The sequence below is a fragment of the Hyperoodon ampullatus genome, assembly GCF_949752795.1.
Source record: "Hyperoodon ampullatus genome assembly, chromosome: 6".
NCBI lineage: Eukaryota > Metazoa > Chordata > Mammalia > Artiodactyla > Ziphiidae > Hyperoodon > Hyperoodon ampullatus.
Genome location: NC_136919.1, coordinates 56643830 through 56715918, shown reverse-complemented (window position 1 = coordinate 56715918; position 72089 = coordinate 56643830). Strand labels below are relative to the sequence as shown.

General features: G+C 38.6%; 2 protein-coding genes across 2 annotated transcripts; one reads left to right on the top strand and one right to left on the bottom strand.

Moving 5' to 3' along the window:
* Positions 1-18122: 18122 nt before the first annotated feature.
* HACD4 (3-hydroxyacyl-CoA dehydratase 4) lies at positions 18123-38407 on the bottom strand (the record flags this gene model as incomplete). Its single annotated transcript, XM_079705777.1, has 7 exons — positions 18123-18225; positions 19121-19246; positions 21960-22066; positions 26272-26384; positions 34471-34598; positions 36862-36965; positions 38370-38407. The coding sequence occupies 7 exons, from the start codon at positions 38405-38407 to the stop codon at positions 18143-18145; spliced, it is 699 nt and encodes a 232-aa protein (XP_079561903.1). The 3' UTR covers positions 18123-18142.
* Positions 38406-53224, top strand: LOC307054825 (heterogeneous nuclear ribonucleoprotein U-like protein 2; the record flags this gene model as incomplete). The annotated part of the gene is given in 5 exon segments (XM_079706705.1): positions 38406-38661; positions 51628-51858; positions 51861-51889; positions 51891-52823; positions 53033-53224. Coding segments are annotated over 5 exon segments (1641 nt in total).
* Positions 53225-72089: the final 18865 nt, after the last annotated feature.

Genomic DNA, 72089 nt, shown 5'->3' with positions numbered 1-72089 from the left:
ATAACTGATTCACTTTGTTATAGAGCAGAAACTAACACACCATTGTAAATCAATTATATTCCAATAAAGATGTTAAAAAAGATAGAAAGCCCAGAAATAAACCCACGCACCTCTGGTTAATTAATGTACGACAAAGAGGCAAGAATACTCAATGTAGATAAGACGATCTCTTCAATAAGTGGTGCTGGGAAAACTGGACAGCTACATATAAAATAATGAAATAAGAACATTCTCTCACACCATACATAAAAATAAACTCAAAATGGATCAAAGACCTAAATCTAATGCCATACACTATAAAACTCTTAGAGGAACACCTAAGGCAGAATACTCTTTGTCATAAATTTCAGCAGTATCTTTTTTGATCCACCTCCAAGAGTAATGAAAATAAAAACAAATACAAATGGGACCTAAGTAAACTTAAAAGCGTCTGCACAGAAATGGAAATCAAAACTAAAACAAAAAGACAACCCACAAAGTGGCAGAAAATATTTGCAAAAGAATCGACCAACATGCGATTAATCTCCAAAATATACAAACAGCTCGTGCAGCTCAATATCAAAAAAACAAACAACCCAATCAAGTTATGGGCAGAAGATCTAAATAGACATTTCTCCAAAGAGGACATACAGATGGCCAAAAAGAACATGAAAAGATACTTAACATCACTAATTATCAGTGAAATGCAAATCAAAACTACAATAAGGTATCACCTCACACTGGTCAGAATGGCCATCATCAAAAAGTCTACAAACAATGCATGATGGAGAGGGTGTGGACAAAAGGGAACCCTGCTACACTGTTGGGGTGGGAGGGATGTAAATTCGTGCAATCACTAAGGAGAATAGCATGGAGGTTCCTTAAAAAACTAAAAATAGTGTTATCAGATAATCCAGCAATCCCACTCGTGGGCATATATCTAGAGAAAACCATAATTAGAAAAGATATATGCACCCCAATGTTCATTACAGGACTATATACAATAGCCAAGACATGGAAGCAACCTAGATGTCCATCGACAAATGAATGGATAATGAAGATATGGTACAAATATACAATGGAATATTACTCAAACCATAAAAAAGAATGAAATAATGCCATTTGCAGCAACATGGATGGACCTAGAGATTATCATACTAAGTGAAATAAGTCAAACAGAGAAAGACAAATATATGATATCACTTATATGTGGAATCTAATTTTTAAAAATGATACAAATGAACTTATTTACAAAACAGAAACAGACTTACAGATATAAAAAACAAACTTATGGTTACCAAAGCAGAAACGTGAAGGGGGAGGGATAAATCAGGAGCTTGGGATTAACATACACATACTACTGTATATAAGATAGATAACTAACAAGGACCCACTGTCTAGCACAGGAAACTCTACTCAATATTCTGTGATAACCTATATGAGAAAAGAATCTGAAAAGTAATGAATATATGTATACATATAACTTAATCACTCTGCTGTTCACCTGAAACTAACCCAACATTGTAAACAAACTATAATGCAATAAACTTTTTAAAAAAGACACACTGTAACTAAAATGGCAAAAATTAAAGGTAGAAAGAGAATATTAAAAGAAGCAAGGGAGGGCTTCCCTGGTGGCTCAGTGGTTGAGAGACCGCCTGCCAATGCAGGGGACACGGGTTCGTGCCCTGGTCCGGGAAGATCCCACATGCCGCAGAGCGGCTGGGCCTGTGAGCCATGGCCGCTGAGCCTGCGTGTCCGGAGCCTGTGCTCCGCAACGGGAGAGGCCACAACAGTGAGAGGCCCGCATACCGCAAAAAAAAAAAAAAAAAAAAAAGAAGCAAGGGAAAAGCAACACATTACATACAAGGGAACCCCCATAACACTATCAGCTGATTTTTCCACATAAACTCTGTAGGCCAGAAGGGATTGGCACAATATATTTTAAAGTGATGAAAGGAAAAACCAAGAATACTCTACCAAGCAAAGCTCTCATTCATATTTGATGGAGAGATCCACAGCTTCAAAAACAGGCAAAAGCTAAAAGAGTTCAGCACCACCAAACCACCTTTACAAGAAATGTTAAAGGAACTTCTCTAAGTAAAAAAGAAAAGGACACAACAAGAAACATGAAAACCACGAAAGGAAAAAGCTCACTGGTAAAGGCAAACATATAGTAAAGGTAGGAAATCATCCATGCAAAAAGCTAGTAGGAAAGTTAAAAGACAAAAGTAGAAAAATCATCTATATCACAATAAGCAGTTAAGAGATATACAAAACAATTATATGTAAAATATGATATCAAAAAGAGTAATTTTGTGGGGAGGAGAGTACAAATGCAGGATTGTTAAAATGCATTTGAAATTAAGAGATCAGCAACTTACAACAATCACATGTATATATAGATTGCTATATATAAACCTCATGTTAGCCATAAACCAAAAATTGATAATATATATACACACAAAAAAGGAATCTATGCATAACACTGAAGGTAGCCATCCAATCACAAGAGAACAAAAGAAGAAGAAAGGAATAAAAAGAAGACCTACAAAAACAACCCCAAAACAATTAACAAATTGGCAATGAGAACATACATATCAATAATTATTTTAAATGTAAATGGACTAAATGTTCCAATCAAAAGACATGAAGTAGATGAATGGATACAAAAACAAGACCTGTATATATGCTATCTACAAGAGACTCACTTCAGATCTGAAAGTGAGGGGATGGAAAAAAAGCATTCCATGCAAATCGAAATCAAAAGAAAGCTGGGGTAGGAATACTTATATCAGAAAAAAAATAGACTTTAAAATAAGGACTGTTAAAAGACAGAAACACATTACACAATGATGAAGGGCTCAATCCAAGAAGAAAATATAACAACTGTAAATACATATGCACCCAACATAGGAGCACCTAAACATAAAACAAGTATTAACAGATATAATGGGAGAAATCACCAGTAACACAGGAATAGTTGGGGACTTTAAAATGCTACTTAGGGCTTCCCTGGTGGTGCAGTGGTTGAGAATCTGCCTGCCAATGCAGGGGACACGGGTTCAAGCCATGGTCTGGGAAGATCCCACATGCCACGGAGCAACTAGGCCCATGAGCCACAACTACTGAGCCTGCGCGTCTGGAGCCTGTGCTCCGCAACAAGAGAGGCCGCGATAGTGAGAGGCCCATGCACCACGATGAAGAGTGGCCCCCACTTGCCGCAACTAGAGAAAGCCCTCGCACAGGAATGAAGACCCAACACAGCCAAAAATTAATTAATTAATTAATTAATTTAAAAAAATACGCTACTTACATCAATGGACAGATTATCCAGAGGAAATCAATAAGGAAACACTGGCCTCAAATAACACATTAGATCAGACAGACTTAATCAATATATAGAGAGAGCATTCCATCCAAAAGCAGTAGAATACATATTCTTTTCAAGTGCACATGGAACATTTTCCAGGATAGATCACATGCTAGGCCACAAGTCTCAGTAAACTTAAGAAAACTGAAATCATATCAAGCTGCTTTTCTGACCACAACACCCACACACAATGTGACTAGAAATTGACTACAAGAAAAAAAACTGCAAAAGACACAAACATGTGGAAGCTAAACAATATGCCACTAAACAACTAATGGATCACTGAAGAAATCAAAGAGGAAATAAAAAAATATCAGGAGACAAATGAAAACAAAAACACAACAATCCAAAATCTATGGGACACGGCAAAAGAAATTCTAAGAGGGAAGTTTATAGCAATAAAAGCTTACCTCAGGAAACAAGAAAAATCTCAAATTAACAACATAAACTTACATCTAAAAGAGCTAGACAAAGAAGGACAAACAAAACTCAAAGGTAGTAGAAGGAAAGAAATCATAAAGATCAGAGCAGAAATAGAGACTAAAAAAAACAATTGAAAAGATCAATGAAACTAAGAGCTGGTTCTTTTAAAAGATAAATGAAATTGATAAACCTTTAGCCAGACTCATCAAGAAAAAAGAGGGTGCAAATCAATAAAATCAGGAATGAAAAAGGAGAAGTTACAATCAACACCATAGAAATACAAAGAATCATAAGAAAGTACTATGAAAACTATATGCCAGTAAAATGGACAATCTAGAAGAAATGAAAAAATCCTAGAAACATACAATCTCCTGAACTAAAAAGAAAGAGAAAACAGGAACAGACCAATTACCAGTAATGGAACTGAATCAGTAATTTAAAAAGCTCCCAGCAAACGAATGTCCAGGGCCAGAGAGCTTCACAGGTAAATTCTACCAAACATTTAGAGAAGAGTTAACAACCATCCTCCTCAAACTATTCCAAAAAGTAGCAGAGGAAGGAATGCTTTTGAACTCATTCTATGAGGCCAGCAACAGCCTGACACCAAAACCAGATAAACACATCATAAAAAAAGGAAATTGCAAGGCCAATATCACTGATGAACACAGATGCAAAAATCCTCAACAAAATATTAGCAAACCCAATCCAGCAAAACAGCAAAAGGATCATACACCATGACCAAGTGGGATTTAACCCAGGGATGCAAGGATTTTTCAATATCTGCAAATCAATCAATGTGACACACGACATTAACAAATTAAAGAATAAAAACCACATGATCATCTCAGTAGATGAAGAAAATGCTTTTTTTTTTTTTTTTTTTTTTTTTTGTGGTACACAGGCCTCTCACTGTTGTGACCTCTCCCGTTGCGGAGCACAGGCTCTGGACGTGCAGGCTCATCGGCCACAGCTCACGGGCCTAGCCGCTCTGCGGCATGTGGGATCTTCCTGGACCAGGGCACGAACCCATGTCCCCTGCATCGGCAGGCAGACTCTCAACCACTGCGCCACCAGGGAAGCCCAGAAAACGTATTTTAAAAATCCAGCATCTATTTATGATAAAAACTCTCCAGAAAGTTGGCAAAGGGAGAACATACGTCAACATAATAAAGGCCATATACAACAAACCCACAGCTAACATCATACTCAACAGTGAAAAGCAGAAAGCATTTCTTCTAAGATCAGGGACAAGTCAAGGATGCCCACTCTCACCACTTTTATTCAACATAGTATTGGCAATCTTAGCCACAGCAATCATACAAGAAAAAGAAATAAAAGGAATCCAAATTGGAAAAGAAGCAAAACTCACTGTTTGCAGGTGACACGATGCTACACACAGAAAATCCTAAAGACACCATCAAAAAACTACTAGAGCTCATCAATGAATATGGTAAAGTTACAGGATACAAAATTAATATACAGAAATTGGTTGCTTTTCTATACACTAACAATGAACTATCAGAAAGAGAAATTAAGGAAACAATCCCATTTATAATCATATCAAAAGGAATAAAATACCTAGGAATAAATCTCCCTAAGGAAGTATCATAAAAGACCTTGGAAAACTATAACACACTGATGAAGAGATTGAAGATGACACAAACAGATGGAAAGATATATTGTGTTCATGGTTTGGAAGAATTAATATTGTTAAAATGACCATACTACCCACCCAAGGAAATCTACTGTTCAGTGCAATCCCTATCAAAATATCCATGACTTTTTCACAGAAATAGAACAAATAATTTTTAAATTTGTATGGAAACACAAAAGGCCCCAAATAGCCAAAACGGTCTTGATAAAGAAGAATAGAACTGGAGGAATCTCACACCCTAACTTCAGACTATACTACAAAGCTACAGAAATCAAAACAGTATGGCACTGGCACAAAAACAGACACACAGATCAATGGAACAGAATACAGAGCCCAGAAAAAAATCCATGCACTTATGGTCAATTAATCTATGACAAGGAAGGCAAGCATACACAATGAAGAAAAGACAGTCTGCTCAGTAAGTAGTGCTGGGAAAACTGGACAGCAACATGTAAAACAATGAGATTAGAACACTTCCTCACACTATTACAAAAATGAGCTCAAAATTGATTAAAGACCTAAACATAAGATTGGAAACAATAAACACCTAGAAGAAAACATAGGCAGAACCCTCTTTGAGATAAATTGTAGCAATATTTTTTTGGATCTGTCTCCTAAAGCAAAGAAAACAAAAGCAAAAATAAATAAATGGGAACTAATTAAACTTAAAAGCTTTTGCACAGCAAAGGAAACCATTGATAAAATGAAAAGACAACTGACGGAATGGGAGAAAATATTTGAAAATTATATGACCAATAAGGGGTTAATATCCAAAATATATAAACAGCTTATACAACTCAACATCAAAAAAAACAAAATCTGAATAAAAATGGGCAGAAAACCTAAATAGACTTTTTTCCCAAAGAAGACATACACATGGGCAACAGGTACATGAAAAGATGCTCAATTTCATTAATCATCAGGGAAATGCAAATTAAAACCACAATGAGATATCACTTCATACCTGTCAGAATGGCAATCATCAAAAAGAATACAAATAACAAATATTGGCAAGGATGTGGACAAAAGGGACACCCTCATGCACTCTTTGTGAGAATGTAAATTGGTGCAGTCACTGTAGAAAACAGTATATCAAAAAACTAAAAATAGAACTGTCATATGACCCAGCAATTCCACTTTTGGGTATTTATCCCCCCAAAAATGAAAACACTAATTCAAAAAGATTCATGCATCCCAATGTTCAAAGCAGCATTATTTATGATTGCCAAAATATGGAAGCAACCAAAGTATCCAACAACAGATGAATGGATAAAGAAGATGTAGTATATATACATATATATACATATACATATATACACACACACACACACACACACACACACACACACACACAATGGAATTCTATACAGCCATAAGAAACAATGCAGTTTTGCCATTTGCAACAACATGGATGGACTTGGAGGGTTTCAGGCTAAGTGAAATAAGTCAGCAGGACTTCCCTGGTGGTCCAGTGGTAAAGAATCTGCCTTCCAATGCAGGGGACCCAGGTTTGATCCCCGGTTGGGGAACTAAGATCCCACATGCCACGGGGCAACTAAGCCTGTGCGCCACAACTACTGAGCTTGTGTGCTTCAATGAGAGAGCCCATGTACCACAAAAACTACAGAGCCCACGTGCCCTGGAGCATGTGCACCACAACTAGAGAGAAGCCCGCACACCACAGTGAAGACCCAACACAGCCAAAATAAATAAAATAAATACATATTAAAAAAAATAAGTCAGAGAAAAATACTGTATAATATCACTTATATATATAATCTAAAAAATAAAATAAAATAAAATAGTGAATATAACAAAAAAGAAACAGACTCACAGATAAACAAACTAGTGGTTACCAGTGGGGAGAGGGGAAGGGGGAGGGGCAAGATAGGGGTAGGGAATTAAGAGGTACAAATTACTACGTATAAAATAAATAAGCTATAAGGATATATTGTACAACACAGGGAATACAGTCAGTGTTTTATAACTATAAGTGGAATACAACCTTTAAAAACTGTGAATCACTATATTGTTTACCTGATAGTGTACATCAACTGTACTTCAATAACAATAACAACAACAAAAGAGTGCTCTTACCTCCAAAACACATTATGTATCACAGGACCCCATGGTTCAGCTGAATACCACAAAGTAAGTACACAATGGATGCCTACATTTATCTGATGAATTAAAGCATATTTTTACTAGTCAATTTTCACATAGAATTGACTGGAACCTTTTTTAAGATGAGATTTAAAATTCCAGCTACACTTAGCAAAGATAGACTAATTTGTTAATAATTCCTATTTAGAAGGTTTAAAACTATATAAATATAAGAAAAAATAAATGCCATTATCTCAGTTCTACAAACAGAGAACTATATTGTATGGTGGCTTTTATATAAATAGTTCTTATTAGCAGTTTTCTGTTCAAAGCTGAAATACTTTATACTCAAAAGCAGTGGTTGTCAAACCGTAGTGAATATGAGGCTCATTTGAGGAGCCTGTCAAAATGCAGGCTCCTGAGCTAATTACCAAAGCTTCTGATTCAATAGATCTTTAGTGGAGCCCAGGAATCTGGATTCTAAATAGGCACTCTTGTTAATTCTGTGACTGTTGCTCCCTGGAATTACTTAGAAAAACTGCCCTGGAGAAAAGTGCCATATCAAAATTAGCTTATCACTTAGACCCAGAAGAAGAAAGTAAAAATTATCTGAACAAAGGAACACATGATGTTTTCAAAGCAAAAAATAAACCAATGAGAGGAAGTTGTTAGGGAAAGGGGAGATAGCTTTTAATTTTAAGTCACTTTAATACTTCAGCACAATAAAATAAAATGTGACTGTGTTTTCTCTGTACATGAATTTAAATAAATGTAAGATTCTTCCTCTGGAGAAACAGATATTGATGATATTATCTCCTTCAACTTTTGAAAGAAATGCAGATTCTTGTGATAATCTGCTCAAGATAGGCAGATGTAGTTGAAAAACAAACAAAAAAAGTTAACTTCTCTTAGGGAGCTCAGTGAGACATGGTACATTTTTTGACAACAAACTTGTATACAAGAAGCCTGGTAAAGGTTCTATAATGTTGCGCTGTGCCTGACATACTGCAGGCACAAAATAAGTTTCTTCAGTAAACATAGGCATATGTATACAGCCGACTAGGAACCAACTCATTCTACTAAGGTTAACCTTTTTATTGAATGAAAATCTAAGACGAAGATAAGAATGTTTCCCGAAAAGCATACTGGAGTAAAATAAAACACATCTACACCGAGTGGATGTGTTTTGAAGTGCTAGTTATTGGTTTTCATTCAAGTATCTTCTTAAAGGAAAGTCTCAATGACTCTGATGATATTATTTGTGTGTTCTACTTGTATTTTTAGGTAGACTTTTGCTGAGTGATGAAATAAATTCTCCAAAGCAGTTTTGATTCAGTTCAGTTTTACTCTTTTTTCTTTTTTCTCAGCACCAGAAGCCCTGCTGATGTAATCAGTATTCCTTAGCTAGTGTTACTTGGAACTTCAGGCAATGCAACTTGGCATTTGAAACTCCAGAGACAGATAATTTAAAAAGTTATGTCTCATGCTTTCCAAATATATAATGGTTCCTATTTCATCTATATTAATTAGATTTCAGAAAGTAAGCCTTTGATGACACTGAACAAAATGAAATGAAGATTTGGTGGACATGGTTAAAACAGATAGCCAAAGACATCAGCTTTGCAATCTGGGTAACACCCGATTAACTAGATGTTTACTGTCTCAGCTTCTTAATCTGGGGAACACGAATTTGAGTGAGAAAAGGAATTGCATTCTTATTTTCACCAATCTCTATCAGAATGTATTTCTTTCAATAATGAATACAGTCAACCAGCCACAGTAATAATAACAATTGGGACTCTGTCACCAAACGAAATCACAGATTTTTTAACGTTACAATTGTTGCACATATCTCAAATTATTGTGAATCATCATCTCTACTCCAAAATTACCATAATTATAAATTTACTGTTTATTTTGGTTTTCTACCTCAAGAAGTAGGAAGGTTCTTAAGGTAACCTGGTTTAAAAAGTAAAGTTATTACTTAGTAATGAAATTTTAATTTCTTATAATGAACCCATAAAGTTTAGTTTTTCTACTTCTTTCTCTTCATTTTAGTGAGATATATTTCATGTATAATCATATATTTCAGCAATGTAGGTAGCCATCTTTATTGGGAGGAAGCTAGACTAAGTCATCTAAAATTTGCAAAGGGGTTCTGTTCTCTTTACCCACTAAAACTTTCATTTTTTAAAAATTTAGGCATGAAATAAGCAACATTAAAAGCAAAATAGAGAAGGGGGACCAAGATGGTAGAGTAAGAGGATGTGGAGCTCACCTCCCTCCACTAAAACACATCAAAAATACCTCTATATGTAGAACAATTCTCATGCAAAACTAACTGGAAACTGGCAGAAAAACTCCTATACAACCAAGGCTGCAAGAAAGATACTTACATAATTGGGTAGAATGGAAGAAAAACATTGGGTTGAGACCTGTGCCCCTGGGAGGGGACTAAGAGGAAAATGGAGATTACACAGGCAGACGCTCACCTTTGGGAGTAAGATGGAAGAGCCACGACTGGGCGTCCCAATCCTGGGGTCCTACATGGAGGAGACAATCCCGCTTGGCTGCTTGGAGAAATGCTAGGACAGACAGAAAAGCTGGAGAAGCCTAGACTCCACTCGTGAGGAGTGCACAAGGGCTGGCTTGCCAACAGACAGAGCTAAGAGAGGTCTGTCTTAGTAGTTGCTATCTCACCACACTCCCCAGTCCAAGCTGAGTGATTGGGGAGTGTGGTGAGGTAGCACCCACTCCACGACACAACTTGGCACTGGACCTAGGGCAGCCAGTTCCTGGGAAAAGACTCAACCTAGGGATGCAGAGGTGAACTGGGGGGCATGGGATGAGGTCCAGGTGGTGCAGCAGCAGCCGTTGTTGGTGCTGACTCAAACAGCACCTCAGAAGCCCAGACTTCTGACAGCAGTGCAGCTGCTAGAATTCCTGTGACCAACACACCATGATCCCCAGTCCAGCTGAGCAAATGCTGTGATACTGCCCACACCATGCCACAACATAGCACTAGATCTGGGACTACCACAAGAGGGGAAAAGATGCAACCTTGGGCTGTGTCTGAGCAGAGCCAGAGACACCTACACAGGTAGTGCATTGTACCTCTGTATGCACATAAGCCCAACTTATTTCAGCACTCCCCTCCTTTGGGGCAAAGGCCCCAGTGGAGGGAGAAGGAAAAACACAACATTTAAAGAGAACAGTACCAGCTCAGGCCCAACCCTTAGGGCTTCCACTCTAGCAACTTGGGAGCAGACCCTGCCCGTGACAGGACAATGAGCAGAGAGGAAGTCCTGCCTCACACCCTGCACAGACTCTAGTTCCTTCAACACCAGCCACACACCCTACCAAACTGATAGTGACAAGCACACCCTGAGGAAAGATGTGACTGGTGTCCACACCAAAGACACTGGGCACACACAGTCTATTTAGGGACACTCCCACATAAAAATGCCCCTTCAAGACCATAATAGATAAATGTTCCACCAAAATTCATAGAGACAGAGATAGCTAAGTGAAATGGAAGAGGAACTACACTCAATTGAAAAAGCCCTGAAAAAATAATGAAACAGAGATAATCAGTCTACCACAATGAGTTGAAAACATTGGTAATAAAAATGATAACTGAATTAGGAAAGAGAATTGATCTAAGCACAGATCATTTTAACAAGGAACTAGAAACTATAAAGAAGACCCAATCAAAAATCCAATCAAAAATAAATAATTCAATTACCTATTTTTGATAAAGCACTCTAGAAGCACTGAATCTCAGACTAAATGACACAAGAACGCATAAGTGACCTGGAAGATAGAGTAATGGAAATCACCCAGTCAGAACAGCAGACAGAAAGACAAATGAAAAACAAACAAAGCAACACAAAAGATCTATGGGATAACATAAAAAGTGCCAACATTCACATTACAGAGGTTCCAGAAGGAGAAGAGAGAGAGAAGGGGATCAAAAACATATTTAAAGAAATTATTGCTGAAAACTTCCCAAACCTAAAGAAGGAAACAGATATCCTTGTACAGGAATCACAAAGGGTCCCAAACAAGAAGAACCCCAACAGACTCACACCATGACATAATTAAAATGGCAAAAGTTAAAGGGAGAATTCTAAAGGCAGCAAGAGAAAAAGAGTCATATACAAGGGAACCCCGATAAGGCTATCAGCTGATTTCTCTGCAGAAACTTTGTAGGCCAGAAGGGAGTGGCATGATACATTCAAAGTCCTGAAAGGGGAAAAACCTGCAACCTAGGATTCTCTACCCAGCAAGATCATCATTTAGAATAGGAGAAATGAAGAACTTCTCAGACAAGCAGAAACTAAAAGAATTCAGCAATACTAAACCCACCTTAAATGAAATGTGAAGGGTCTACTCTAAATGGAAAAGAAGTAAGTATAGGAAAAGGAAAATCCCAATAATAAAGGCAAATATATAATAAGGACTGAAGATCACTTAAATAAGTCAGTATGTAGATTAAAAACTAAAAATTTGTAAAGGCAATTATAACTACAATAAACAGTAAGGGGATAAGCATGAAGATGTAAAATATGGCTTCAAAAACACAAAATGTGGGAGAGGGAAGTAAAATATGTAGATCTTTTAGAATGTGTTTGAACTTAAATGACTATCAGTTTAAAGTAAGTAGATATAATTATGAGTCAACATAAATGAACCCATACCATAGTACCCACAAATCAAAAACCTACCAAAGATACACAAAAACCAAACAGAAAGGAACTTAAGCACACTACAAAAGAAAATTATCAAACCACAATGGGAGAAACAAAAAGAAATGAACAGAGAAGAACTATGAAAACAACTGGAAAAAAGTAATAAAATGTCCATAAGTACATACCTATCAATAATTACTTTAAATGTCAATGGACTAAATGCTCTGATCAAAATACACAGGGTGGCTGAATGAATAAAAAACAAGACCTTTCTATATGCTGCCTACAAGAGACTCACTTCAGGGTGAAAGACACACACAAACTCAAAGTGAGGGAATGAAAAAAGATATTTCATGCAAACAGAAATGACAAGAAAGCAGGGGGAACAATACTCATACCAGACAAAATAGACTTTAAAACAAAGCTATAACAAAAGATCAAGAAGGGCATTATATAATGATAAAGGGATCAATACAGAAAGAGGATATTACATTCATTGACATATATGTACCCAATACAAGAGCACCTAAATATATAAGTAAATACTAACAGACATAAAGGGAGAAATTAACAGTAACACAATAATAGTAGGAGATTTTAATACCTCACTGACATCAATAAACAGATCATCCAGACAGAAAATCAATAAGGCAACAGAGGTCTTAAATGACACAATAGACTGTTGCACTTAACTGATATCTACAGGACATTACATCTGAAGAAAGTAGAACACATATTCTTTTCAAGTGCACATGGAACAGTCCCCAGGATGGATCACATACTACATCACAAAACATGCTTTAACAAATTTAAGAGGATAAAAATTATATCAAGCATTTTTTCTGACAACAGTATGAAACTAAAAATTAACTACAGAAAGAAAAATGAGAAAAGAACAAAGATGTGGAGACTAAACAACATGCTACTAAAAAACCAATGGGTCAACAATGAAATCAAAGAGGAAATCAGAAAATACTTTGAAACAAACATAAATGAAAACACAACTTTACAAAATCTATGGGATGCAGCAAAAGCAGATCTCAGAGGGAAGTTCATAACAATACAGGCCTTCCTGGAGAACTAAGGAAAATCTCAAATAAACAACCTAACCTGCCACCTAAAAGAATTAGAAAAAGAAGAATAAGCAAAGCCTAAAGTCAACAGAAGGTAGGAAATAATAAAGATCAGAGAGGAAATAAATAAAACAGAGGTTAAAAAAAACAATAGAAAGATCAATTAAACCAAGAGCTGGTTTTTTGAAAAGATAAACAAAATTAATAAACCTTTAAGTCAGACTCACCAAGAAGAAAAGACGGAGGACGCAATAAACAAAATAAAAAATGAAAGAGGAGAAATAACAGCCCATATCACAGAGATACAAAAAAAATCATAAGAGAATACTATGAACGGTTATATGCCAACAAATTGGACAACCTAGGAGAAATGGACAAATTTCTAAAAACATACAGCCTGCCAAGACTGAGGCAAGAATAAACAGACAATTTGACAGACCTATCACTAGAAGTGAAATTGGATCTGTAATAAAAAACCTCCCAGTAGGGCTTCCCTGGTGGCGCAGTGGTTGAGAGTCCACCTGTTGATGCAGGGGACATGGGTTCGTGCCCCGGTCTGGGAATATCCCACATGCCGCAGAGCAGCTGGGCCCGTGAGCCATGGCCGCTGAGCCTTCGCGCCTGGAGGCTGTGCTCCGCAACGGGAGAGGCCACAACAGTGAGAGGCCCGCGTACCGCAAAATAAAATAAATAAATAAATAAAAATAAAAAAAAATAAAAAACCTCCCAGCAAACAAAAGTACAGGACCAGACCGCTTCCCAGGGGAATTTTACCAAACACATAAAGAAGAACTAATACTGCTCTTTCTCAAACTATTCCAAAAAATTGAAGAGGAGGGAACACTCTCAAATTCATTCTATGAGTCCACCATTACCTTGATATCAAAACCAAGGACACTACAAAAAGAAAGAGAGAAAATTATAGGCCAATATATTTGATGAATATAGATGCAAAAATCCTCAACAAAGCATTAGCAAACCAAACCCAACAATACCTAAAAAGAATCATATACCATGATCAAGTTGGATTATTCCAGGGTCACAAGGATGTTTCAACATATGCAAATCAATCAATGTGACACACCGTATTAAAAAAAGGAAAGATAAAAATCACATGATCATCTCAATAGACACAGAAAAAGCATTTGGCAAAATTCAACAACCATTCACAATACACACTCTCACCAAAGTGGATACAGAGGAAACATATCTCAGCGTAGTAAAGGCCATTTACAAGAAACCCACAGCCAGTGTAATACTCAATGGTGAAAAGCTGAAAGTATTCCTTTTAAACTCAGGAACAAGAAAAGGATGCCCACTCTCATTGCTTCTATTTAACATAGTATTGGAATTCCTAGCCACAGCAATCAGACAAGAAAAAGAAATAAAAAGCATCAAAATTGTAAAGAAAGAAGTAAAACCGTCACTATTTATAGATGACATGATACTATATACATAGAAAACCCTGAAGTCTCCACCAAAAAAACTGTTAGAATAAATGAATTCAGTAAAGTTGCAGGATACAAGATTAATATACAAAAATCTGTTGCTTTTCTATACACCAATAATGAACCATGAGAAAGAGAGCAAAAAAATAATCCTACTTAAAACCGCATCAAAAAGAAAAACACCTAGGAATAAATTTAACCAAGGAGGTGAAAGACCTATACTCTGAAAACTATAAAACACTGATGAAGGAAAATGAAGATGATACAAAGAAATACAAAGATATCCTGTGCTCTCACATTAGAAGAATTAATATTGTTAAAATGGCCATACTACCCAAAGCAATCTACAGATTTAATGTAATCCCTATCAAAATACCCATAACATTTTTCACGCAACTAGAACAAATAATCCTAAAATTAATATGGAACCACAAAAGACCCCAAATTGCCAAAGCAATATTGAGGAAAAAGAACAAAGCTGGAGGGCTTCCCTGGTGGCGCAGTGGTTGAGAGTCCGCCTGCCGATGCAGGGGACACGGGTTCGTGCCTCGGTCCGGGAAGATCCCACATGCCGCGGAGTGGCTGGGCCCGTGAGCCACGGCCACTGAGCCTGCGCGTCCGGAGCCTGTGCTCCGAAACGGGAGAGGCCACAACAGTGAGAGGCCCGCGTACCGCAAAAAAAAAAAAAAAAAAAGAACAAAGCTGGAGGTATCACCCTACAGGACTTCAGACTATACTACAAAACTACAATAATCAAAACATCATGGTACTGGCACAAAAAAGACACATAGATCAATGGACAGAACAGAGAGCCCAGATATAAACCCATGCAGTTATGGTCAATTAATCTATGACAAAGGAGGCAAGAATATACAGTGGAGAAAAGATAGTCTCTTTAATAAGCGGTGCTGGAGAAAATGGACAGCTACATGTAAAACAATGAGATTAGAACATTTCCTCACACCATTACAAAAATAAGCTCAAAATGGATTAAAGACCTAAATGTAAGACTGGAAACCATAAAACTCCTAGAAGAAAACATAGGCAGAACACTCTTTGACATAAATCATAGCAATATTTTTTGCTTTCTCCTAAAGTGAAGAAAACAAAAGCAAAAATAACAAATGGGACCTAATTAAACTTAAAAGCTTTTGCACAGGAAAGGAAACCATCAACAAAATGAAAAGACAACCTACTGAATGGGAGGAAATATTTGCAAATGATGTGACTGACAAGGGGTCAATATCCAAAATATACAAACAGCTCATACAACTCAACATTCCAAAAAACAATCCAATCAAAAAATTGGCAGGACTTGAATAGAGGTTTTTCTAAAGAAGACATACAGATGACTAACAGGCACACAAAAAGATGCTCAACATCACTAATTATTAGAGAAATGCAAATCAAAACCACAATGAGACATCACCTCACACCAGTCAGAATGGCCATCATCAAAAAGTCTACAAATAACAAATGTTGGAGAGGATGTGGAGAAAAGGGAACCCCTCGAACACTACTGGTAGGAATGCAAATTGGTGCAGCCACTATAGAAAAGAGTATGGAGGTTCCTTAGAAAAACTAAAAATAGAACTACCACATGACCCAACAATTCCACTCTTGTGTATATATCTAGAGAAAACGAAAACGCTAAATCGAAAAAATACATGCACCCCAATGTTCATAGCAGGCAGCACTATTTACAATAGCCAAGACATGGAAGCAACCCAAATGCCCACCAACAGATGATTAAGAAGATGCACTATACATATAAAATGGACTATTACTTAACCATAAAAGAATGAAATTCTACCACTTGCCGCAACGTGGATGGACCTGGAGAATATTATACTTACTGAAGTAAGTCAGACAGAGAAAGACAAACACTATGATATCACTTATATGTGGAATCTAACAAATAATACAAATGAATGTATATGCAAAACAGAAATAGACTCACAGACATAGGAAACAAACTTGTGGTTACCAAAGAGGAGAGGGATGGAGGAAGGGACAAATTAAGGGTATGGGATTAACAGATACAAACTACTATATATAAAATAGTTAAGCAACAAGGATATACTCTATAGCACAGGGAATTATACCCATTATCTTATAACAACCTATAATGGCGTATAATCTGCAAAAATACTGAATCACTATGCTGTACACTTGAACTAACATAATATTGTAAGTCAACTATACTTCAATAAAAACAAAAGCAAAATAAAATGTACAGCTTCTTAAAAGGATAATTTTAATACTTATTTTAAAATTCCAAATATATTAACTTTATAAAGATATCAACTATCTTTATTAATACTCAATTGTTTATTTTCATATGTTTTATTTAGTGGAAATTAAATTAAGATTACCCATCTTTTATAATTACATTTCCATTACCTGGTCCTTATTGTCACAAAACATTTAGTACCCTTTTTATATACTTACTGGATAATAAGATTCTATAATTCTCTCAAGAAAAGTGAATGATATACTGAAGGTACAGAAATTATTCTATTAGTCAATTATTCACAAATATTTTGGAACTTCAAAGAAAGGAGCATTTTTCAAAAGTGTAAGTGATGACTTATATATGACATAGCAATTAGCAGTAATAATTCAGTAATAAATAATCTGAAGCATCACTGGTTCTCAATTTTCTTGCCTTATTTAAATGATTTACTATATTTTTTTTACCTTTTATCTCCTTTAAGGTATGTATATGGCTTGATTAGGTTTTTTTAAAAAGGAATATGGGGTATTATTTGTGAAAACGAAGGTCTATTCTGTTTTCCTCAGGGTCCTCTTTTAAACCATCAAAGTCCAAATAAGTTGTGTAATATTAACAAATACTCTTTCAGGGTTTGGAAAAATATTTAAATTTCTAAGTGTGTCTAATGTTTAAGGTGGGTGTTAACTCTGGGGACAGTGACATCTGTCTATAAAATAGGTTATTCTAGAAAAATACAGAACATATTACACATCACTCCCCTCCCACAGATCAGCTGCTACTTTGGAACTCAGAAGTGAAAAGAAATATATGTAAATAGATGTAATTTAGGTTAACAACTTTGGTTTCTTAGTTTAACAGAATCTACTCCAGTTAAAATCCTATTTCTCATTAACCTTACAGGAAAATAATCAGGCTTCACACAATATAAACTTAACTTGTGTAAAATTCACAGCTTTGGTGAAACAGGTCGTGAAGAGTATTCATACAAAAACAACGTGTGAGAAACACAGACTGCTGTATATGTCAAGAGTTTTGGGGAGGAGAGCAATTATTGCATGTCATGGATTTTTATGAAATACTAGGTATTTTTCCACCTGTGTTGTGTTTACTGAAGCTGAATCCACAGACTCTCCTTTCTTATGTCACATCAGAGTGCCATGCTTCACATTTTCTTCTTTTTAATGGGAAAGACTCTGAGGATGTCTCTTCTTTCTGAGTAAAGATGACTGTACGTAAAATACATACCTGATGTAGATAAAGAAATGGCAAAAATTAAGACTGATTAACCATCTCTGTGGAAAGAACCATGGTTTTGAAATACAGAGTGCTGCCTGGAGTCCAGGGAGAAGACACTTGCAAAGGAGTCTCAAAGAAGGAATACTTAAAGAGTGTCCAGATTTTCTGCAGAAGGGGAAGTAAAGCAAACTCCTCCATCTTACTGCTCTGTTTATTGCAAGGAAGGAACTTTTCTTTAGCTCTCTCCATTTCCCCTAAAGTTTTACATTTGTCTTTTCTTTTATGTGTTGTTCTTACATACCTGATAGTTGTTATCTTCTAGAGGTAATAATTATCTTAAGGACTTGTGAAGGTTAGAGCTGGAGAAACTAAAATTTAACAACAGAAGTCTGTTTCCCAATTTCCTGGACAAATTAATTAATTGATTAGATTTTCTCAACTGTAAGTTTTTGTCCTATATATTTTTCTTGAGCCTTTAGCACCTACTCCCACTTGCCTGCTAGGAAATGCTAGCACATAAGGGCAAACAAACAGGAAACAAAACAGATATAAATGGGAAATCCAGAAATAGCCAAGTTCACTTAGTTTGACACCTAGATTTTCTTTGTAGATGCTTGTGTTTGTAGTGAAAACTTTTATATTTCATACACAAAGCAGTTACATTTTCTGCTAGTAAAACTGTTCTTGTTCATACAGTGCAAACAGTGATATATTTGATCTCATGAAGACCTGCAAAAAGCATTATAATTTCTAAATACTTCACTAACAAGGTCTAGTTCGTCATGTCAGCCTTCTTTTTCCATCTCTCCCATGTTTACAGACCTTTCTACTAAGGTAGATGGCAGCACAAACCAAAAAGCACAGAAAGAATGCAAAAACAAAACAAAACAGAAAAGCCACTTACCTATAAAGAGCATCATGAGATATATTTTCAGCACATATGGGAAATAGATGGATAAGTCAAAGGGCAGCTTTGTGGAGTAAGTGCCAAATGATTCAAAATAAGGCAGTGACTGATAGATGGCAAACGCTGTTTAAAGAAAAAAGGAATCATGAAGGTTTCCCTCCTTAACTTGCTACAGAGATGTGTATATATGTATGCATAGTTGAAGGATATTCTGAATTTCATAACGACCATCTTGTGATAATTGCTGAATCCTTTTGCCAAAGCTATAGTTTGATATAGAAATCAGATCAGATTGGCAAGGCCATTATAGCAGTGTGATTTGTTGAATTTTGTCCATTTTTTACTTTATTATGCCTACACAAAAATAGTTTACAGTGTTTCTTTTTTTATTGAGGTATAGTTCATGTACAATATAAGCTTCCAGTGTACAACAGAGTGATTCACAATTTTTAAAGGCTATACTCCATTTATAGTTAATATAAAATATCGGCTATATTCCCTGTGCTGTATAATATATCCTTGTAGCTTATTTATTTTATACATAGTAGTTCATACCAAAAATTGTATCTCAAAATACCTGTCCTCTTAGCCACAAGTAGGGGTTACAGACGCATGAACATGGAAAATGCTTCATATATTCTCCTCTTGGAGTTTCATAACACGCATTGGTATAGCAGAGATTCTGTCAAGCTCTGCAATAAAGAAACTGGTTTCACCCATTTCCTCAGCTTAACTGGTCTTGGAATAGCTCTTTCTTCCTCCCCATCCCAGCAGTACTTAATAAAAATTCTGAGGAATCATGTGAGAAATGCTGGCCTAAATTATTTTGAGGGAGGAGGCTCATGTCAAATAAAAAGAGATGGACATTCTATGAAATTGTGTCCCATGTATAGACTTTGTATAACATTTCATGGAATAAAATGATAATGTACTATGGTTATATAAGATGGTCTCATCAGGGTAAGCTGAGCGAAGGTACATGGAAACAATGCACTGTTTTTGCAACTTATTGTGAGTCTAAAATTATTTTTTAATTTCTTTTTTTAAAAAGACAGAGGAAAACTCAGGCGCCCACAGCTGTTAGAACCAGACAGTGGAATTGGCACAGAGTCTGCAACTGACACTAAAGCAAGCCATCTAAGATTTCCATGGGCAGCACCTAAGTCTCTGGCATTTTATTAGTATAGTTGATTTGATTATGAATATGAACTTGGTTTTTGTCTTATATTATCAGATGGGAAACTACAGTTATTAAAAGATATTAGAATTATCAAAAGTCAAGCAGGTTTTCTTAACTACATGTTTTTATACTTTGGGACATTTGAAATATATAGAAATATATAGATAAAATTACTACGCTCTACTACCCAGAATTAATCATTATTGATATTTTGTTATATATGCTTTCAAAATTTTTCTGGATATACTTTGTTTTTTAATTGCAAGAATAAGTTTATGAATCTAATTTTAATAAAAGAATATGCATTTTATGGCAACTATATATAAACATGGCTTTCCTAAGAAAGGAGAATGCTTACAATTATGGAATAAAAAGAAAAGTTTCCTATATATTTAGGAAATATTAGTCATATTTCTACTTTATTCCTTTATATATTCTTTATAGTATTTTTCATATTATCTAACAAATGAATGTACTTAATAAATAAACGTTTCAATGAGTGATGGATTTTGTTCTCAAATAAATGGCCAATCCATTTTTTATGGTTTTCAAGAAGATTACTCCCTAGATTCTTTTGGCATAGTCTATTTGGAAACAAAACAGATTTTTAAATTATATCTAATGTGATTTACCATAAGCTCCTTTTCTCTGCTCACTGGTAGATAGACAACATGTGGTTATATCATATATACTTTATAATTATTGCCAACGTCACCATCATTTTATGTTAAATATTTCTGTAGGTTTTCCCTTAGTTACTTAACATGTGCTCTCTTAATTTCTTTATGCCTTCGATTTTCAAAAACTTTTATCATGTCTGTTTCAGAGTTCCCTACCAGTCTGCTAAATCCATTACAGAGGGAAGCATATATTCCCCAAATATCCTCAAGCTCTTTGCAAATTGATGCTTTTAATTATTTGATTTTAAGTAGGTTCACATTTAAGCTAAGTAATTAGCCTACTTCACATTGTATTGAATAATTCACTGTTTATTGAGCATGTATACTGGGTGCATAAGACAAAGGAAGAAAGAAACAAAGACAACTCCAGATCCCCATGGAGCTTAGAGGCTAGACAGGGGAATAGACATTAATCAAAGAATCACACAAATGTCTAATTACAACTAAGATAGGTCTTACAAAAGAGATTCATTGGGGGAATTAATGTTGATGAGGAAATTGAGGAACGCTTCCCTGAGAAACTAATGACTCATCTAAAGGTAGAGTTAACTGTCACTGGCAGAGGGTAGGCAGCATGGTAGATGGTAAGTGGGAAGGCTAGTCCAGCCAAGGGGGAACTGAATTTCTATGCATTACAAATAATCACTGAGTCACGAAATGTTAAATCCCCTTTGGATGAGTAAACAGACTTAGGTTAAATGATTTACCCAAACTCAGCAAGTTAATGAAGTTAAAGGCCCTCAGATGTCCTCATTCCTCATCCAATATTTTGTCTACTGTGCAGAGCTGCTTCCCCCTTAACTTGACTTTTTAATGTTTTGCTTCTTTGCATCAAGGGAAGTATGCCAGGAAAGATAACACTAAGTCAGCTGAATAGTAGCAAAAATAGTAACTTAATCATCAAAAAGTTTTGTGAATCATCATAACAGGATTGCTTTTGTCAGTAAGCAATACAGAAAAGTCACTCTTTTCTTACCTTCAGCGAGAACACACAAAGGATAAATCGGCATCCATAGTGTTTGACTGAGCCATGTCAAGACAGCATAGGATATTCCAATGACTGATAACATGCTGTAAGTGTACCTGAAAGGAGACAAGTTTGCTCATAAACATCATTTGCTGCTGATGTCTGGGAAATAGGAGAAGAAAATATCTTACTGTGTAATTCTATACACAGATAAAACTGGAGAGTATGCAAATTCCTTACTTTATTTCCTGTAATGTAAGCAGGAGAAGAGGTAAAAAATGGAGAGAGAGGAACCGTGTTAGTCTGGCTTGTCTTATGGGGTAGATCACGGATAATTATAGAGGGAAGAGAGAAAAATGTAATTCTTATCCCCCAGCAAATTACAGTTACAAGTTTCCTCAAATAGTGACTTCAATTTCACTCAGAAGCCAAGCACATTTTATGGAGAGGCTAAGTTTTTAAGACAGACAGACTTGTAAATATCTAGTAATGAATTTTAAAAATAAAAAAAATATGTGCCATCTTGTGTGAATAATTAAAGAACTGGCCTTAGGAGCTTGTTTTGGGTATAGGAGGTGGTTTTAAACCTGCCTTTATGATGTAATAGATGAAGTAGTCAAAATCTTTTCATTTCTCAAGCTTAAGCATACATCAGCATCACTCAGAGGGCTTGCTAAAGCACAAATTGTTAGGCCCTATCTCCAGAGTGTCTGATTCAGTGGACCTGAGAATCTGTATTACAAACAAGTTCCAGGTGATGCTGATGCCACTGGTCCAGGGACCATACTTAGAACTACTGGAATAGGCAGTGCATACATATGGCAAAACAAAATTCAAAACCTTGAAAACATGAATGCAGAAAAGTAAATCTTTCTCTCATTCCAAGACCCTAATTCCACTCCTCAGAGGCAATGACCAATGCCCATTTCTCATATATTCTTCCCAAAATATTTTTGCATATACTTACCTATGTGTATATATACTATATATAATATACATCAGCAGTGCAAGCACTCACCAAACATAGCATGTTATCAAACTTTTTGTTCTTTACCAATATAAGGGAAAAATGGTATCTCACTGCTTTGATTTTTTTCTCTTATTACAAGAGTAGGTAAGAATCTTTTCATATGTTTAAAAATCACTTCTGATGAAGTCCAATGTATCTCTTTTTGTTGTTGCTTGTGTTTTTGGTATTAAATCTAAAAATCCATTGTCAAATCCAAGATCAAAAACATTTACCCCTATGTTTTCTTCTAAGAGTTTTATAGTTTTAGCTCTTCCATTTAGGTTTTTGATCCTTTGAGTTAATTTCTGTATGGTGCAAAGTAAAGGACCAAATTCATTCCTTTGCATGTGGATATCCAGCTGTCCCAGCACCATTTGACCAAAAGACTATTTTTCCCCATTGAACGACCTTGGCATCCTGTCAAAAATCAGTTGACCATAAATTTGAGAGTTCATCTCTGGACTGTCAATTCTATTCCACGATATATCCTTATGTCCGTTATCACACTCTTGATGTGTGCAACTTTGGTTGCTTTGTAGTAAGTTCTGAAATTGGGAAGTGTGAATCTTCCAACTATGTTCTTTTTTGAGATTGTTTTGGCTACTCTGGGTTCCTTGGGTTTCCATATGAGTTTTAGGATCGGCTTCTCAGCTCCTGCAAAGAAGCCAGCTGGGATTCTGATAGGGATTGCATTGAATCTGTAGATCAACTTGAGGAGTGTTCCATCTTAAAAACATTGTCTTCAAGCCATAAACACGGAATATCTTTCCACTTATTTAGATCTTCTTTAATTTCTCTGCACAATATTTTATAGTTTTTAGTGTACAAGTTCTGCCCATCTTTTGTTAAATTTATGTCTAAGTACTTTATTTTTTGATGTTTTGTTGTCTTAATTTTAGTTTAGGATAGGCCATTGCAAATGTGTAGATACAATTAATTTTTGTACCGCTGACCCTTGAACAACACAGGTTTGAACTAAGCGAGTCCACTTATATGCAGATTTTTTTCAAGAGTAAATACTACAGTACTACACTATCTGGGGTTGGTTGAATCCAGATGCAGAACCTAAGATACAGAGTAACTCTGTATACAAGGGGCCAACTATAAGTTATATGTGGATTTTCAACTGTGCGGAGGGTCAGCATCCCAACCCTTATGTTGTTCAAGGGTCAACTGTATATTAATTTTGTATTATACAACTTTGCTGAACTAGCTTATTCTAATATTTTTTAGTGAATTCCTTATGATTTTTTATATACAAGATCATGTCATCTACCAGTAGAGATAATTTTACTCCTTCCTTTCCAATGTGGATGCTTTTACATCATTTTCTTGCCTAACTGCCATGCCTAGAACTTCCAGTACAATGTTGAATAGAAGAGGCAAGAGTAGACATTGTTGTCTTATTCCTATCTTTGGAAGAAAGATCAGTATTTCATCAATAACCATTATGTTAGCTGTGGAGTTTTCACAGATGCTTTTATCAGGTTGAGGAAGTTGCTTTTCAAAAAGTCATTCTAGGGTAAATTGGGAAGATAATTCTGCCCCCATTTTACAGAGGAAAAAAAATGAGTTTTAAAAAGGTTCAGTACTTAGGAATTTCACTCCTAAGTTAAGAGAAATGAAAACATGTGCACACAAAAGCCTGTACGTGGATGTTCACAGCAGCATTCCTCCTAACCAAAAAGTAGAAACAACCCAAATGTCCATCAACTGATAAATGAATAAATAAAAATTGGTATATCAATATAATGGAATATTATTCAGCCATAAAAAGAAATAAAATACTGATACCTGTTAAAACATGGACGAACCTTGAAAACGTTATGCTAAGTGAAAGAACCCAGTCACAAAAGGCGCATATGATTCCATTTATATGAAATGTCCAGAATACGCAAATCCATACAGACAGTATGTTAGTGGTTGCCAGGGCTGGGAGGAAAAGGGAATTGGGTGCAACTGCTAATGGATTTGGGGCTTCTTTGGGGGGTGATGAAAATGTTCTCAAATTAGATAGTGGTGATGTCTTTACACATGTCTTTGAATACACTAAAATCGAAAATTTTTATACTTTAAAAGGGTAAATATTAAGGTCCATGAATTATCGCATTACTGTTATTTTTAAGGTTGTGTGATTTGCCCAAGATCATATAGCAGTGGAGGTGAGGTTCATACTGAGATCTTCCACTTCTATGTCCAAAATTCTTTCCATCACATCACGATACCACTCTCAATGCCAAAACCACTTTGTTCTCTAATGGGTCAACTGAGCTTATCTGAGACTGAATCGACACTGAAAGAGTTGGGCATACCAGAGAATGAAACATCAGAAAGCCACAGTCCCAGATGCGGTTCCATGTCTCATAAACAGAAAGTCATGGGCTACAAAACTCTCTGAAGTTTGCCCCAAGTCCACAAATCTTTCAGTTAAAAGTGAGAAATAACTAAGTTATATATAACAAAGAATTACAGTCACTTTAATTCAACAAAATATTTCATTAAATTCATTCTACTTAGAATATCTTAACTCAGCCAAGTTATTGACAATATAATAAAGAATTTATATAACCTTAGCTAAAATGCTAGGGTTCTTTTGTTACCCATCCACATCCAGATCTTTCAAGTAGGAGGGACAGTTCTCATTTGTGAGAGCTTGGAGTAGCAGTTAGGAGCCTCTCCAAAGTGAGCCACTGAGCAAAGGGCTCAGCAATTTTACACCATTGCTGGTAGAGATAACACACACAGTTTTAGAATTAGAAGGAAACATAACACCATCTGGAGCAAGGGTTCTTAACCTGAGGTCCAAGGATTCCCAGTGAGTCCATGAAAGAACTTCAGTTATTCGAACCCATTGAAATTGTATACAAATATGTTTGTGGAGGTGTGTTTTTTCCCCAGAGAGATAAGGCCCTATATTTAAAATAGTCTTGAATTCCAAGAAACCAACTTTGTAAATTGTGACTATGATAGAATAAAAGTCTTGCTTTGCTTATTAAAGTAACACATACCAGAGCAATGGCAAAGAACGCCTTTCATTAGCAACAGCTGCGAGGTTTATTCCAAATTGGTGTATGCCAAGTCTTCTGCTGGGAACCTGATGCAATGATTTGCTCTTGATACCATGGTAGGTTTCCATTATCTTTGATATGCCCATTATGGAAAGCACTAAAAATACATTTCCATACCAAGATAAAATAATATGAAAAGGGGTTATGTATTTCTCTCTCATTCAGAGTAACCAAATGTAAGCAGCTATTACTGGCTTCACTGTAGAAAGCAATTTGGCTTTAAGAGATTATTTTGCCTCCTTACCTAACCATATCCAATAGATTCCAAAAGGTGAATAAAACACACACCACGTATTTCTCTTGGACTTCCTCTTGACTGGTGATCACCACAAAGAGGATGATTATTCTCTCAGTGAGCTAACAAAGAAATAGCAAAGTCAAGAATTAGGATCATCTGTTAAGCAGGTAGGTAATTTTCTAATTTTAAAAACCAGAGTTCCTCTTAAAAGTATGCTTTAACTATAAATATACATACTACGCAGTTGACATGATCTCTGAGGGAGCAGGGTTACAGATGAATTTCATTTCCTCCTTTTTGTTTGTCTGCATTCTCCAAATTATATGTAATGAATAAAAAGATAACATATTTCATCTGAATCAGGGCATGTCCCTTCTTGTGATACATGCACACATGGTTTTTACTCACTTTGACAAGCTTTTATTGAGTGTCCACTATGTATCAGATGCTAAGACTACATATATAATGAAAGCATGGTCCTTGCTACACAGGGTAGCAATGGTAGGAGAATGTGGGGCAGTAACTATAACACAGTGTGAATAATGCTGTCATTTAAAGGGCTATATATCGGAGAACAGGGGAGGGAGATACCTGTCTGAGAAAAAGATGCAGACAGATTTATGGAGGCAGGCAACATTTCAGTTGGATCTTGAGGAATGGACAGGGGTTTGTCAGGTAGACTGGTTAGGAGAATGGGCATCCTAGGCCAAGGGAGCAGCCTGAGCAAAGAGGCAGAGGTGTGAAAACACACGGTGTGCTGGGGAGTAAGGAGAAGCCCTGGGGGCTAGAGAGGAGGTGCACAGAAGGGAATCCTAGGAGATAAAATTGAAAATGTGTTGGGGGCTGGGATGTGAAGAGTTTTGAATGACAGGCTGAGAAATTTCCATTTCATCCAACAAGGAAGCCCCCATAGTTTGGGGGGGGGTTGGGGGGTTTTGCTTTGTTTTTAGGTTTTTTGGTGGGGGTGGGTGGGAGGTGGAAGAAAGGGAGAAAGGTGAAGCGATATAATCCTAACCCACATAAGCTAGCGGAAAATGAAAAGAATTCAACAAATTCATATTTTTCCAAGTCAGTAAGCATCTACAAATCATTAAGAATGCACACATTTATGGCTCAACTCCAGTTACTGACCTCAAAATATACATTCCTCTTTCCAATCTAAATATAATGTAACTTCTTATGCCATATTAATATACTTTGTACACTCTGCGTTTTTTGTTTGTTTGTTTGTTTGTTTTTGCAGTACGCGGGCCTCTCACTGTTGTGGCCCCTCCCATTGTGGAGCACAGGCTCTGGACGTGCAGGCCCAGCGGCCATGGCTCACAGGCCCAGCCGCTCCACGGCATGTGGGATCCTCCCGGACCAGGGCATGAACCCGTGTCCCCTGCATCAGCAGGCGGACTCTCAACCACTGCGCCACCAGGGAAGCCCTTGTTTGTTTTTAATAGAACATTTTACTTTCCTCACAATGGTCGAAGGAAAACATCCCTGAGATTGAGGGAGCATATTTAGTGATAAAGGAAAGATGCGGGCTGCTTTGTATTTTTCAATAGCTGTCTATTTTTAAAGCTGATCAAGGACTAAAGACTGGGAAAATCTATGACTTAGAATCATAGGTTGTTAGTCCTAGAAAATCACCTAGTGCAGAGAAATCCAGGATTTGCCAACATTGGGCCACATGATCAGAAATCCACATGTAGAAGCTGTATCAGCGTGTTTATAACCACATTGGTGAGTCAAGAGGGCCCTTGCTTGGCTAAGAAAATTAGATATGATTCAAACCTTAGTCCATCAACGGAAGCTACCTACATGGCTGTTTTTCTTTTGTCAGTCTTTCTTTACAATGCCCTAGTTTCTTGATTTAACCATATTTATATAACGAATTAGACTTAACTGCAATGATAATTACCGAATGATCCAAGCTTGCTGCTATGACACCCGGCAGCCTTCGGATACAAGATCTTAGCAGTAAACAAGTATTTAGGCACTGCCTAATCCTACATTTGATCAGTGCCTGCTAATTAGGAAAATTATCTAATTTTTGACAAAAATCTCAGGAGATACACACATGAATGCATACACACATATTTCTAATTACATGGCTGATTATTGAAAGAGAGAACATAAGCTACCTTTTGATAAGATGGCTCTCTAAGGGCCCTGCTAGATACTTGCCCAACCCCACCTTTTTACATATAAGGAAACTGGGAACCAGAGAAGTTAAGTGACTTGCCCATACTAGTGGCAGACCTGGAAACATATATATCCCAAGTCTCCTGGTTTCCAGAGTTGTAGGCAATCCCTGATGTCAGGCTGCCCCTCAACTAATGAGTAGGGAGGGAAAACTCTCCTAAAAGAAAGAGACTGGAGCTGCACAAAGAAACTCACTCTGTTTAAAACCATCACGTGAGGGACTGTGGCATGTTAGTGATGGTAACCTGATTGCAGAGAAATCAGCAATCAGCATGCCCCCCAAAACACAATCACATACATACAGGAAGGTATGTGAAGGCCCTCCCCACATACGATGTCAGTCTAATTAACAAATTATCTGATGGCTATTTAACTCTAACTTGACCGTTCAATGGCAATACAATGGGAGAATTTAGGAGGCGATATTCTTAAATTGGTAAAAAGCCAATATTTATTAGTTACTTTGTGCCAGGTCCCAAACACACTCCATCTCATTTGATCTCCGTAACGACCCTAAGAAGTGCTATTGTTATTATCTGCCTTTTACAAAGGACACTGCATTTTACAAAGTGAAAGTGACTTGCCTATAGATATGGAATCAAAGTCTAGACAATGTCATTCTAAATTGCTTGTTCTGAAACACTAAGACATTTTCGCCTTTGTTATTTTATGGGCTACACCTTCGCATAATGTCTATGTTATAGTCTATTCTCAAAAAAAAAAAAAAAGCCTCTCCTGAAAAGTTAAACCTTAAAACAAGAACTTACTTGATTTTCTAAATCAACACCAAAATAATTTTGAAGAATAGACTTCTAAAATTTATTACTTTTCTTTACATATAATAGTTTGACCAGTTATTTGGAGCTTTACACTTAGGAAAACTTAGCACTTTGTCATTTTAAACAAATCCTATGAGAACATGACAATTACTAATGAATGGTCTTGTAATGTTTTGTGCAACTCAAACAGGCAGAATAAAAGCACAGTAAAAACACTGTAACTTAGGCCAAATTAAACAAAGTGGTAATGTGGTTAATTCAAAAATTTGGTAACTACAAAATAAAAATATTTTGCATTTTTATGTTCTATTTGGGAATCCTGAACTCCAGATTAAGCAATGACTAAAACTGTTAATTTATAAATGGCATTTAGCAAAGTAGTTATAAACTATTGAAGGAGTAAAAAATCACACTTCAACTATAGAGAGAATTTCTACAATCTTAAAAATAAATTAGTTTTAGCCTCAAAGACTACTATATTACTAAAAGGATAAGCCAAACTATTTTAAATCCTGTAAACTTTCATTGAGAACTTCAGAAACATACCCTTAAATGTTCAAATCACCACATTTTTCTGTAAGACAAAAGCATCTAAATACTATTTATATATTTTTTACTTATTCATCAATCAAGAGATATTTATTGAGTGCACTATTCTGAATCCCGGGGGGGGGGTATAACACCGTGAACAAGACCAAGTCCCAACCCTCATGGTATTTATGTCCTAGTTTATGAGATAGACACTGTAAACAAATGTAGCATAATAGTTGAGCATTCAGGAAAACTAGCCCAAATCCAAATTTTTGCTCCACGATTTACAATTTATGTGAATGTGGATAAGTTATTTAACTTTTGTGTTAAGTAATTATGCTGGAGATAAAAATAAGCATAATGTAGTGATTAGTATATTTACAGGAAAATACATTTTTCTATATAATCAAGACTATCAGTGAATAAAAAAGTTAATCTCAGCATCTTTAAAATCATACTGTGAATATAGATTTATAACTATCACACCAAAGAACTCCACTGATCAAATGCAAAAAATACCAGAAAAATCGAAAATCTTACGTACAGAGTGAATTGTACGTAATAATTCATTATGTACAGAGTGAATAATTCATTCTCAGGAAGCATCAAAGTTTTGGGAATCTCATAGCACAACACTATCCGCAGTACAGTTTTATCTCTAACAATTTAAACCTGTTCCCAACTCAAACTGGAGAGAAAATCTATATGACTTTATGGAAAAAAAAAATTAAATCTATCAATGCAAAGAAGCACCTGCGTCATGGATTAAAATAAATTAGGGTGAAACGTTGCTGTTTTCCTAAAAGGGTTTATTTTAAGACACTCTCCTTGGGTATATCCTTCATATTTGTTCTTATGAATCTGTGACTGTGAAATCTTTGGAATGATTTTTGACAAGCAGACCCTTGCTTGTCCTTATCAGAAATAGGGTGTGATATCGGTAAAAATAAAAATTGTTCTGGCAATTTGGGCTCACAAATGGAAGTTCTGTAGGCACGATAATTTGGGGGTAATAACTCCCAGTGTTTTGATTTATAGATTTAAAAAATTGTGTAAAATGAAGACATGTGCAGCGATGTTTATTGGGATGCAAAGATAAGGAGGCAGAATTTAGCCGTTTTTTTTTTTGGTTTTTTTTTTTTTTTTTTTTTTTTTTGCGGTACACGGGCCTCCCACTGTTGTGGCCTCTTCCGTTGCAGAGCACAGGCTCCAGACGCACAGGCTCAGCGGCCATGGCTCACGGGCCTAGCCGCTCCGCGGCATGTGGGATCTTCCCAGACCGGGGCACAAACCCGTGTCCCCTGCATCGGCAGGCGGACTCTCAACCACTGCGCCACCAGGGAAGCCCGAGCCGTTTTAATTCAGTTATGTATGAAGTCTTTGCATTTCTCAAAAGGTAAAGGAGTAAAGTGGATAACTCTGAGGGTTTCCTAAAGGCACATCAGCCTAATGCCATAATACAAAGGTCAGTTTTGTGGATATTTTCCCCTCTCTTTGAGTTGAAACATCCTAAAGCTATATCAATAAAAACCTCTTTCTCGGGCTTCTGCACAAGCGAAGTCAGAAGAAAGCCCTTCAAAATCAATATTTCAGGGTTGGTGGTATTTCCGCTCCATAAAAGCAAGTTGTTTTGATTAAATATACTAAAATAGTTTCCCAATTCAACTTTTTAAAAAAAATCAAGCTAATAAAATACGCAAGCTCATTTGGGAGCAAAGCGTTAGAGAGGAGAGATGCCGAGTTTTCACTTATCACTTTTAATTATAGTTATATTCTACTTTTGGACCTTTTTTTTCTTTCCCATTTTATAAATTAAAAATACAAAAGTTTACTTTATTTCCTGATATAATTTTAACTGGCATGTAATTGTTTCCAAAAATGGATGTATATAAACAACTATTTATGTTATCGTTTTGCCCTTTTCCTCTAAATTGTATCTTTAAAAAAGACATAAACTATACATCTCTGTGTTAACTTATTATAGTCTTATTGTCAATGGGTTCCCCCCCTTTCTTTTACCAATTGTAATATTAGAAAATCAAGTGGCTCTTCCCTAACTGTCAAAATAAATATGTGTATAAAACATTTAAAAATGTACAGAAGAAAACACAGAAAACAAACATACCCTCCTAAACACACACCACCATCATTTGATACATGTGATTCTAATCGCTCAACTAGCTAAGAGTTCCTACCGCTTTTGGGAATTACCTATCTTGATATTTTGGAAGACCAATTCCCAAAAAGAGAATTCTATTGTGACTTAGCAATCTCACAAAGGTAATGTCAAAATAACATCACAAATGAGTGAACATGTTTTTCAACCTACTTGAAAGCAGCTAGACACCATGCATTTTTCCAGATACTATACGCAATCAGCTATGATTACTGTATGAGTAGCTTAGCCACATTCTTAACTAGTTTCTTCACTTAAAAGTGGGGAAACAGGAAAACCAAGAATAATTACACAACTTTAGACTTTTGTTTGGTTATTTTAAAGTTAGGGACCTCAGAGTCATCTCATAATGAGGGAATTCTTCTAATTATCTGCAGAACTCTAATAAAAGAAGAGGGCAGAAAATGAAACTTTGGACCCGATGCTGTGTTCTTGAAGCTTTTTACAATACTATGTCCATTCTGAAAACCATAGAAAAGATAGTAAATGAATAAAAGAAACAGAGGACAGGTAAAACCTCAAAGAGATAAAAAGAGGAAGACAAACATCACAACAAAAATTAACAATAATCAGCCCAGGATGAGAATGGTAACTGTCTTCGCTACTATGATGATCCCTGATTGCTCCTGACAACAGAAACTTAAAAATCATTTGAGCCCCATCAACAGTAGACTTTGCCACCTCACCTTTAAATAAAAAGTGTCAGTATATACTTGCCATTATTTTTTAATTACCAAACCAGCATATATTCTGATTACAGTGATCATACTTCCATAAGCCACTACAGTTTCAATTAATAGTGATTAAAATCACACTTAAATATTCTGGAATTTTTAGAACTGCAAGAAATCAGATTACTAAGTTGTATACTACTTTCTATTTTTGGATAAGCCTACATACTTTTGGAGAGCATAAAATATATGCATATTTTCTAGACATATTCAAGATGCTCTTCTTTCTTACAAATTTAACTGTCCTGTTTCTCACTTGCATTTCCTTCTTTGGAAATAACTAAAATAACACTGCTCTTAACTTTGAAACTGCTGTTTTACCATAAAATTAATATTATCCAATTTAGCCTAAAAAAGTACAAAATCCAAAAAAGTATGCCAAAAGAAAACATGACTTAGATTCAGATAAATGATCATACTCCAAGCAAAATAATTCCACATGACAGAATACAACTTTCATTTAACCTGGGTTGTTAATTCGGTTCTCTAAAAGTAGCATTAGACGATGCTATATGCATCTTAGTTGTTAACAAATAATAAATACCAATAAATCTTTTCCTAAATAATATGCTTCTTCTGGGACAGATGTGTACCCCTTTTTATTTTGTAAGGAAATACATTTAAGGCATTTCCATCTAGGTTTTGGCTAGCTAACTGACTACTACTGTTACTAGTTTGTACTCTAAATATTGCCCCAATTTTTATTTTACATTTGATATGTCAACACTGAAAATGTCTTCATCCTAATGAATACTATTTCTCTACTTTTACTGAATAAGCAAAATTTAAAATCTCCCGTGAACTTGCAATGCTGAGTTCTTGATAGGCTCCTCAAGTTTATACTCCGATTTCCATCTTTTTTTTTTTTTTTTTTTTTTTTTTTTTTGCAGTACGTGGGCCTCTCACTGTTGTGGCCTCTCCCATTGCGGAGCACAGGCTCCGGACGCGCAGGCTCAGCGGCCATGGCTCACAGTCCCAGCTGCTCCACGGCAGGTGGGATCCTCCTGGACCGGGGCACGAACCCGTGTCCCCTGCATCGGCAGGCGGACTCTCAACCACTGTGCCACCAGGGAAGTCCCTCCGATTTCCATCTTTTAAACTTTCATGGTATTTTAAGCAAATTTTAATACAAGGATCTATGCCACTCCTTCAATCAACAAAATTTAAGGTGTATGTTTCTGTTATAAGCACTTTGCTAGGTGCTGGCAATACAATCAGATTCTGATATTTCAAATATTTTTACAATGCAAATTGGTCACATTTTGTTATCCATTTTTCCAATTTATTTTGCAAATAGTTAAAATTATACTCATGTACATACCTTTTCTATAAATTTTAAACATATGCTCATATAGTCACTTAACCCTTATCTCTCCTTATGGAAAATACCACTTTTTTGTTTTTCTTGCCTTAATTCAGCAATGATTTAGTATACTAAATATCTACCAGTGACTTTCCCACCTTCCTTCAACCTGCCTTTAAAAGGAACAATGGTCATCTAGGGCTAGAGACAACTGATACCTAAAATAACAGCAATAGCAACCAGGTATTGTATTCTTTTTTTTTTCTGTTTTAACATCTTTATTGGAGTATAATTGCTTTACAGTGGTGTGTTAGTTTCTGCTTTATAACAGGATGAGGTAAGTTTTTCATGGAATTCTCCTTGTTAGTGATGTGGGTTGCAAATTAGCAAAGGTTGGCTTTTTCACTGCCATAAAGTCAACAGAGGCTATAAATAGAACAAAGTTAAGTATGCAACAAATTCTATAATACAAATAATGCAATTAAAACCTACCTGCAGAAACCTAGGCAGAAGATGGTCTGATTCAATGCCAACATATATGTGCAGCAACTCCAAGAGGGAAATAGATTGGCAAAGTCGCATGACAAGTCCAATTGCATAAAAAGTGTCAACCATTGAATCTGTGTCCAGTGAATTAAAAATACAGACATGGTAAGTAAAACATAGATCACACCCCAAATCTATAAAGCACTTTGAAATACAGTTGAGACTCCTTACTTCCTTTTTCATAGTACATGTGAGAAATTTCCTAAATAGATTACTAAATTACAAAGACTATGTAACCAAAGAAAGCACTTTGTATCATTGCACATTTTAATTGCTCCTCTTCCAGAAAGGATTGAAAACTTGAAAAAGGCGGCTCCATGGCCAAAGCTAAAGCATTTATTCCCCATTTATGAGATTCTAAAGCAATCCCAGCATAAAAGTAAACAGCTAGACTCTAGACTACACCAGTGAAAACAGGTTGGAGGTGAGTTTATTAAAGAAGCTGTGGTGCCCACACCTTGTCCATTGACAAGAAAATGACAGAGATGAGAAAATACTATTTCAGAGAAGCTTTATGGAAATGAGATTAATGATGCCATGATATCAAATAACATCTTACATGTATCTAGCATTTATGGCTCATACATATGTAGTCAGTGCTTTCTGGATTTCTTTGAGTTTTAAACACTGGAACTTGGGCCCATTGCAGAGGGCCCAAAACAAATACTGCATTTGGAGAGAGCTGAAATGGGAGGCAAACAAATGTTCCTCTAAATAGGATAAATGTGTTGGTTTAAATTTTAAAATGAAATCCTGCCATGTTAAGAATCTTCTAGGGAAGTCTTTGTTGTCTTCACTCCCTAGTGATCATTCACATGATAATAATTTATCAAACACAAAGGGTGTCTCTTCTCAGCAGCTCTATGAGATAGACATTATTATCATCCCCATTTCACAGGTGATTTCTGAGGCACAGACAGTCAATGCTCTTATCCATGGCCCTGCACTTGCTATAAGAGAATTATCAGTCACACGGCTCCTTGAAGGAAGAAAGTAGCAGACGTTACTAGTCCAGCTGCTTGAGTGCTGTTGAGCTACTTAATTTATACACTGATTCAGGAACTGAACTGAACCCCACATAGTTCTTTTCAGTCTGCCTTCCATATGAATGGGTTTCTTTAATAATACGTAGCTTGTATAATTATATTGGCAGGATAACAATTAAGAACTAAGTACACTGCTGACTAAGGCATTTTTCCTACTGGAAAGGCCAGGCAGCATAAGAAAGAGTTACTCATGTTGTGAATGACCTATAATATGCCCTCAAAGCCACAGCTAACTTCCAAGGTCTAGAAGTGATGTTTTTTCCTACAAATATAAGGGAAGTTTTCCTAAGCCCTGTGTTTTCCTCTGCTTGAGGACTCCCAACAGTCATAGTTGAAATTCAAGCCTCAGGCTGTATCTTTGGAGGTTCTTAACAAAGGCAATAATTTATCTGTAGATTTGCAGTAATGAAAAAGCAACATTTATGGTGCCACAGAAGTAGATTAATTTTCTTATGATACAGAAGTCTGAATTGATGAGCACAGCATGACTTTTCCCAGATATATCCTAGATGTTTGTTGTTAGCTGAAACCAGCAGTTGCTCAAATTGTCAAGTCACGCAACAGTTGTAAACTGTGATGACACTTACCCATGTGGGGATGGAACGTGAAAAGAATGTTATTTTGACAGTCAGGATGTTAAATGACAGTGATTCATTTTTTGGAAAACTGAAATGCATTTAAAATCTTTACTTTTTAGGAAAGTGGAGGAAGCTTATGATTTAAACCATTAATGCTAACTCCCATATAGGTGATGAGTCATCTACAAAGTGTATCATTTTCTTATGGACACATTGCCCTTTAAAGGGACCAAACAGAACCTGGGGAATATAAACATTGTCTTTCATTTGTTAGTAGTTTCCTGAAACTACTGAAACCTGGGGAATAAAAAACAAGAGAAGAAGTGGTTAATTCCTGATTTCTCTGCAAAAAAATGTTTTACTGGAATTTACAGATTTCTACAACACACACCAAATTTGCTAAGGTTTGGTGCAGAACCAAAAAGGAAGAGTGAAATGGCACCACCCCAATGTCATGTCTATGTTTTCAGGGCAAGTGCCTACTCAGGGGGAAGCCACATACCTTTCCCTCATCTTACCTCCCCCACTCCTCCAAAAAGGTTTTGGTTTTTGCAGTAAGAACAAAGTATGCTTACTGAAAAATATGGTCACTACATTTTAGAGAAGTGAAGGCTATTAGGTGCAGTTCATAGAAGTTAAAAAATTATTATAACCAGGACTAGGTGAAAACGAGGATTAAAAGTTAAAAATCCAAAACTCTTTTGGGCTTTTACCTTTTCCAAATGAAAAGAATCTGACTGTCATATTTGTGAATATCCATGAGTGGCCACAGAACTGGATTAAGTAGTAGATGAAAAGATAGGCATTCTTCCGATACCTACAATAAATACAGGAAAATACTTCATTTAAACATATTAAACACTTCCTTTATAATCACCTTTTCAGCATTATACTCATCTTTTCACTAACTTACTGGCCAATCTGAGCAAGCAAGAGACAACTATTCCATATCGGAGTCTTTTATTTGGTTACCCCTCTAAACCCCATCAGATTTTGAAAGCACACACTATCTGTTAAAGTAACCATCCTGAGTGTGTTTAAAGACAAATATGGTTCTATTTCAAAATCCACTTTCATCTTTGATAAACCTCTAACCTTGCTGCTCCCCAAGGAATAAAAGTAAGCATTGCAAAGTAGGCTTTGAATATTTTTGAAAAGAAAATATGGATGGAGAGGGGCTGATGTGGTCGATATGTGTCCCTGCTAAGTGCAGAACTTGAACTTGATAACTAGTTTATAGTTACAAGAGGGGAGTAGCAATGATGGCATTCCCAGGTGGTGGATAATTCAGTCATTGGACACACCTGACTTCTGAATGCATTATGTGATTGGGGACAGTGTCTCACCACTGCCTATTATATTTTGCAAGAGCAGATAGCTTCCTTCACCAGACACACAGAGAAAGCAGTTTAGTCACTTGGGCCAGATATGGGAAGTCAAGCTGGCTTTTAAAATGCGTTGCTGGGGAGATGACTAAGAGAAGACTGACAGATACACGTTTGAGGGAGCTAGAGAAAGCACCGTTTGAAGCGTTGCTTCTGGTTCGGAAAAGCGGTGGGAGTGGCCCTGCCCAGGGTAGACAAGACTTTTCTCCTAGTTGGAGATGTGAAACCTCTGGGAAATAAGGCAAATAAGTTGGGAAGCAGATACAGTGTAGCTTGATGATTTTACTTGGGCACCCCTACAGATGACTCAAGTACTACTAAATGAGTGGGGAAGAGGAATTCCTCCCTCAAACCTACAGCAGAATCACATGGCGCGTGGGTTAAACTTACACATCCCAGGCTCTACCCTCATACCACTGAATCAGTTTTTCTGGAACTGGGCCCTGAAATCTACACGTGTGATTGGTGTTCCTGCAGCAGGTAGAGAAAGTCAAGGGAAGGGCTCCAGGTCGGAAGAGGGGGAAGACAGAAAAAGACGGCGAGAGAGCACAAAAGTAAGGGTAGCCACGCAGCCTGTCCTTCCCATTTCCTCAGCTATAAAATGGGGGAAATAACAGTTACTCCTAGGGTTGTCGAGACAACTTAATTAGCTAATACCTGTCCAGAGCCCCACGGAGTGTGGGGCGTAAGTTTGCTCGGGCGCCGGCCGGTGCTCCCCCAGCTCATCAGTATCGGCACCACCCACCGCCCCGTTCCCCACCCTCAACCCCCGGCGGCCCCTCCTCCCGTACCCCCTCCCGTACCCCCTCCTCTCCCTCCTCTGCCGAGCGTCCTACCTGGGCTGCAGCCAGGCGGGCAGCTCCACAGGTCCCATGGGCCGCAGTCTTCCCGACCGGGAAGGAACACCCGCCGGGAGCGCCGGAGGGGCGGCCGGGCGGCCGGGCGCGGAAGGGCGGGGCCTCTCCTCACGCAGCAATTTACCAAAAAAAAAAAAAAAAAAAAAAAAAAAAGTTCCTGAAGTTCCTGCGGCGGCGGGAGCCAGCTGCACCACCACTGGCACGCCGAGGCGCGGCAGGTGCCCGAGGCTGGGCCGGCCTGGCGGGGGCCCTAACACACCCCAGGTCCCAAGTAAGGTGCACCAGGTTCCTTACCCGGCTTCCTAATCTTTGTGTTGAGACTCCGTTGCAGCCTCGTAAAAACTAACGGACCCTGACCCCTGACCCCGGAAGCGTGCAGTCAAGCCATCCCAAAGCCTGCTGGGATGCGTGAGCCCCAGGTGGCGCCTATTATTACCCTCACCTGTGAGAGCGGTTAGGCTAGGACGATTGTGAGCACGCCTTCCCCAACACTTTTTCAGCCAAGAGGCCTGATTCCTCAGTATCAGACATCCTTGCCCTCTCATTTCTCCTGGGTCCTCACTGATGCTTGCAAATCCTTTTATTCATGTTGTGTTCATCTCCCTATCCTTTGCCCAGCCCTCAGAAACCTCCTGATCACTCAGGCCTATGGCACCACTCTCTCCTTCATGCTCTGGTGACCCACTTCCTACTTTGCTGATAAGATCCAGACCATCTTCCAGCTTCTCTGCCCTCTAAGGGAAATATCCCCAAATAAATTTAAAACAAAACAAACAAAAAGCCAAGAAAGCACTTGCAAGTAAGCAGTACCATATACCCGATTTGGGGAGTTGGAAGGTAGTATCCCCATTTTAGCTAAACATTTAAAAAATATGTTAAGGTGCTTGCAACAGGTCACATGACTGATAAATGGCAGTATTAGAACCTCAAGGTTTTTTGTTTTTGTTTTTCCATTAGGCTAGCTATAGTTTCCTTCCTCCTAGTCCATTCTGACCTGGTACCTCATCTCTCCATTTCTCTGCACCTTCCCTCACCCCCTGCCCTGGGTCGGAAGTTCATCCCTCTCCTGCATTCACCAGTCCCTTCTCAAAGTCATTCCATCAGTTATTACCCACAGCTTCTTCTTGTATCTCCATCCTGTCCTTTCCACTGTCTTTCACCACAGTTTAGGAACATCTTCAAATCTCTCCCACCCTAGAATTAAATATTTTATTCTTTCTGCTTCTCACTGGATGTAGTTTTCTCTCTCCTTTTTCTCATAACTCCCTGCCCACTCTCATAATCAGACTTTTCTTTATTTCTTACCATCTTCCTGGTCCATAACACCTTACTATTTAACTTTCCTTCCCAACGCTCTCCAGAAACTGTTCTCTCAGGGAGGCTGCCTTGATTTCTTCCCTGAGTCCCCATTCTGCACCCACTGTGTAGATGACCCCACACAGTTCTTGCTCTTGGGGAGAACTTGATGTAAAAAGGAAACTGATTTACAAGCAAACACTGGTGGCTAAGCAGTCATCAATGTCATCAGTGCCCAGGCCAAGCAGCAAGAGAGGAATAAAGCCCTGGATGGACTGGAATGGGGCAAGAGGAGAAGGCAGAAAGCGACCCTTTACCATACAACACAGAGCCTGCATCTTCATCCTCCCCCCTCCTCCCCTTCCACAAGTCTACTGCATTTACCACCTTCACCTCTCCTCCCTGTGCCTCTGCAACTCTGCATGTTAGACTTTTCTCGCCTTCTGTCCTTTCTCTCTCTCTAGACGTCTCCTCTTCTCCAGCTCTATTTCCTCTCAGGTCTGCCCTGGGCCATCTTTTCCCTTTGCCACCATGTTATTCCTCAGCACAGACATCTCCCCACACGGCTTTATCTCCACGCAGATAATGGCTGACTCTATTATCTTCAGCCTCTGTTGTTTTTTTTTAATGAACACTAGCTCTGGCCTTTCAATAGCTTCTGGATATTTCTGCATGAAAATCCCATTGTAACTTCCAATTGAATCTATTTAAAATAAGCATACTGTCTTTCTTCCCATATCATTATCTAATTTCTTGCAGGGAAACCACGGTTTTCCTAGTCATTCGGGTTTAAAATTTAGGAGTCATCATTAAGTCTCCCCATCCAATCTAATTCTATTGATAGAATTATTCTGTTGAGATCACTAGCATTCCACTTCTGTTCCTTATACCCAGAACCGGGGTAAAGGAGACCCAAAAAGAGCTCCTTTTTACTTGCCAAAGAACAAACTACAAACAAACAAAAAACCTTTCAAATCAAGAAGTTAGGGAATTCTACCTTGTTTTCCAAGGAATCAGTGCAGAGGGAGCTTATGAGAGAACATTTTGAGTAGGAAGTGCATTTCTCCCTTTTCCTTGGCAGGGCCTTAGGGCAGGCCCTCTTCAGGTCCTGCCAGCATTACCAAGGCAGACTTCACCAGCCTCCCTGCCAGTCTCTCCTCCTTCTACCCAAACTACCATACATTAGTTGAAGCCTGCTGGAAGTATTTCTTAAAACATAGTCCTGATCCAGCCATTTTTTTCTGGTCAAAATTCTTTGTGGTTCTCTGTTGCCTGCTGCAGTCATATCTCATCTTGCCTCTAAGCCAGTCATACGCAGACATCTCCTACCACCCTATCCCCCACCAATTACAGCAACTCACCATTCCATGACCACACCAGGCATTTTCTGATCATCGTGTGTACCTATGTGAAATTTTCTCCTCCTTTGAATTTCTCTTCTACTTCTTCCCCTTCATCCCAATATTTACCTGTCAAAGTTCTACTCATTCTTTAAAGCCCTTCCCAGAGCTTCTTCTGGGAGCTGCACTGGTCTAATGGATGTCTATGATGGCACTTACCTTAAGATATTTTTACTGGGGTTCCTGTCTACTCAACTAAATTGTGAATTCCCAGAGGGCTCTACCTCTTACTTACAGTAAGAATTTGACATACTTTAACTTCTATGAACAAAGTATCTTTTGCCAAAACTACATGATTCTTGGGAGGATTGAATAGGAAAATGTATAGATGAAAATGTGTAAAAGTACCTAGTACAGTGCTTGGCATGATAGGTATCTAAAAATGTCAATTATCTACTTGTACAGGAGAAGTCAGAGGTCGGGATAGTTCAAGTAACTCAAAATTAACATGTTCTTGCCTTTAGAAGGAACTTTAACACTATTTGAATATGTCAGTGTTGTTTTCTTTGGGAAAATGTTTAAATTTGTTTTCATCCCTATGAACACCATTTGGGAAACTAAAGCCTTGAAATATATTTCATGGCAGTAGCAGATTAGCTCAAGAATTTTTTATACCATACATAAAATGTAATAAGCTACACTATTTCACAATGATCTTCAGAGAAATTAAATCCAGTGGTTGAATATCCTGAGTTTGGACATTTAACCATCCATCTATCCATCATCCTGTTCCTGCATTTTTTTCCCCTCCCATTCCTTGGCAATCTCATTTTTGAATGCCAATACTTCATGTGATATTCACTGAGAGCAGAGATTCTGGAAAAGTGCCCCACTGCCCCCTTCTTCTTCCATTACCTACAAAGGGCACTATAAGGATACAGTTATACTCTGAAAGCGTTCAGTTCTAGATTTCCTTTTTATTTCAACCACCTGGAATTTTCAGGGATCACAACCTCTCTCTCTTCCCACTCCCAATCCCATAGCACAGTTTGGAAATTTCACAAGCTGCTAGATCCATACATAACCCTAGAGATTATGTTGTCCAATCTTCTTGTTTCACAGGCACCAAAACTCTAGTTAAAGCTAGGCTGAGCTCTCTTTCCACAGCACTGTGCAAAATTTCAGCTGTATTTGCCCAGTTATCTTATCTTACTTGGGCATTAATCATAAATAGTCATCTATTGTAATCTTTGCCTGGACACGCTCTCAGCCTCTATTACCACTCTTTTCCAGCTGATCCAAAGCATTGCTTTTACTTCTCTGCTAAAACTTTAACTATTCATCCTTTAACTGTCTTCCCCCTTTGAGACTCCATTTAGAAGACCAAACCCTGGACTTCTTAGTCATCATTATCCCCCAATCTATCCCCTGTGTTATTCCAAGACAAATGTGTTCAAGTGCGTAATTGGTTTATTCAGCCTTGCAGGCGCCGTTATAAAATCTCTTAGTTCACATGATTATATTATTGATTATAAGCTACATGTGTTTTACTGTGCTTTCTATGAGTTATCTCACTTAATCCTCAGAGCAACCATATGAGGTGGGTGGGAACTGTTCTTTTTTTTTTTTTAAAGGAAGGAGATAGGGGATATATGTATACATTTAATGCAGATTAAAACCACAATGAGATATCATTACACACGTATGAGAATGGCCAAAATTAAAAAGACCCACAATATCAAGGCTGAGAGGGAACTCAATCCATCCCTTTGCAGCCTTCCTACAACCAGCCCAAATCTCCTAAGGCAAAAGGATGCCTCTAGCAGGCTTGGAAGAAAGTAACATACAAAGAAATGCAAAAGAGAAAGTCACATTAGTATAATTCCAAACTGTTATTCCTGTTATATACAGTTAAGGTTTTATTTAAATTCACATACAATTTTCATTTCTATTTATTCTTGTTCCATGCCATTGTCTATGATCACTGAAAACTGCTTTTCTTAGAATAATTCACTTTACAAACTACTTAGAGGAGTCACCCACAGAAAAACAACTTGATATGGTAATTTTTTTTTTTTTTTTTTTTTTGCGTTATGCGGGCCTCTCACTGTTGCAGCCTCTCCCGTTGCTGAGCACAGGCTCAGTGGCCATGGCTCACGGACCCAGCCACTCCGCGGCACGTGGGATCCTCCCGGACTGGGGCACGAACCCGTGTTCCCTGCATCAGCAAGCGGACTCCCAACCACTGCACCACCAGGGAAGCCCTAATATGGTAATTTTTGAGATCAGATTTAGTTTTATAATGATGGAGACAATATTTGGGTCACAAATATAAATACTTTCAAGATCATTTTTATATTGATCTCTTTAGATAAAATTATTTTTGTTTCCATTATATCCAAATCACTTTAAAGGCAGGGTTGCTTTTTGATAGTCTAAGGTAAGAGATTTTAAAAATGAATAAGGCTTGAAAAATTTAAGACTTTTTGACTGTATGATATGCACACAGGGTCAAGAAACAAAACGGCATCTTTTGTAATCATTTTTTTGGATAAAGAAATTACAAAAGAGATAAAGTCAAAATAAACAATCTAAATACTTATTAATTCATCTAAAAATTATTGAATTTTACTGGATGTTTGAATAGATAAACATAGCTCATATTGTGCATTTATGTAGCTTAATAATGGTAGGAAATGCTGATCCCAAAAGAAAACTGACCAGAAAGATTCCTTCCTTGAAAAATGAGTTTCAGAAAAACAAAGGTCTTGCTTCTCAGATTATTTTATTCCATATTGCCTTCTCAATGTTGGCTATTCTATTAGTTGAGGGGGATTAGATAAGAAGATCACAGAGATCTCCATGATCTGGTTCTGATATTCTATAAACTCACAATTTATTCTGTATCTCAAATACATATTTTCTATAAATGCTCTCCCTAGAAAAGCCATCAGCTGTAAATGATGTCAATGTTCGTACTTCTTTATTCATGCATTGGTTTGATACTTTCATTTTGCTGTTTGTGTATACTTTCCACAGAATTAGTGTTTGTTTATCAAAATATATTGTGCTTGACCTTGTGCTATGTGAGTTCTTATTGGCTGTTTGGGAGACTGCGTGAATTTAAAGACAAAAAGACACATTCTCCATCCTCAAGGTGTTTCTAAACCTCAAGGTATTAAAAAAATTTTTTTATTGAAATATAGTTGATTTACAATGTTGTGTTAACTTCTGCTGTACAGCAAAGTGACTCAGATATACACATTCTTTTTTATATTCTTTTCCATTATGGTTTATCCCAACATATTGACTATAGTTCCCTGTGCTATACAATAGGACCTTGTTGTTTATCCATGTTACATGTAATAGTTTACATCTGCTAATCCCAAACTCTCTCAAGGTGTTTTTAAATGGCTGGGGTTTTTTGTTGTTGTTGTTTCTTTTTTTTTAACTATGCTCAGAAACAGAAAGGAACAGTTTCAGGGAGCAAGGAATTTTCAGTCAGAAAACCCAGGTTCAAGTCTAGATTTCACTTCTGTGTGATGTTGGACAAGTAATAATGCCTTTCTGAGTCTCAGTTCCTTTATTTATTTATTTTTAATAAATTATTTATCTTTGGCTGCATTGGGTCTTTGTTGCTGCACGCGGGCTTTCTCTAATTGTGGCGAGCGGGGGCTACTCTTCGTTGCGGTGCGCAAGCCTCTCACTGTGGTGGCTTCTGTTGTTGCGGAGCACGAGCTCTAGGTGCACGGGCTTCAGTAGTTGTGGCACGTGGGCTCAGTAGTTGTGGCTCGCTGGCTCTAGAGCGCAGGCTCAGTAGTTGTGGCACACGGGCTTAGTTGCTCCGCGGCATGTGGTATCTTCCTGGACCAGGGCTCAAACCCATGTCCCCTGCATTGGCAGGCGGACTCCCAACCACTGCGCTCCACCTTTATTTTTTAAAATGAAGATAATACAATTACAAACCCTAGCCTGCTTCCTCTGTGAGGCTCAAATGTGATAACTGTCAAGCTTCAAACTCAAACGCAGATGAGGTCAAGGTCCCAAAAGCCCAGTGACAACCTGCTCCAGCAGTTAGAGGTGGAGCCCTGGATGCTGCCTGTCAAATAGGGTAGAAGCCTGGGGAAGAAGGAACAAGGGGACAGAGGAGGGAGGGTTGTGGTAGTTGGAGAGGGGTCAAGCTACGGGAGACAAAGGAATTAAAAGGAATTATCATCCTAAATGAAATTCAAGAGTTAGATCTCCAGCAAGAAAATGTTCAGCATATGTTCTGGATCGGGAAGGAGTCATAGAAGAGGAGATAATAAGTGGATTGGTGGGTGGGGGGAGGATTGAGGGGAGGAGCAGAGGTCAACTCAGAAGTAGAGAGTTCTGTCGTGAGCCAGGTCAAAAAACCAAGCTAAACCAGATAGGAAGCCTTGGTTCTCTAAATGAGGACTGTCTAGACAGAAGCAGGTGCTGTCGTAGGTCAGATGTACTTGCGTTTGCCTGTTGTTCAGACAGAAGTCTGATTTCCCTGTGTCTGGTTGAGGATATTGGGAGTAGGTGGAGATTGGGCCTTCGTAGAGTGTAGAAGTAGGGAGAAGACAAGATGGTTAAATTGCACCATTAGTACACTAGACACCAAAGTCAAGGGAAGATAAAGGAAAGTTACCCTACTTAATATTGTTGTTGAAGGCTAAACCTGCATTGAGATTTAGTCTGTTAATTTATAAGGTTTATGAGCCCAATATAACCACATTTAAATGGCCATCCTTAGAGTGTGTAATGATTTCTTATCTGCTATTAGAAATAATCTTTACCACATAGATAACTTTTAAGGCCATTGTAGAGATGGTTAATTGTTTTATATTGCTGGTATAAAAGTCTTATTCCATATAGCTGGAGATCGCATGAGTGATATCTATCAGATTACCTGTGAAATAGGGTGAATCTGGTCTTGTGCTGGATCCCAGCCCCCAAGAAGGAGCATCCTCTCAGACTAGTCCGAGGGGCAAGAGTGGCACTGAATAGACGACAAGTAGAATTCAGTCAAGCAAGAACAGAAAAAACTGCATTATTTGTGCCCAAATCAGAGAATAGCTGGGTAAGGGAGCCACTAGGAGACAGAAATTTAGAACAAAATTTGGGCTGATCTTGATTAGTCCTAACTGATGATTTTGTTAGCTCAGACTTGCCTTTACAGGGCTGGGTGATCTCTTCCCACATTTCCAAAAGTCCAGATATGAGCCTTAATTTTAAAAAAATTATAAATCCTTTCTCTATAAAAGCAATAATCAGTTTAAAACAAAATAGAATTATACTTTCATTCACAATAGTAACAAAACTAAAGATTCATTCACAATAGTAACAAAACTAAAGATAACTAGAAATAAAGAAGAAACATACAGATTCTTTAAGAAGGAAGTTATAAAATCTTATTGTAGAATATTAAAAAATGAAACAAATGGAAACATGTTCTTGAATGGAGTCCTTTATATCCTCCAAATTTAAATTTTCTCCAATTAATCTATGAATGGAAGGTAATTACAATTAGAATCATAAGAAAAATTTTTTACTGAATAAAATAATCTTAAAGTCCATACAGAGAAAGAAATTTCTAAGACTAGCCAAAAAATTAATTAAAAGAGGGATAGTGAGGAGGATATGCATTACTAGGCAATAAAATATAAGACATTGTATTGATATAGGAACAAACAAATTGAACAATAGAAGACAATCAAGATCCCAGGAATAGATTTCAACATGTATAAGAATTTAATGTTTGACAAACTAAAATTTCAATTCTGTGAGAAAAGATTCACTTAGTTAATAAATGGCTGGTACACCTGTTTAATCCATCTGGGGGAAAATAAAGTTGGAATACTATCACACACCACATACAAAAGTAAATTCCCGGTGGATTAAAGAATTAAGTGTATAGGAAAAGGCAGTAAAAACAACTTATAAAATTTAGATGATTATTTGGACACCCTGGGTGTTAGGAAGAGCTGTTCACCAAAACAGGATTATAGAAAAATGTTTTTGTATGGCAAAAGATATCAAAACAGTGCCAAAAGATTAAAATTATATTTGTATTACTGGAATGAACCTAACACTTAGTCATGATATATTATCCTTTTTATATGCTAGTGGATTTTTCTGCTAATATTTTGTTAAGCTTGAAGTCCGCTTTGATATTAATATAGTTACTCCAGCTTTCTTATGATATGTGTCTGCATGGTGCATCTTTTTCCATCCTTTTACTTTTAGCCTATCTTTTTCTTTATATTTGAAGTGTAAAAAATAAAAAAATTGGGCTTCCCTGGTGGCGCAGTGGTTGAGAGTCCGCCTGCTGATGCAGAGGACACAGGTTCGTGCCCCGGTCCGGGAAGATCCCACATGCCGTGGAGCAGCTAGGCCGGTGAGCCATGGCCGCTGAGCCTGCGCGTCTGGAGCCTGTGCTCCGCAACGGCAGAGGCCACAACAGTGAGAGGGCCGTGTACCGCAAAAAAAAAATAATAAAATAAATAAATAAATAAATAAATAATTTAAAAATAAAAAAAAATAAGGTATATCTTTTGTAAACAGTATATCATTGGGTCTTACTTTTATATCCAGTCTATAATCTCTGCCTTTTAATGAAAGTATTTAGTTTACACTTAATGCAGTTATTGCTGTGTCTGGGTTAATATCTGCCATCTTGCTATTTGTTTTCTAATTGCTTTTTCAATCTTTTTTCCTCCTTGCCTGACATTTTTGGAATTATCAAGTACATTGGGGAATTTCATTTCATCTCCTATATTGGCTTTTTAGCTATAGTTTTGTTTTATATTTTAGTGGTTGCTCTAGGAATTATCATATGCATCCTTAACTTATTATAATCTACATTGAATTAATATTATACCACATCACATATATTATAAAAAAAATTAAAGCAGAATTCTTCCATTTTTCCTTTCCATTAGTTCTGTTATTTCTGTATTCTGCCATATATTTTACTACTATATATATTATAAATCCCACAATAAATTTTCATTTTTTAAAAAGTTAATTATCTTTTAAATTTTAAATAAGGAGGAAAGACCTTTATCTTTACTACATATTTCCATTTTTTGCAATTCTTCATTCCCTCACATAGATTCCTATTTTCTATCTATCATTTCTCTTTATCCTTAAGAACTTCTTTTAGTATTTCTTCTAATGCAGGGCTTACAACAATGAATTCTCTGTTTCTGTCTCTATTTCACCTTATTTTGAATGATATTTTTACTCTATATAAAATTCTATGTTTCCACATTTCCTCCTTTTAATTTATTTTACTGTTAGTATTTTTTGCTCTAATACAATTAGATTGCATCTAATTTTTGTGGACCTTGTGACCCAGGGCAGGTGTGATATAAGAAGAACTTGAGCCTAAATATGTATATATTTTTTATTACTTCATTTCTTAGGTATAAAATAATTTCAGACTGTCTTACCATTGTGGTGCCCTTGGTGTAAAGATCTGTTCGTATTTCACAGACACTAAGATGTGTATGAACAAAGGTTTGGGAGTTTTATTCTAATTCTGATGAGGTGTAGAGCTCAAAGCAAATTATTTACTCACATGCAGCCATTTTGCTTCATTTGTAAAATGAAGTAAATAAACTGACTTATGTTTATAAGAACTGTGACAAAAATAAGACCAGATAATGATATTCGTAATTATAATAATCACAATGATAGCTAAATATATCGAGGGCTGGCTATTGCTAGTCTCTATTCTAAACACCTTATGTGATTTAACTGATTTATTCCTCCAGCAAAGCTACGATGATGTAATATTAATTATTTCCATTTTACAGATGAGGAAACTAGAATACAGATAATTTTAGTAAATTATCCAGGACTTTAACACTGCCAGTAAGCAGTAAAGCTAAGATTTGAACTCAGGTGATTGAAAACTGCCTTTACACACATAATTGGTTTTCAAATGCTGAATTTAAAATTTTGCTTCAAAATCTTGGGAGGCAGAATTTACTAAACAAACAGTCCATTGGCTGGTCTTTACACAAATCTAAAATCTGTCCTGGGTTCCCGAGGAGATGTTTTCCCCTCCAACTTAATTTACTTACATCTGAAGCTATTTAGACATCCATCCATCACCATCATATTTATCCAGACAGCTGTCACATTAAAGCAGTTGAATCTATCACCCTCAACTCATGGCAACTAATAGACCCTCCCTCCCCCTTGACTGTGCCTTTCGCTCCAGCTGTTGCCTTATCTGCCTCCTTCTATTTGCAGCCAAGCTGGCATGCTTTTCAGACCCTGTCTGCCCGGGTTTTCTCCTTCACTTGATGTTGTTAACCACTTCCTGCTTCTTTAAACCCTCTGTGGCCACTGCTGACCTCTACCTCTGTCCTGTCTCTTTGTCCCTCTTTGGATCTTCGTTTCACGCTTTACATCTACAATAACCTATAGTGATTGTTTGTATGTCTGCCTCCCCATCACACTTCAAGCTTTCTGAACATGGGAATCCGTGCCTTCACTGCCCACCACCCCCAACCCACCATCTCAACCTGGCAGGACACCAGGTGAGGAGTAGCTACTCAGGAAATGGTGTTTAATGTTATTTGAAACAGCTACCATTGAGAATGTTGGCAGGTAATCCCATAACGACTCCTTGGGGATAGTAAAGAATCCTACTCCAGGAAAATCAAGGGAAGTTTTTCTCCACGTCTGGGAGATTGTGCATGTTTAAAGACCCAGGGGAAGAATGCTATGGAGCACAAGTGATTAAACTTATTTAAGAAATGGAGACAGGAAACTCCCTGGAGCAGCATTGTAGGAAGGACTCCAGGGCATGCACAGGAGAGGGAAGTGACCTCACATTCTCAGCTTTACTCTTCCTGAACTAAAATTCCCTCTCTCTCAGAGAACAAATGTGATAAAAAATTTCCTTGAACGTCAGAAATATTTTAATAGGAAAATTATTAGCTCTTTAAAAAACATACTGTGTTGAAGATCTTTGGTTATTAGGCTTTAACATTTTTGGCTTTGGAGATTTGAGAGCTACATCAAAATGGGATTATTTCACCTTCAAGGTGTGTGTGACCTCAGTAAGGTACAAACCTGAATTGGACCCACCTGCTGGGAGGCTAGAGTGCAGACAGAGCTGTGTGAGCTTAGCTCCCAAGGTGCATCAGCTTCAAAAGGGGCTTACCGTATTGTATGGACCTGCCATTTATGTGTAGCTGGGAACAGATATATGATACTGGTGTTTGAGTTTTGCTGAAGGTCTTAAGGATACAGTCCTCACAAATGTCACAGTATATTTTATTTTATTTTATTTTTTTAAAATTTATTTATTTATTTTTGGCTGTGTTGGGTCTTCGTTGTTGCGTGTGGGCTTTCTCTAGTTGCGGTGAGTGGGGGCTACTCTTTGTTGAGGTGCGTGGGCTTCTCATTGTGGTGGCTTCTCTTGTTGTAGAGCACGGCCTCTAGGTGCACGGGCTTCAGTAGTTGCAGCACACAGCCTCAGTAGTTGTGGCTCACGGGCTCTAGAGCACAGGCTCAGTAGTTGTGGCATACGGGCTTAGTTGCTCCACAGCATGTGGGATCTTCCCAGACCAGGGAGAGTATATTTTAAAAGAAGATAATGTTGATGGGTGATGAACTGAACAGAAAAATCTTTAAAATGATAACTAAACTATCATGATGTATTGTCAAAATTTGTTAAATATCTTTTCAAAAATCATAGGAATATAAAATGGATAACCAACAAGGACCTCCTATATAGCACAGGGAACTAGATAATGATAAGATTACTCAATTTCTTATAATAATCTGTAAGGGAAAAGAATCTGAAAAGAATAGATATATACATGTATAACTGAATCACTTTGTTGTACACCTGAAATTAACACAACATTGTAAATCATATATTTCAATATATATACTTAAATAAACACAAAACAAAACAAAAAAACAAACAGAAACTCATAGAAATACAATGGTCAAGTTGCAGTTAGTACTCAAGAGAACTTTTTGGTAAGGAACTCATCTCTTGAAGCTCTAGTTTCCTCATCCATAAAGTTCTAACTTCACAGCACTGAGGTGGGAATAAATTAGATTTTGTTTGGTGTGTATTTGTGCATATAAACATAAACACTTAGCCCAGTGCCTGGCCCACTATTATAGATGAAATTCAACAAATTATTTATTAAAATATATACTTTACAAGTATGATACACCCACTTTGGTGACAAAATATTTCTGCGGCTAATCAATAGGAATTGACATATTAACTCTTTCTTCATCTAACAGGTATTATCTTATCCTGACAGAAGTTATGGTGAGATAAACATCATCCCTCTTAAAATAAACCGGTCACTTGTTTTTTAAATGTTTTAGTTGATTAGGTTTTGTTATGCTTTTAAAACTCTAAGTGGCAGATAGTGCAAAAATAGTTTCTTAAATTGGCTTGAAATGTAATTTTTGATAGGATATTTCAGGTTCACATTGTATTTAATTTTTCACCAAGCATTTTTATATACAGTATATAAATCCATATGTGGAATATATTCTCTACTAAATTCACTGGCAAATAAACAAAAGCTTTCAGAGCCTTTAAAAAGTGCCAAGAGAGGCCGCACAGCCGCCGCTGGAGCCCCTGGAGGCGGCAGCCGTGGAGGCCGCAGTTGAGCCCTATGCTTCCGAGAAGCCAGTGGAGGAGGCCACAGCCGAGTCAGGTGGGGTGACAGGTGGCGAAGAGCAGGGCACTGGCAAGGGGGAGGAAGATGAGCCGGAGGATCGGAGCGGAGACGAGATGCCGGGATCCGAGGCGCCGGGTGACAAGGCCGCAGAGGAACAGGTTCAAAGTCTCCACCACCCCCGGAAGGAAGAGGCAAAAGATGAGGAAGAGGATCAGACTCTTGTGAACCTGGACACGTATACCTCGGATCTCCATTTTCAGGTGAGCAAAGACTGCTATGGAGGGCAGCCACTTTTCTCAGAGAAATTCCACACCCTTTGGTCTGGGGCAAGAAGTACTTATGGAGTGACAGAGGGGAAAGTCTGCTTTGAGGCCAAGGTAACCCAGAATCTCCCAATGAAAGAAGGCTGCACAGAGGTTTCTCTCCTTCGAGTTGGATGGCCTGTTGATTTTTCCCATCCACAGCTTGGTGAGGATGGATTCTCTTATGGTTTCAATGGACGAGGACTCAAGGCAGAGAATGGGCAGTTTGAGGAATTTGGCCAGACTTTTGGGGAGAATGATGTCATTGGCTGCTTTGCTAATTTTGAGGCTGAAGAAGTAGAACTTTCCTTTTCCAAGAATGGAGAAGACCTTGGTGTGGCATTCTGTATCAACAAGGAATCTGTGGCTGACCGGGCCCTCCTACCCCATGTCCTCTGCAAAAATTGTGTTGTAGAATTATACTTTGGTCAGAAGGAGGAAACTTTCTTCCCACCGCCAGAAGAGTTTGTGTTCATCCATGCCGTGCCTGTGGAGGAGCGCGTGGGCACTGCAGTCCCTCCCAAGACCATAGAGGAGTGTGAGGTGATTCTGATGGTGGGACTGCCTGGATCTGGAAAGACCCAGTGGGCACTGAAATATGCAAAAGAAAACCCTGAGAAAAGATACAATGTCCTGGGAGCTGAGACTGTGCTCAATCAAATGAGGATGAAGGGGCTCGAGGAGCCACAGATGGACCCCAAAAGCCGAGACCTTTTATTTCAGCAAGCCTCCCAGTGCCCTAGTAAGCTGGTCCAGATTGCTTCCTGGACAAAGAGGAACTTCATTCTTTTTCTTTTTCTTTTTTTTTTTTTTGCGGTACGTGGGCCTCTCACTGTTGTGGCCTCTCCCGTTGTGGAGCACAGGCTCTGGACGCACAGGCTCAGCAGCCATGGCTCACAGGCCCAGCCGCTCCGAAGTATGTGGGATCCTCCTGGAACGGGGCACAAACCCATGTCCCCTGCATCAGCAGGCGGACTCTCAACCACTGAGCCATCAGGGAAGCCCGGAACTTCATTCTTGATCAGTGTAATGTGTACAACTCTGGCCAATGGCAGAAGTTATTGCTGTTCAAGACTTTCTCTCGGAAAGTGGTGGTGGTCGACCCTAATGAGGAGGACTGGAAGAAGAGGCTGGAGCTGAGGAAGGAAGTGGAGGGAGATGATGTGCCTGAGTCTATAATGCTGGAGATGAAAGGTGGGCTAAACTCTACAAGTTAGGGGTCCTGTCCTTGGTCCGTGCACACCTCACTAGAGCCTCTCAGCACCTGGAGGATTCTCCACATATAAAGTGTAAATCTGTGGAATAAGTTAATGGGTGTGATCACTTGAAGATTAATGAATGAGCAGAGTGAATGGTTAAAAAAAAAAAGTGCCAAGAGATGTTTCTGAGGACACATACAGCTTTTGATGTATACACAGGAGAGATGTGAACTCTTAATTTAGCAACAGAACTTTTGAAAGGTGGAAGTCCTAAGAGATCACAAAAACCAAATGACTACTCCCAGGGGTACCATTTCTGAGGAGTGAACTTTTCTGAGAAGCTCTTTTTCTCTTCACTCAACATGGTCAATAAGATGCATCGGCTCTCTTAGTGTAGTGAGAGAGATGAACAAAGAGAAAACTGATTGTGGGAATATGGGAGACCACAGACTGTGGGAGAAGTTCACAATTGAAGGGAGGCCACCACTGGCCATGAGATGATCTGAGTCAGTGTGTGGTCACTGAGCCGTGAGAACCAAGGTGACTGTATTCCTTTCCTAGAGCCGTAACAAAGTACCACAAACTAGGTGACTTAAAACAACAGAAATGTTTTGTCTCACAGTTCTGGGGGCTAGAAATCCAGAATCGAAGTGTTGGCAGGACCATGTTCTATCTGAAGACTGTAGAGAAGGCTCCTTCCTTGCCCCTTCCTAACTTCTGGTGGCTCCTGGCAATCCTTGCCTTGTAGGTACATCGCTCCACTCTCTGCATCCACCTTCACATGGCCTGCTTCTCTGTGTGTCTGTGTCCAAATCCCTGAATAAACTGTGATATTAAGAATGTGGCCCCAAGCCTTACATAGACTTGAAGACAACACTGAATGAATACACATCAGTGATTTATTATTTATCATTGCTGGGCTTAGGTGGAGAGCAGGAAGTCTAAGAAGGGGGAGGACTTTCTGTACCTGTCAGTGTGTCAGGTCTGGTAGGAGTGCATCTCAGGAATTCCTGCCCCACATTTCTCCCTTTCCCTCACTTCTCCTTATCTGCCATCATCTTTATCCCAATGCTTTCCTTTGTTCTCCTTCTCCTGTGAAATCACGTGTAATGTCCAGAATAGACGGAAGGCATGCTCAGGATTGGGATGATGGCTAGGGTGGAAGGTGTGTTCCTGTCCCAGCTTAAGTTTAGGACTTATTGAGAACAGAAATTGCCAATTTTGTCATCATGGTCACAATCTTCTTTTATCAGCTGATAGCCCTACTATAAGCTTCCTTCTGCATTGTGAGGTTATCATAAAGATTTTTTTTTTTTTTTTTTTTTTTTTTTTTTTGCGGTATGCGGGCCTCTCACTGTTGTGGCCTCTCCCGTTGCAGAGCACAGGCTCCGGACGCGCAGGCTCAGCGGCCATGGCTCACGGGCCCAGCCGCTCCGCGGCATGTGGGATCTTCCCGGACCGGGGCACGAACCCGTGTCCCCTGCATCGGCAGGCAGACTCTCAACCACTGCGCCACCAGGGAAGCCCATAAAGATGTTTAAGATAACTATTTTCTCTGTCAAATGAAGCAGTTGGAAGATTACCCTTTGAAGAAAGTTATAAAAATACTAAATTTGGGGAGACCTTCAAGATGGTAGAGGAGTAAGACGTGGAGATCACCTTCCTCCCCACAAATACATCAACATGTGGAACAATTCCTACAGAACACCTATTCCTACAGAACTCTGGCAGAAGACCTCAGATTTCCCAAAAGGCAAGAAACTCCCCACGTACCTGGGTAGGGCAAAAGAAAAAAAAGAGACAAAACAATAGGGACGGGACCTGCACCTCTGGCAGGGAGCTGTGAAGGAGGAAAGGTTTCCACACACTAGGAAGCCCCTTCGCGGGTGGAGACTGCGGGTGGCGGGGAGGAGGGGGAAGCTTCAGAGCCACGGAGGAGAGCGCAGCAACAGGGGTGCGGAGGGCAAAGCGGAGAGATTCCTGTGCAGAGGATCGGTGCCGACCAGTACTCACCAGCCTGAGAGGCTTGTCTGCTCACCCGCCGGGGCGGGTGGGGGCTGGGAGCTGAGGCTCGGGCTTCGGTCAGATCCCAGGGAGAGGACTGGGGTTGGCTGTGTCAACACAGCCTGAAGGGGCTAGTGCGCCACAGCTAGCCGGGAGGGAGTCCGGGAAAAAGTATGGACCTGCCTAAGAGGCAAGAGACCATTGTTTTGGGGTGCCCGAAGAGAGGGGATTCAGAGCACCGCCTAAATGAGCTCCAGAGGCGGGCGCGAGCCACGGCTATCAGCACAGACCCCAGAACGTGCATGAGACGCTAAGGCTGCTGCTGCAGCCACCAAGAAGCCTGTGTGCAAGCACAGGTCACTATCCACACCACCCCTCCTGGGAGCCTGTGCATCCCGCCACTGCCAGGGTCCCGTGATCCAGGGACAACTTCCCCAGGAGAACGCACGGCACGCCTCAGGCTGGTGCAATGTCATGCCGGCCTCTGCCACCGCAGGCTCGCCCCACATTCCATACCCCTCCTTCCCCCTGGCCTGAGTGAGCCAGAGCCCCCGAATCAGCTGCTCCTTTAACCCCATCCTGTCTGGGTAAAGAACAGACTCCCTCAGGTGACCTACACTCAGAGGCGGGGCCAAATCCAAAGCTGAGCCCCGGGAGCTGTGCGAAAAAAGAAGAGAAAGGGAAATTTCTCCCAGCAGCCTCAGGAGCAGAGGATTAAATCCCCACAATCAACTTGATGTACCCTGCATCTGTGGAATACCTGAATAGACAACAAATCATTCCAAAATCAAGGCAGTGGACTTCGTGTGATTTTGTCTGTATAGCTTTTCTTTTACCGTTTGTCTTAGGGTTCTGTCTGTCCATTTTTTTTTTCCCTTAGTATAGTTTTTAGCGCTTCTTATCATTGGTGGATTTGTTTTTTGCTTTGGTTGCTCTCTTCTTTCTTTCTTTCTTTTCTTTTCTTTTTTTATTTTTAATACTTTTAAATTTTTAATAACTTTCTTTTCTTTCTTTCTTTCTTTCTTTCTCTCTTTCTTTCTTTCTTTTTTTCTCTCTTTTCTTCTGAGCCGGGTAGCTGACAGGGTTTTGGTGCTCTGGCCGGGTGTCAGGCCTGTGCCTCTGAGGTGGGAGAGCCGAGTTCAGGACATTGGTCCACCAGAGACCTCCCAGCTCCACATAATATCAAACAGTGAAAGCTCTCCCAGAGATCTCCATCTCAATGCTAAGACCCAGCTCCACTCAACGACCAGCAAGCCACAGTGCTGTACACCCTATGTCAAACAACTAGCAAGACAGGAACACAACACCACCAATCAGCAGAGAGGCTGCCTAAAATCATAATTAGGTCACAGACACCAAAAAAACACTGCCAGACACAGTCCTGCCCACCAGAAAGACAAGATCCAGTCTCATCCACCATAAAACAGGCACCAGTCCCCTCCACCAGGAAGCCTACACAACCCACTGAACCAACCTTAGCCACTGGCGGCAGACACCAAAAACAATGGGAACTATGAACCTGCAGCCTGTGAAAAGGAGACCCCAAACACAGTAAGTTAAGCAAAATGAGAAGACACAGAAACACACAGCAGATGAAAGAGCAAGGTAAAAACCCACCAGACCTAACAAATTAAGAGGAGATAGGCAGTCTACCTGAAAAAGAATTCAGAGTAATGATAGTAAAGATGATCCAAAATCATGGAAATAGAATGGAGAAAATACAAGAAACGTTTAACAAGGACCTAGAAGAACAAAAGAGCAAACAAACAATGATGAACAACACAATAAATGAAATTTAAAATTCTCTAGAAGGAATAAATAGCAGAATAACTGAGGCAGAAGAACAGATAAGTGACCTGGAAGATAAAATAGTAGAAATAACTAACATAGAGCAGAATAAAGAAAAAAGAGTGAAAAGAATTGAGGACAGTCTCAGAGACATCTGGGGCAATATTAAGCACACCAACATTTGAATTACATGGGTCCCAGAAGAAGAAGAGAAACAGAAAGGGACTGAGAAAATATTTGAAGAGATTATAGTTGAAAACTTCCCTAATATGGGAAAGAAAATACTCAGTCAAGTCCAGGAACCACAGAGAGTCCCATACAGGATAAATCCAAGGAGAAACACACCAAGACACATATTAATCAAACCATCAAAAATTAAAAACAAAGAAAGTATATTAAAAGCAGCGAGGGAAAACAACAAATAACATACAAGGGAATCCCCATAAGGTTAACAGCCTATCTTTCAGCAGAAACTCTGCAAGCCAGAAGGGAGTGGCAGGACATATTTAAACTGGCGAAAGGGAAAAACCTACAACAAAGATTACTCTACCCAGCAGGGATCTCATTGATTCAATGGATAAATTAAAACCTTTACAGACAAGCAAAAGCTAAGAGAATTTAGCACCACCAAACCAACTTTACAACAAGTGCTAAAGGAACTTCTCTAGGCAGGAAACACAAGAGAAGGAAAAGACCTACAATAACAAACCCAAAACGATTAAGAAACTGGTAATAGTAACACACATATCGATAACTACCTTAAATGTAAATGGATTAAATGCTCCAACCAAAAGACATAGAGTGGCTGAATGGATACAAAAATAAGACCTGTATATATGCTGTCTATAAGAGACCCACTTCAGACCTAAGGACACATACAGACTGAAAGTGAGGGGATGGAAAAAGATATTCCATGCAAATGGAAATCAAAAGAAAGCTGGAGTAGCAATTCTCATATCAGACAAAATAGACTTTAAAATAAAGACTATTACAAGAGACAAAGAAGGACACTACAGAAGATCAAGGGATCAATTCAAGAAGAAGATATAACAATTGGAAATATTTATGCACCCAACATAGGAGCATGTCAATACATAAGGCAAATGCTAACACCAAGAAAAGGGGAAATCGACAGTAACACAATCATGTAGGGGACTTTTACACCTCACTTTCACCAATGGACAGATCATCCAAAATGAAAATAAATAGGGAAACACAAGCTTGAAATGATGCATTAAACAAGATGGACTTAATTTATATTTCTAGGACATTCCATCCAAAAACAACAGAATACACTTTCTTCTCAAGTGCTCATGGAACATTCTCCAGAATAGATCATATCTTGGGTCACAAATCAAGCCTTCGTAAATTGAAGAAAATTGAAATTGTATCAAGTATCTTTTCCGACCACAATGCTATGAGACTAGATATCAATTACAGGAAAAAAATCTGTAAAAACTACAAACACATGGAGGCTAAACAATAAACTACTAAATAACCAAGAGATCACTGGAGAAATCAAAGGGAAAATCAAAAAATACATAGAAACAGATGACAATGAAAACACGACAACCCAAAACCTATGGGATGCAGCAAAAGCAGTTCTAAAGGGAAGTTTATAGCAATACAATCCTACCTCAAGAAAGAAGAAACAGCTCAAATAAACAACCTAACCTTACACCTAAAACAATTAGAGAAAGAAGAACAAACAAAACCCAAAGTTAGTGGAAAGAAAGAAATCATAAAAGTCAGATCAGAAATAAATGAAAAAGAAATGAAGGAAACAATAGCAAAGATCAATAAAACTAAAAGCTGGTTCTTTGAGAAGATAAACAAAATTGATAAACCATTAGCCAGACTCATCAAGAAAAAAAGGGAGAAGATTCAAATCAATAGAATTAGAAATGAAAAAGGAGAAGTAACAACTGACACTCCAGAAATACAAAAGATCATGAGAGATTACTACAAGCAAATCTACGTCAATAAAATGGACAATCAGGAAGAAATGGACAAATTCTTAGAAAAGCACAACCTTCCGAGACTGAACCAGGAAGAAATAGAAAATATAAACAGACCAATCACAAGCACTGAAATTGAAACTGTTAAAAATCTTCCATCAAGCAAAAGCTCAAGACCAGATGGTTCCGCAGGCGAATTCTATCAAACATTTAGAGAAGAGCTAACACCTATCCTTCTCAAACTCTTCCAAAATATAGCAGAGGGAGGAACACTCCCAAACTCATTCTATGAGGCCACCATCACCCTGATACCAAAACCAAACAAAGATGTCATAAAGAAAGAAAACTACGGGCCAATATCACTGAGGAACATAGAGGCAAAAATCCTCCACAAAATACTAGCAAACAGAATCCAGCAGCACATTAAAAGGATCATACACCATGATCAAGTGGGGTTTATCCCAGAAATGCAAGGATTCAATATATGCAAATCAATCAATGTGATACACCATATTAACAAATTGAAGAATAAAAAGCATATGATCATCTCAGTAGGTGCAGAAAAAGCTTTTGACAAAATCAACACCCATTTATGATAAAAACCCTCCAGAAAGTAGGCATAGAGGGAACTTACCTCAACATAATAAAGGCCACAGATGACAAACCCACAACCAACATCATTCTCAATGATGAAAACCCGAAACCATTTCCTCTAAAATGAGGAACAAGACAAGAATATCCACTCTTAACCACTATTATTCAGCATAGTTTTGGAAGTCCTAACCATGGCAAACAGAGAAGAAAAAGAAATAAAAGGAATCCAAATCAGAAAAGAAGAAGTAAAACAGTTACTGTTTGCAGATGACATGATACTATACATAGAGAATCCTAAAGATGCCACCAGAAAACTACTAGAGCTAATCAATGAATTTGGTAAAGTAGCAGGATAAAAAATTAATGCACAGAAATCTCTGGCATTCCTATACAATAATGATGAAAAATCTGAAAGAGAAATTAAGGAAACACTCCCATTTACCACTGCAACAAAAAGAATAAAATACCTAGGAATAAGCCTACCTAAGGTGACAAAAGACCTGTATGCAGAAAACTATAAGAAACTGATGAAAGAAATTAAGATGATACAAACAGTTAGAGAGATATACCATATTCTTGGATTGGAATAATCAACATTGTGAAAATGACTATACTACCCAAAGCAATCTACAGATTCAATGCAATCCCTATCAAACTACCAATGGCATTTTTCACAGAACTAGAACAAAAAATTTCACAATATGTATGGATACACAAAATACCCTGAATAGCTAAAGCAATCGTGAGAAAGAAAAACGGAGCTGGAGGAATCAGGCTCCCTGACTTCAGACTATACTACAAAGCTACAGTATTCAAGGCAGTATGGTACTGGCACAAAAACAGAAATATAGATCAATGGAACAGTATAGAAAGTCCAGAGATAAACCCATGCACATATGGTCACCTCATTTTTGATAAAGGATGCAAGAATATACAATGGAGAAAAAACAGCCTCTTCAGTAAGTGCTACTGGGAAAACTGGACAGCTACATGTAAAAAAATGAAATTAGAACCCTCCCTAACACCATACACAACGATAAACTCAAAATGGATTAAAGACCTAAATGTAAGGCCGGAAACGATCAAACTCTTAGAGGAAAACATAGGCAGAACACTCTATGACATAAATCACAGCAAGATCCTTTTTGACCCACCTCCTAGAGAAATGGAAATAAAAACAGATATAAACAAATGGGACCTAATGAAACTTAAAAGCTTTTGCACAGCAAAGGAAACCATAAACAAGATGAAAAGACAACCCTCAGAATGGGAGAAAATATTTGCAAGTGAAGCAACTGACAAAGGATTAATCTCCAAAATGTACAAGTAGCTCATGAAGCTCAATATCAAAAAAACGAACAACCCAATCAAAAATATGGGCAGAAGACCTAAATAGACATTTCTCCAAAGAAGATATACAGATTGCCAACAAACACATGAAAGCATGCTCAGCATCACTAATCATTAGAGAAATGCAAATCAAAACCACAGTGAGGTATCACCTCACACCAGTCAGAATGGCTGTCATCAAAAAATCTACAAACAGTAAATGCTAGAGAGGCTGTGGAGAAAAGGGAACCCTTTTCCACTGTTGGTGGGAATGTAAATTGATACAGCCACTATGGAGACCAGTATAGAGGTTCTTTAAAAAACTAAAAATAGAACTACCATACATCCCAGCAATCCCCCTACTGGGCATATACCCTGAGAAAACCACAATTCAAAAAGAGTCATGTACTACAATGTTCATTGCAGCTCTATTTCCAATAACCAGGACATGGAAGCAACCTAAGTGTCCATCAACAGATGAATGGATTAAGAAGATGTGGCACATATATACAATGGAATATTACTCAGCCATAAAAGGAAACGAAATTGAGTTATTTGTAGTGAGGTGGATGGACCTATAGTCTGTCATACAGAGTGAAGTCAGAAAGAGAAAAACAAATACTGTATGCTAACGCATATATATGGAATCTAAAAAAAAAAAAAAAGAAAAAAAATGGTCATGGAGAACCCAGGGCAGGACAGGAGTAAGGATGCAGACCTAGTGGAGAATGGACTTGAGAACATGGGGACCGGGAAGGGTAAGCTGGGACAAAGTGAGAGAGTGGCATGGACATATATACACTACCAAATGTTAAATAGATAGTTAGCGGGAAGCAGCCGCATAGCATAGGGAGATCAGCTCGGTGCTTTGTGACCATCTAGAGGGGTGGGATAGGGAGGGTGGGAGGGAGATGTAAGAGGGAGGAGCTATGGGGATATATGTATATGTACAGCTGATTCACTTTGTTATAAAGCAGAAATTAACACACCATTGTAAAGCAATTATACTCCAATAAAGATGTTAAAAAAAAAAGAATACTAAATTTGGGTGATATTGATTATAAAAGTGAACTAAAAGATAGTAGGTATTTAATTTTAAAGTAAAATTTTATACATAAATCAAGTATAATATTTGTATTTCAAGGATAAATAATTAATTTTAGTAAAAATTCATTAGTAAACTAATATTTCCAAATGATCAAAATAATCTTAATCCAGAAAACTGACTGAAAATATTACCTTAATTCATAAAAAAATAAATAAAAGTTGCTCAGAAATATTACACTGATTTAAGGGGACATCTAAAATAATACTGGTAATCAACTCCAAATTAGTTATGTAAGTGACCTATTTCTTGGTCCTGAAGTCTTCTTGTAAACTGCTCAATGAACAGAGAATGCCTTTGGATTTCTACATGAATAACCTGCCAGGCACAGTTGTTATACTTTTGGGCTTGCAAATAGTTGTGGATTCATCAGAAGTAATTCTTTATTCCAAGTCTGATATCCTCCCTTTGTGAGAATGATTGGCCCTCCTGCCCAATTTTCTGCTCCAGACACACCCCTGTCTTCTCCATTTGCTGATAAAGTCCACTTAGGAGTCTCTCTAAACTGCCTTCATTCCAAGATTGGGAGACATTCAGGTTGAAAGTATTGAAGATCTGCTACAGCATTCCTTTGATGGTAGTGAAAGCACTTTCCTTTGGAAACTGGTCAATTTTTGAAACCTGGAAGAATCCAAAGTTGCTCCTGTCCTTTAGACATCTCAGAGGAAATTTTCCTCCTAGGTTTGCTTAATGTTGTAAAATCTTCCAGTTGCTCCTCCTTCAAAAGTGACAGTCCAGAGAGCAGTCAGTAGGGGATAGAAGTAGCACCAAGGACAAATATGGCAAGCTCCACCTGGTCATCGTGGGCCCCTTTACTATGTACTCCTTCCTCGGAGAGAGCTTGGCTGTGGATCACTTTTGATTGCATCGATTCAACATCTCTGAATTTGTATATCTGTGAGAACTTTTGTTTTGCATGACATTTCAGTGTCCCCCTACTTTCTCGTGGTCTTTTCCGATTTTTGTTTACTATTTTTCAATAATATACAAAACTCTGTAGCATCATTGGACAGTGATACACATGTTCTATTTTAGAATCATGATAAATATAAACTATCTGCTATGAAAGACCAACAATCAGTTAAGTGAAAACAAAACTGAATGTCTTTGCCTTAGTTTAATTATTCTACACATAGCCTATCGTGGCTTTCCTTCCTTGAGTTATGCTGCTTGTCCTTGTTCCAATCAAGATGACTGTCTCTGGGTGAAATGCTTGTTTAGATACAGTATTTGGTACGGTTTTCAAGACTTTGTTTTAGCTAATTGTGCTTTATCACAAACTTGCACTTTGAAGTTCTTCTAAGGTGATTATGTACATTGAGATTTTGGTTAGTTTTTTCCTAGCAAAATCAGAATTGTGGAATGTGTGAAATTTGTCTTTGTTCTCCTATCTCCCCATTTAGCTGTGCTCACGTCATTTCTACTCACAGTATTCCTCTTTTCCTCCCTCAGCAGTAAAGCAGAATGATGGAGAGTGCCAGTGCTGAAGCCAGGCTGCCTTGGTTTGGATCAGATGTACCCCCTACAAACTTAAGCAGCTAATTAACTGCCTGGGCCTCAGTTCTTTACTTATTCATATACAGGGCTTAAGACAGTGGCCAGCAACTGTTGGTATTCAGTAAATCTTAGCTGCTTGTGATTATTAAGCTTTATCTTACCCGTCTGCTCTCCACTGGCTGCCATGATTCCTTGTGTGCTGTGAACTAATGAAGACTCAAGATGTTAACAGTCCCCACTCTTCCTTCTAATTTTATTGAAGATTAACCATGTGTAGGGCTCTGTGTTAAATACTAGGAATACAGACACAACAAAGAAAAGGAGCTAGGACCCCTGCCTTCAAGATGCTCACATCTTGACCAAGAAATGGACAAGGACCTCTAGTAACATGATAAGAGCCATTAAATATAATATAGTGTGAAGAGTTATCTAGAAGGACTGAGTCATCCATCTGGGAATGGGGAAGGTAGTGAAGAGCCAGGGACATCCTCAGAGAGTAGTTGGCCTTGCAGGAGGTGAGTTGGAGAACGCTGTCCAGGTGGAGAGAACATTCTTGTCAAAGGCATGGAATGGTCCACAATGGAAAGGCATGGAGAGGTCCACAGGTTAAAGTGAGGGTGAACTGTGCTCAGTGACTGGATATAAGAGCAGAAATAATTGCTTAAAGGTGGAAAACCCTTCTGGTGAATGACTAGTGAAACCAATCAAGATATAGTTTTAAAATTCTTCTTTGAGACATTATGCTTTGAATTTATTTAACTGGGACAGATTATAGTGTGAAAACACTGTGAACACCAACAACTGATGAATGAGTAACATTACTAGGAGTGAGTCATAAAGGGACAGTGGGGTGGGGCAGGGCTAATGTTTATGGAGAACCAATTATGTGCAGGCCCTGTGCTAAATGGTGCACTACTGTGTGTAAGGCAGACCAGAATGTTTTGAAGGAGAAAGCCAATTATTATGGGAACAATTAAAGGGAGTAGAATAAAACAAACTATTGTGTATGTTTGCGTAGTATTTTCATATACATAATCTTATTACAGACTCAATGTGGGGTAATGATATGATCCTCATTTTATGGGTAAGAAAAGCAAATCTCACAAAGATTAAATGTACCAAGGATCACTAACTAGTGGAGGCAATGTTATTGGGTGAAGGAGATGCAAGATTAGGGGGACTGTGCTCTAAACTGGAGATGACAAAAAAATTTCATGCCAGATCGATTGGTCTTAGTCTTCTGGAGCTAGAAGGATCCTGAGGCTTCATTTGGGCTGAATGGTGAGAGTACTGTAATCAGCTAGCATTGGCTGCCATGAGAAGGGGGGAAGGTGAGTTGCCATCCCTTGTAAATTTTATGATACATTAGGTATGTGTCTTATTTGCTTGAGCGTGAGTGAAGCAGGATTTAAGTCTGGGGTGGATGAAGGGAGATTAAACAAGAAAGGTGACCACAAGCTATAAAGGAGGCTGGAAAAATAATATAGTGATTTCTCTAAGTTAATACTGTTTTTATAACCTGACATTGTAAATATATTTTTGAAATAAAACCACCACTTTTTTCTTCCTTCCTTCCTTCCTTCCTTCCTTCCCCCTTCCTTCCCTCCTTCCTCCTTCCTCTCTCTCTCCTTTCTTTCTTCCTTTCTTCCTTCCTTCCTTCCTTCCTTCCTAGACATGGACAGATAAAATAATTTGTAAGGCTGAAAATTCAGGGGTAGTGATTTGCAATCAAACTTCTAATTGTGGTCCTGGGGACATACAAAGGTTCATCTTTACCAAAGAGGAACCCAAGTGAGTGAGATGGCCATATCTTTCAAGTGGTTGTGAGAGGCCACAAATGTAAACAGAAAACCTTTACCTCAAATATAAAATGACATCAGGATCCTAAACTAAGCAGTCCTAACTGCAGGGCAAGTCAGCACCTGCTTCACCATGAATGAAAGGGGAACTTCCATCTCTTTGTATTTTTACTGTCTACCCTCCACATTAATGTGGTACGTGTGCCTGCCTTTGCTTAGCTAGCAGTGGAAAACCACTTCCTCTCTCTGTGGCCTTGAAAATGACGACCACATGTTGTTCCAGTCTTTTCTTTCAGTTTTATTTTTCAGGTCTTAACTCATGATTGCCTTCTGGGTTTCCGTGATGGTAAGGGAATGTTTTCAATTGAAACAAGAGTTCCTGCCAAAACGAAAGAACATGAAAACATGATTCTTCATCACATATTTGGTAAATCCCCTGCTCTCCATTTGAAAATCAGAATTTGGGGGTTAAATTACAAGAGCACTTTCAAGTGCTGCTTTTAAAAAAAAAACTGTCTATCTAAAATCACAGGCAATCTTTGTATGAGCCTGAGTATTAAGACTGTTTAAATGCAATTTATTGAGGAAGACTTTTGAGTGGAACCATTTCTTTCTCCATTAAAGAATGTACTGAAATAAACACTGTAATTAAATTATCGTTAAACTACTATTATGAAATGAGCTGATTTCATTAGAGCATTCTAAGTTGTGGTTGCTGGTACACATTTTAAAACAAATTCTTTTTACTAATGGTAAGAAAAGATGACTCTCAAGTTCTTACGTGTTAAGAATTCCTTTGATGGTACCAGGAAATACTAGCCTTAGAATAACTTCTTTTTTCCATCAATTCCTTCATTCCTGCTTATCATCAGCATGAAAGTCGGCTTGTATTTAACATAATGGAGACATGTGTGCTAATGAAAACTTTAGCTTTCCTCTTTTCAGTCTTATGTATTTTCTTTCTACTAAGGCTTAATCTGTGTTTGAGTAGAGGTGAGTAGCCGATGTAGCCAATGGCAACAATAGCTAACATTTGTCTGGCACTTGCTATGTATGAGGAATTGTGCTAGGGATTTACATATAATATCTCCTACCTTAAATCTTAGAGATAAATCATTTCATTAGCCTATTTTTAGTTTATTTTTTAAATTGAAGCATAGTTGATTTACAATGTTGTATTAGTTTCTGGTGTACAGCAAAGTGATGCAGCTATACACATTTATATACATAGTCTTTTTCATATTCTTTTCCATTATGGTTTATTACAGGATATTGAATATAGTTCCCTGTGCTATTCAGTAGGACCTTGTTGTTTATCTATCTTATATATAGTAGCTTGTATCTGCTAATCCCAAACTCCTAATTTATCCCTCTCTCTGCTTTCCCCTTTGGTAACCACAAGTTTGTTTTCTATGTCTGTGAGTCTGTTTCTGTTTCATAAAGAAGTTCATTTGTCTCATATTTTAGACTCCACATATAAGTGATATCATATCATTAGCCCATTATTAAATTGATGAAGCTGAACCTCAGAGAGATTAAGAAATTTGTCCAAAGTCACATAATTTATGTGCTGACATAAATATAAGGATTCTTATATAGATATATTTATTTTAATCCAGACCTTTTGCTTTAAATCTATTAAAAAACAGCACAAAAGTCCTTTACATTCAATTATAATTTTAAAGAGATGTGGAAACCAGATAAAATGGGAAATCTTTGAGTGATAGAACTAAAATTCACAGGCTCAAGCCACTTCTGTTTGCTTCACCAGATAGGGAACCTAGCCATGAGTGTCAAGAAGGACTCATCTCCATTCTCTGCACTTCAGCCACTCTCTCATAGCTCTGTGACTATGGTTATTATCTTGTCTTCTAGCTGTCTTCTCCAATGAGACTGAGCTACCTGAGGGCAGGCACAGTGTCTTGAATGTCTTGTGTATGACAAGTTGTCCAATTCACATATATAGAATGAATAGTGAATAAAGAAATGTGCAGGAAGTTAAGGATGTTCAGTTGTCCCTCATAGGAATGTGTACTAAATACAGTCCCCATCTCCCTGTTAAGAAATGAAGAATTACTAAATAATACCATTGTCTGAGCCTATTAAAGTTTTGCATATCTTTGAATCTTGCCTCTGCTACTTATTAACCACTTGACTTAGAGTAAACTATTAAAGTTTTTAGTACTCAGATCTCTAATCTGCTCTATGCTGTATTGAGAAAGATGCGATATATGCAGAGGGTATTAAAACTAGACGGTTAGTTATTTTGGCCAGGAGGGAAATAATATGACAACTAGTTAAGGATCATTGTTTTGGAGCACCTGCAAACTTTGTTACTGCATGATCAGACCTGGGGAAAAATCTACGAAAATATATTTTCTCCTATTTTGGTCAGTTAATGGTGGGCAAGGTCACTGATAGGCCATCCTCTATTGGAGGCAAAATGTGTTTCACACACAACCAGGTAGGTTACCACTTAGTATCACAGCCAGGTGCATTTGGACAATGGGTTCCACAGGGGCAGTGTTCTCCAAGTTGGTCAATGACAGCAGTTTATTAAGATCAACAAATCAGAGTTGCAAATTGTTCTCCCACTGCTTCCCTCCACTACTATTTTCTCTGAGTTATTACCATTTATCACTTTCAGCAAATCAAAAGGAAAAAAAAAGGAAGAAGAAAAAATCAGGAGAGTTTTTAGACTTGTTGATGAAAACTGTGTTACCAATGAGTGAGATGATGTCTCCTTGGAAGTTATCACAGCTTAATAGTCCATCACACTTGCTCAGAACCTTCAAAAGGCTTTTTGGTACCGTCTCAGTGTCTCTTAATCACTCACCTGTGGGCTGACTGTATTTTTCTATTCCCAAGTGATGATCAGAGAGGGAAGGAAGATAGAAGAGGGAAGACAGGTTCATTAGGAACTGGTAAGAGCTCTCTGTGACATCTAAAAATGGTAACAGCTCTCTGTGACAAGACATCTAAAAATGGAATGCTGTCCCTGCCATCTTTTTCATTGTGGTGTTTATTTGCTTGAGCTACCAGGGAATGGGAAGTGAGAGTCAGCCTAAAAGTCCAGTGTGGGGCACCAAACTTAAAATGATTTCCAGTGGGAGGCTGGGTTCAGGCAGCAATGTCTGTGAAACCGTATGATGAAAGACAGAAACTTTATTGCCCAGGGAGTCAGAATATGATGTGTCCAGTCCATTTTTTTCTTTCTAAAAATACATTTGAGATAGCCATGGCTTCATGCTAAGTTCTGTCTTTTTAGCCAACCAACCATGCTGTTGTTTTTACTGACACAGAAGAGAGCAACTGAGCTATCTGGGAGTTTGTGCAAATTTTACGAAATTCTACTTTGGCATAAAGATTGCGGTGCTTTGTAATAAAGACGCCCATATTTCGGCAAGGGAAGACAGATGGTAATTGTCTGTAAAGAGAAAAAAACCACCTTCCATATTTAAGCTCTTACTTGTGCCCAAAAAGTCCTAACAGATAGTGACGCAGAATGAAATTGTCCACCACCGCCCCTTCACACATGCCTCTCCAAGACAACTGACCCTGGGGTGAAACCAAGGGTTTAGGATGAAGCAATTTAAAAACGGAACCTTCTGGGCTTCCCTGGTGGCGCAGTGGTTGAGAGTCCGCCTGCCGATGCAGGGGACACGGGTTCGTGCCCCGGTCCGGGAAGATCCCACATGCCGGGGAGGAGCTGGGCCCGTGAGCCATGGCCGCTGAGCCTGCGCGTCCGGAGCCTGTGCTCCGCAACGGGAGAGGCCACAACAGTGAGAGGCCCGTGTACCGTAAAAAAAAAAAAAAAAAAAGGAACCTTCTTTGTTGATCATCATAGAAAGCATTATAATGAAGCCCAGAGAGGCTGAGCACTCTTGGCTTAATAAGTCCAATGTTATTAGGCCCTAAGAAGTAAGAACAAAGTTAAGTAAATAGAAGGAAAATGAATCTCTCATGCAGACCACATTTATGATTTCAGGGGTAGGGTGTACAGTAGAAAATTAATCCATGGGATTCAACTATGTTGGATTTTAGGAGAGCTCAAGTTGCAGCCCAGGGGAAGAAGCTAATATTGAATATTATCTCCCTCCCCGAGTGTGGCTCCCCTTCCTCAACAGATGCTAAGATCCACACAGAGGCCAATTGGTCTGAGGCCCATTCCCCAAATATATTCTTGTCTTTTAAACTATTTATAAAGTTTACAGCAAATATGATGGAAGGGATGATTTTAGCAGACTATGAAGATCTTTATGGCATTTTTAGTTGACTGGTTTTCATCTTGGCTTCATAGCAGTATTTCAAGGAAAGTTGAAGTTGTCTGTGCCCCTGTCTACTGCAGCTGGGGGAAGCTGAGGTGGGAGAGGGGACCCTCTTTCATGGCAAAACCTGACAGAAAAGTTGATAAACTTCCACCCCACACAAAGAAGTACCTAGGGGAGAAGACAAGGAGATATTTCATCTTCCCCTGTGTGATGTTATGAAATATGTCCCTCCCCAATTTAAATGCTGGCATCTTAATCCCCAATACCTGAGAATGTGAACTTATTTGGAAATAGGGTTGTTGCAGATATAATTAGCTAAGTTGGAATGAGGTCATTTACTGGAATAGGGTGGGGCCCCTAATCCAATAAGATTACTTGTCCTTATAAAAAGTGAAAATTTGGATACAGACATGCACACAGATTTCTCAGCATATAGAGATGAACACCAAGATCAGGGTGATGCAGCAGAAGCCCAGGAATGCCAAAGATTCCTACAAACCATGAGAAGTTAGGAGAGAGGCACAGGGCAGATTCTCTTTCACAGCCCTCAGAAGGAACAGACCCTGCCAACACCTTGATTTCCAACCTCTACACTCCAGACTGAGAAAGTAAATTTCTGTTGTTCTAAGCCACCCAATTTGTGGTACTTTGTACAGCAGCTTTAGCAAACGAATACAACCTGCCACAAAAGTCTGAATTTCGTAAGGGTTAAGAGATAGTGATCTGCAGGTGAGAGAGGGGACATTGAATAGAACTGTCACAGTCTCACTGGATGAGCCAGAGAGCAGTGTACATGCCCTACCCCATTAGTTGAAAGCTTGGCCATACCTGCCACTGAATGGGAAAGGCTTCTCGGCGCTCCTAGGTAAAGCAGTTGAAATGCAATCAGACAGGAACAATACTCAGTGTTGTATAGAAATAGATTTATACCTTGCATGTATTTAGAGGATGTTAATCTCTTCAGATGACTTCTTGTGCCCAACCTGTCATCCATAGTCCCTGCTTTAGAGACCCCTCATTAGCTTTATGGTGAGCTGAGAAGCGGTTCTAGGGTTATAGGGGTGTTTTATTAATAACACCAACTGTTGTTTCTCAGTCTGATTAAGAATTATAATTTCATTCATTTCAAAAATTAATCCCGGACTTCCGGGTAAGATGGCGGAAGAGTAAGACGCGGAGATCACCTTCCTCCCCACGGATACACCAGAAATACAGCTACACGTGGAACAACTCCTACAGAACACCTACTGAACGCTGGCAGAAGACCCCAGACCTCCCAAAAGGCAAGAAACTCCCCACATACCTGGGTAGGGCAAAGCGGAGAGATTCCCGCACAGAGGATCGGTGCCGAGCGGCACTCACCAGCCCGAGAGGCTTGTCTGCTCGCCCGCCGGGGCGGGCGGCGCTGGAAGCTGAGGCTCGGGCTTCGGTCAGAGCGCAGGGAGAGGACTGGGGCTGGCGGCGAGAACTCAGCCTGAAGGGGGCTAATGTGCCACAGCTAGCCGGGAGGGAGGCCGGGAAAACTCTGGAGCTGCCGAAGAGGCAAGAGACTTTTTCTTCCCTCTTGGTTTCCTGGTGCGCGAGGAGAGGGGATTAAGAGCGCTGCTTAAAGGGGCTCCACAGACGGGCGCGAGTCGCGACTGAAAGCGCGGAGCCCAGTGACGGGCGTGGGACTCTGGGGCTGCTGCTGCCGCCGCCAAGAAGCCTGTGTGCGAGTGCAGCTCACTGTCCACACCGCCCTTCCGGGAGCCTGTGCAGCCCGCCACTGCCGGGGTCCCGGGATCCAGGGGCGGCTTCCCTGGGAGAACGCACGGCGCGCCTCGGGCTGGTGCAACGTCACGCCGACCTCTGCCGCTGCAGGCTCGCCCCGCACTCCGTGCCCCTCCCTCCCGCCCGGCCTGAGTGAGCCAGAGTCCCCGAAGAGGCTGCTCCTTTAACCCTGTCCTGTCTGAGCGAAGAACACACGCCCTCCGGCGACCTACACGGAGAGGCGGGGCCAAATCCAAAGCTGAGACCCAGGAGCTGTGAGAACAAAGAAGAGAAAGGGAAACCTCTCCCAGCAGCCTCAGAAGCAGCGGATTAAAGCTCCATAATCAACTTGATGTACCCTGCATCTGTGGAATACATGAATAGACAACAAATCATCCCAAATTGAGGAGCCAGGAGTCAGTGCTGTGCCTCTGAGGTGGGAGAGCCAACCTCAGGACACTGGTCCACAAGAGACCTCCCAGCTCCACATAATATCAAACGGCGAAAATCTTCCAGAGATCTCCATCTCAACACCAGCACCCAGCTTCACTCAACGACCAGCAAGCTACAGTGCTGGACACCCTATGCCAAACAACTAGCAAGACAGGAACACAACGCCACCCATTAGCAGAGAGGTGGCCTACAATCATAAAAAGTCCGCAGACACCCCAAAACACACCACCAGACGTGGACCTGCCCACCAGAAAGACAAGATCCAGCCTCATCCACCAGAACACAGGCACTAGTCCCTTCCACCAGGAAGCCTACACAACCCACTAAACCAACCTT